Genomic DNA, 67,369 nt, shown 5'->3' with positions numbered 1-67,369 from the left:
TTTCTCACATTTAACAATAAATCGCTAAGATCACCATTAAAATTTGAAAGCCTCAGTAGTCGCTCTCTCGACTTGTTCTGGCCGCTCTCCCTAGCTGTCTGTGATCTGCCACATCTTTTCAACTTTGATGACCAGTCTTTAGTTCCTCACATGTTGGATTCTTGTCCTGAACAAGCGGTTCTGCTGCTCACCACCACTCTCTCTCCACCAGAAAGTTTCTCCCCATCACCACCCACTTCCTACTCATGCTTCAGGTCTCAGATTGGACATTGCTTCTTCCAAGAAGCTTCCCTGACCAGCTATCCCTGCCCTATACCTTGCCCTGCACACACCTCCATGAGCCTAACTCTTGTTATCATTTCTCTGAGCAGCCTTCACTTTTCACACTTTCAATTAATTATTTCTTAACTGTAATCAATTGTGTAAATGTTTAGCTTATTGTCTGCCCTCCCTCATAACTATTAGCTTCATGAGGGAAGAAATCTTGTCTGTTCTTGTTATCACTAGTGTGAGCAGACATATTCATTAAAATGTGGGATAAAAGGGACTATTTCTTGGAACTTTCAACACATTAATTTCTTAACAAAACTTAACCAACCTGAGATCACTACAACGTTATCTCATTACAATATTCATGCATTGGCTTTTCTAATTCTGTTATTTATTTATTATTTTTTGAGACAGTCTCACTCTGAAGCCCAGGCTGGAGTGAAGTGGTACAATCCCGGCTCACTGCAATCTCTGCCTGCTGGGCTGAAGCCAGCCTCCCACCTCAGCCTCCCAAGTAGCTGGGATTGCAGGCACCACCAGGGCCGGCTAATTTTTGTATTTTTATAGTAGGGACCATGTTTCACCATGTTTTCCAGGCTGGTCTTGAACCCCTAACCTCAAGTGATTCGCCTGATTCAGCCTCCCAAAGTGCTGGGATTATAGGTGTGAACCGCCGCACCCAGCTATTTGTCTAGTTTTGAGAGGGGGTCTTGCTCTGTCACCCAGGCTGGAGTGCAGTGGCATAATGTTGGCTCACTGCAGCCTTGACCCCCTGGGCTCAAGTGATCATCCTGCCTCATCCTCCTGAGTAGCTCAACTACAGGTATGCATGTGGCTGACTTTTTTTATTTTTTGTAGAGACAAGGTCTCACTATGTTGCCCAGGCTGGTCTCAAACTCCTGGCCTCAAGCAATCCTCCTGCCTCAGCCTCACAATATGATAGGATTATAGGCATGAGCCACTGTGTCCAGCCCAATTCCGTTTTTTAAAAAGAAAGCAAATAGGCCGGGTGCGGTGGCCCACGCCTGTAATCCCAGCACTTTGGGAGGCCGAGGTAGGTGGATCACGAGGTCAGGAGATCGAGACCATCCTGGCTAACATGGTGAAACCTCGTCTCTGCCAAAAATACAAAAAAATTAGCCTGGCGTGGTGGCGGGCACCTGTAGTCCCAGCTACTCAGGAGGCTGAGGCAGGAGAACGGCGTGAACCCGGGAGGCGGAGCTTGCAGTGGGCCGAGATGGTGCCACTGCACTCCAGCCTGGCCAACAAAGCGAGACTCTGCCTCAAAAAAAAAAAAAGAAAAGAAAATACTACTCAAGCAACTGATAGATTTTAAATATTGATATCAAATGAAATATTTGTAAATAGTGAGACAATGTTTTTAATAGGAACAAGAATCTAGAGTTATTTTACATTTATATGTCCAAAGCTTCCCATGCCATTGGATGGACAGAGTCTTCTACTACAACCTCATCATATGACAAGTAAAAGGGTCAAACTAACAAGGGGTCAATTTTATCCTCATAAACTTCGCATGAATATTTTTGAAAATATAGATCTTTAAAGAGAGATTTGGGAAAAATCAGAGACCTCTCCAGCTGGATTAGATTCTTTAAAAAACTAAATAAAAAATGATTTTGCTTGTTCTGGAAAATAAATTGTTTTTATAACTGAAAACATTTCTATGATGGTATTATATAGCCAAGATCAGTGAAAAGCAAACTGTATTTATAGGGCTTTGATATTAGAGAACTAATTAAAACCTTTTATCAGTAAGGAGACCTTATTTTATGGTTAAATGTCTCAAAATTAGTGAATAGATCATTCCTCAGAGTCTGCTTACAACTACCAATCTTTTCCAGTCATTGCTAATGCCTATAATCAAGGAATAACTACAATTTATTTTCTTTTCATTTAATCAGTGTGCTTTTGAAACAGGCAGGTTGTGTTCTCTGCCATTTACAAACTCAACTCAAGGATTTAATTTAAAATTCAATAATTGAATGAGATGGTATAATAACCTTTTATATAAATTCATCATTTCTTATCTTTCCCAAAGAACAAAATGTCCTGTATGCCATAATCACTACTGTTTACTTTTCTGGAAGGTTTTTGTATAAATTTCTATATCTCACCCTGGATTGTAAATCTGTCCTCAAAATACAGTGTGAACAGTTTACTACTCCAGGCCTTACAAGGGCTCATAGCTGCTATTGTAACATTGGTATGGCAATTAATTTCACTCCCTGTTATAAAGAAACAGAAGTCCCTGTAATATCCCTTTCCAGGGAGTTCAGACATATCACTCTCATTTGCCTCCTGCTTTTTAAAAAAGTTGGAACTTTGAATTTGGGTTTCACAAGATGTATCTCAAAGGTTTTCCTCCCCTACCCCCTCTCCTCTACTCCCCTCCTTTTCATTCCCCTCCCCTCCTTCTCTTGCTTCCTCTCTCTCTCTCTCTCCCCCGCCCTGTCTCTCCCTCTCCCTCTCTCTCTCTCTCTCTCTTCTCTTGTCTCCTTTTTGGAGGGGTAAGAAAGGAAAATGCATTACCTAGGCTGACTTTCAAGAATTGACAGTATTTTTTGTCCTATTTTAATGGACTGCATTTGTATGAGAAGAGATTTATTTGTTGAAAAATAAAATCAGTGAACCACTAATGTATTATTTATCAAGATTTTCTACAGAAGAGGAAATATACTGTAGTATACCTGGTAGTATAGTTAAAGCAGCTGTACTTTGAGTGACTATACGAAGACCATGTCCATTTAAGTTTCCAAGGGCAAACTCAAGTAAGTGGGCAGAAGAGAACTGGGCATTGTTTATCATTGGTCAAGATGGCACAGCTGCAGCTCTGGTTTCTACTGCAGGTCTGGGAAGCTATCATTTCAGTGTCCCATTAGAGGGGGCCAACCAAAGGGGGCCAACCATTGCTGCCCAGGGCCCTACTCACAACTCAGCTTCTCTCTACCTCTGCTTTTTCTCTGTCTCCCTCTCCCAGCCTTACTCTTCTGCCTGTTTTTTTCTCTAGGCTGTGTGTGTGAGGTTTGCAGTCACAGTTCCTGAGGTTTTTTTAATAATTTTTTTTTAAGTTCCAGGGTACATTTGCAGGACGTGCAGTTTTGTGACATAGGTAAACGTGTGCCATGGTGGTTTGCTGCACTTATCAACCCGTCAGCTAGGTATTAAGCCCAGCATGCATTAGCTCTTTTCCCTAATGCTCTCCCCTCCTTGCCCTCCCCCAACAGACCCCAGAAAGTGTTGCTCCCCTCCCTGTGTCCATGTGTTCTCATTGTTCAGCTCTCACTTATACATGATAACATGCAGTGTTTGGTTTTCTCTTCCTGCATTAGTTTGCTAAGTATAATGGCTTCCAGCTTCATCCATGTCCCTGCAAAGGACATGATCTTGTTCCTTTTTATGGCTGCACAGTATTCCATGGTGTATATGTACCACATTTTCTTTATCCAATCTATCACTGATGGGCATTTGGGTTGATTCCATGTCTTTGCTATTGTGAATAGTGCTGCAATGAACATACACATGTATCTTTATAATAGAATGATTTATATTCCTTTGGGTATATACCCAGTAATAGGATTGCTGGCTCAAATGGTATTTCTGGTTCTAAGTCTCTGAGGAATTGCCACACTGTCTTCCACAATGGTTGAACTAATTTCCCAACAGTATAAAAGTGTTGCTATTTCTCTGCAACCTCACCAGCATCTGAGATTATCTGATTGGATTAGTTGGATGTTAGATAATATGAAGCATCATTATTGGGCAAAGTTTTGTGGCAACCACCTCATAGCCTACTGGTCTGCCTTCATTTCCTTATAGAAGCATTATTGGCTTTTGAAGTAAGACAATTCCTCATTGTGCAAATCTGACCCACACATTGCAGGACATTCACATGCATGGTCCTGGCACTAAATGCCAGTGTGCCTTCCCTGTTTAGGCGTTGTGATAATCATCCCCCCTCCATTTCCAAAATAGGCTCTGGGCATGTTAGTCCTTGAGGGTCTCCTGGATTCTTCTTTGAAAGGGGAACAAAGAGAAAGGCTTTTACATCACAAGTATAATGGGAATTTAGCTTAAATTTGTGTTTAAACATTCTGACCTGAAAGCATACTTGGGAACATATAACTGATGAGAGTTCTAATTTTTCTTAGTGCAACACTACCTGCAGAGAGGAAAATAAACCAGGTCCATTGTGATATGTGATTCTATGTTAATGACATAGCTGGGTTTTAAGTTGTTGTAAAACAGGTTCTTGGTCTCTAAATTCTATTAAGAATTTACTGAAGCCAGGATTGAAGTGGCTCATTACTGTAATCCCAGAACTTCAGGAGGCTGAGGCAGAGGGGGGTCACTTGAGCTCAGGAGTTTTGGGAGGATCACTTGAGCCTAGGAAGTCTAGGTTGCAGTGAGCTGTGATCGCCCACTGCACTCGAGCTGGGCGACAGTGAGACCCCGTCTGAAAAAAAAAAAAATCTACTGAGTTAATTGGAGCATTCATTTTTCAATAGGTCTTTTATCTATAGCAGCCACCACACCATAACAACATTTGAAAAATACTACTCGTGGACTGAGTTATAGGTCTGGTACGGTGGCTTATGCCTGTAATCCCAGCACTTTGTGAGGCAGGAGGATCACTTGAGCCCAGGAGTTCAGGACCCATCTGGGTAACATAGAGAGACCCCCATCTCTACAAAAAGTTAAAAAATTGAAAAAGTAAAAGAATTGAATTGTAAAGCAAGCACTTTTTGAATTCTGATTTCTAACCTTAATTTTGCATTTGACATAAGCATTAGCTGAAACAGGTCACTTTATAATTGATACTTCACAACTTCTAAAAACTACTTGAGGAATAATATACTTGCTTTTGGAAACAGAAACACTAAAACGCTAGGCAAGATCCTTTAACCTATTAAAATAAACAAGAATATCAGAAAATGCCTTGAGCACCCAGGCTTAGATCCATGAAGGAAACCATTTTTAAATGATGAGTGTAACTGAAGGGCAGAGAGGTATTATATTGTCTCATGCTCCTTCTAGGTAAAATTAAAGATGTTGTCACCTTTAATTCATGCAGAACTAGCACTGCCTCTCCAGAGGCATTTGAAAAAAATGTGAGGTGTTTTTGGTTGTCACAGTGACTGGGAAAGGGAGTTCTATTGAGATTTAGTGTTTGAGAGCCAGGGATATAAATCTTGTGCAATATGCAGAACAGGGAGATAAAAGAACTGTCCTGCCTGAAAGCCAATAGTGCCTGCATGGAGAAACACTGTTATGCATTTAACGGAGATAAACTCAACTCCCACTGCCTGGTGAAAAGAGCAAGTTAGTCATCTGTCTCTTGACGTCAAGATTGAGCACCTTGTTATCAGCCAGGTGCAAATGAGACCCAGAGATGCTGTTCACATGTCTTGTAAGCTTCTCCCTGCTCTGGGTCATTTTCTCTCATTTACAAAGAGGGCATCAATATATGGCAAATTATTTACACTGCAATGCTTTACAAATAGCGTAGGGAAATCCTTTGCAAACAGGGTTAGAGAAAATCCTTAAATACATTCTTTTGAAATGATGCTGCTTTCTCTCTCCCTGATCTCATTCCCTCTGCTTCCAAGTATTCTCTGTGTTTATCCACTGGACATCTAGATGAGAGAAACAACCTCCAAATAGCCCCCTTTTCAGACTAATTTCTCCGCTATACAATTCAGCCCCTCTCTCCAACTAGTGTTAGATATTCCCTAAACATCACTTTCCCCACGTTGCTTTTCTACTCAAAAATCCTCTAGGAGCTTCTATTTTCTATCACATTACCCCTTCATTGTTACACAAAAATGTATAAGGTATGACAGTGTCTTTCCCATCTTTGTATCTTCCATGTTGTTATATAATGAAGTGTCTGACACATAGAGGCTGAACATGTATTTAATTAGTATACATTAAAATTTTGGTTAACTTTCAAGACTTATGGCCAAACGCTTTTTAAAGCTGTTTTGTTTACTACTTAATTCCAAGTCTTTATTAATTTTCTCCTCTGTATTTCTACAATATTTCTAGATCAAAGAATAGAACATTTGCTATTCTTCATGATTTGTTACTGCTACAATCTTTTTCTGTTCAATTAATTAAATTATAAACTGCATACCATTGAACATACAACTAAGCAAATGGTAGCAATACTCTGACAGGTCCACAGATAATTGTTTACTGCTTGCTGAAAAAAAATCCACAGTTTGTTTTACCAAATTCCATCATGATGTATAATGAGTATCTGGGGCTTATAGATCCTTTTATGATGTACCTAGGGTTTATAGTGTAACCTAATCCTTAATACAAATAATATGAGGCTTGTCATAAGACTATAGGAGAAGCCTGTAAAGTTATGGAAGTCTCCTACCACAGGCCAGGAACTTTACAACAGAGCTTTCAGTGAAGACATATGGAAAAGAAAAAGAAACAGAGCTAGAAAGATAGTGTTATCAAAATGTATTAATTTGTATGTAATGATTCCTTCACTTCTGAATTAGGCTTTGCATCTAGCTAATCCCTGAACACTCATTTACTTTCAATGTATAAGAAAGTACTTGGTAAAAGACTGCTTCTAAATCTGAAAAGGTTCAAATAGTCTACAATTCACAATTTCTTTATATGTATAGGCATGGATATGATATGCAAATGTTTTTAAATTATAGTGTTTAACCAAACTACTTTACTCCTTAATCTCATATCTGAAGGAGCTGAGATTAAAGAGTAAATCCCCAGCATTCTTCAGAAACAGTACCAGCCCCAAGAGCACCAAGCCTTTAAAAATATTTCCATACATTATTTCTTTTATTCCTTTTAATCTTTTTTAAATAAAGAGGGGAAAGCACTTATCATCTCCATTCAGTTACATAGAATCGGAATGCTGCTATGTGACAGAAATCATCACACTAATGCACGGGAATTGAAAGTCAAGCAACTTTGGTCTTGGCTGAGTTGAATTAAGTCTTGACCTTGTAAACATTTCCGTTGGAGGTAGAACATACACATTTGACTTTTTGTCAAATAAGGGATAGTAAACAATGATTCTGAGATCCTAATAAATTAAAGGTGTAAAGGCATTAAATATACTTTTAAAAGAAACCAAAGATAAAAAGGCACACAGATGTTTAATAAATTAGAAAGTGAAATGTAAATCTTCATAGTTGAAATTTTTGCATCTTCAAATCTTCAGTGGTTTTATTTGATAAATTTTGAAACTATGATTAATAATGAGCTCACATTTTAAACTCTTAGTGTGCATGACAAACTCTGCAAGTATCTCCATTCACTATGGAGTTGTCCATAGTACCAGTGACTTAAAAACAATGTCAGCCACCGCATATTCATTTTTCTTTACTCTTATGGAAGTCTGAGTGAATAATGATATTTGCACAGTAGAGATTTTTTAAAAAGTTTTAGCACCTCCTCCCACATTGGTGGTTTAAGTGCCTCCAGCTGCTGTTCCCATGAACACAGTGTTGATAGGTGGTAAAGAAGACACCATTTCTCTACTGCTTGTTCCATGGGAGTCCAGGGTTTCTTGAGCTGGATACTGGTTGGAAGTTCCATACATACATTGGGATGAGGAAGAAGGAATTGGGGTTTGCAAACTGGAAGCTGTAAGGGAAAATATAATCAGCAACTGAAAATTGATTGACATTTTCTTTTCTCCGCAAATGCCACTCATTTTAATTCCCTGTATTTATTTTTGCACTTAGCACACATACCTATTCTAAATTTGAGTCTGTATGGTTTACCAGAGCAATCATCTTTTCTTCCATTTGTTCCCACTTGCTAGTCTCCCAGAAATTATTTCCTCTACATATTTCACAAAGAAAACTCAATTTCAACTTAAGTGCTACTACCAAAATATATCCCCCAATCTCCCTCCTCTTTCCATCTGCACTTTCACGGTTTTAGTTCAAACCACCATCTTTTCTCTCCTGGACCAACACAGCAGCCTCCTGACTGGTCCCATGATCTCCACCTTTGTCTCACCCACTCACCCTCCTGAGAGCAGCCAGAATGATATTGCTGAAGAGTAGATCAAACTTTCATTTGTCTCAAATGCCATAGTGGCTTCCCATACCCTTGGAACATGACCCAAGCATCTTACCCTATGTAGATGGGCCCCTGATTTTTTATTTATTTTGCTCTACTCTCTCCTTCATTCAACATGCTTAAGACACACTGGCCTGCTCTCTGCCCATTGATTTTTTCAAACTTATTCTGATTTCAGAAGTTCTGCATTCACTGTTTCTTCTACCTGGAACTCCTCCCTCAGATCTTCACATCTTTGCCTCCTTCTCATCACTCAGCTTTCAATTCAAATGTTTCTGCCTCAGTATTCCTTTCTCAGCTGTCCTACTGAAAGCAGCTCCTCCTTTACTATCTGTCATTTTACCCTATTTAATCAGGTTCAGAGTACTTGGCATTAGCTTTTTAATGCATTTGCTCATATATTTATTGCCTTACTGTCCCTCTACTAGAATGTAAACTTCTTACAGGCAAGAACTATGGCCTGATCACCACCATATCCTCACGTCTAGAATGGAGTCTGGCTCCTAGTAGGTTCTCAGTAAAATTCACTAACTGACTCACTAGCTCTGTATTTCCCTCATATATGGTTGGGGCCTTCTTATTGCTGACATGACATGCTCTCTGTCTAAGAACCAGGCTTTATAATTCAGAAACAGTTGAACTCAATTCTCCTTGCACTACTTATCCACTTATTCTATCCCCTCATTTTACCCTGCAGCACAATTTGCAATCTACTTGTAAGCCAGCTCTGATAAACCAAAGCTTAGACTCCACCCTACTCTTAACCTATGTTTCGTCAAAGCTTCCACTATCTCTTCAAGTAAACAGAACTAATAGTAACAATAGCAACACAGTACATTTTAGTCTCATGGTGAGAAAACTTCCTGAAGTGGAATTTTCTGCTTCATTAGAGTAACCTAGAAGCAATGACCATTTGCAGATAGCAGCAGATGAGCTGCTAGATTCTGCTCAGGGAGCATGTGTGACAGTGACAGGAAGAGAAGGAGTACTTCCTATTGAATTATTGGGAAGGTACACTGAGTGAGGAGAGATGAAATTGATTTCATTTTCCCTTATGCTCTGGTTGTGTGTCAATGCCCTCTACTTATGCTAGTCTGAAATCAATTTCATTGGAAGATTTTAACCATCTCATATAAATATTAACACTCTGCCTTGATACTTAGTGAATATATACTTGTCCTGTGAAATCTTATTAGTATTTTTAGAAACTAAATCTATAGTGACTAAATCTATGTTATTACTAATAACTTACTAATTATTATTGCAGAATTTCTTCATAGATGAGGATTAAGAAATGTAACCTGGTTGGAAGAAGATTCCAGGAGGCTTCTTGGCAAGCACACATTTTTCTTATTTTTACTTACATGATATGTTAGAGAGCAATAAAAATAGCAACATTTTCTACAGAGATGTTGAATCACATTTGACATAAGAATGAGAAAATGCTGGTAGCACCCATCACAGAACACCAGTTTTTTTTAATCTTGGAGTGATTTCTGGATACTGATGGAGATCATGAGGCCTAAAGATATCTCTTGGCACTACAACTGGGTCCAACACTAATCAAGAGTGAGAAAAAGATATTATTACTGCCCTTTTAAAACTTACAGTTTTAGACTGCATTTGACAGGTCATATTAATTTTTTGCATACTTAATAGATACCAGCTATCTTTTTGTAAAAAGTAACAGATCTAGCAGTAGGTTGCATAATAGAGATATACAGAATAAGAAATGAAAAACTGTTACTAACTGTGTAGTCAGATACAAGAAATATAACTTTAGATCCAAGGTAATAAATCAACCATGGGAACATGCTTGCTCAGTTCACCTCAGCATATCTCCCTCAAGTAATATTGCATACCTGAGGTTAACAACTTCTTAAAATGTTTTCAAGAACTACTAAAATAATTTACCTAGGACTGGAGTTCTACATGCAACTGGAGATGATGTGTCTGTGTAAAACGAGCTGGTCTGTTTTCTACCACTGTCATCTAAAATGTTAAGTGGATCATGGATGTCACTGTAGGGGGGCAGTGAGCGAACGCTGCTGATGACAGAAACGTGCTGATTCACCATTGATCCGAGCCTGTGAGACTCTGGGTAGTTTATGTTGCTTCCATAGTATCCTGTAACAGAAAATGTTGAGAATTTGCTGTTAATTCACTACAAAGAACTTTCAGGAAGGAAAAAAGTGACAAAGTAATGAGGTGACGTCCTAAAGATATCAAACTGTAAGTATTCCATGTGTATCTATACATGCTACAGAACTGGATTTGTGCTTGTATATGGATAAGGTTTACTGTGCTGTTTTTTTGTGTTTTTTAATACATAAGAATTGTAGCATCACACATAATTTAATACAATAATTATAGCATAATACATAATTTAATACATAAGAATTGTATTAACTTTAAGACCAGATTACACTTCTGTCAGATTTCCCTTATCTAAATTAACAAGATCTACCTTTGAAGAAAGAAAAAAGCACTATCACCTGTCACAAAAATACTACTTTCATGTATAGATGCATGTTTAGGGGAGACAAAGACTGGCCTACACTTAGGAGAAAGACACCAAAGAGGCCTACACACAAAACCTATTTTGGTGACTCAAGGTCACAGGTCTCTCTAGTTCCCTTAACTTCCGATTTTTATTGGTCTGTTTTGGTCCCAATCTTTAAAATCTGCTTTTAGTTATCGGAAGAAATATTATCCATTAAAAATGTTTTCAAAAGACAGAACATTCTTCTTTGGGGCTATTAAGGTAGGTCTCAAACATATGATTTAACTATCTTTTTTTTTTTTTTAACATATGCGGTATTTAGGAGGACAGCTTTAGGCCAGGGGTGGTAGCTCACACCTTTGGGAGGCACCTCAGCATTTTGGGAAGCCAAGGAGAGAGGATTGCTTAAAGTCGGTAGTTTGAGACCAGCCTGGGGAAACATAGCGAGACTTTGTCTCTAGAAAAAATTTAAAATTTAGACAGGGATGGTGATGCGTGCCTGTAGTCCCAGCTACTTGGGAAGCTGAGATAGGAGGATTGCTTGAGCTAGGGGTTTGAGGCTGCAGTGAATCATGATCCTGCCAAGCACTCCAGCCTGGGCTACAGTGCAAGACCCTGTCTCAAAAAAAAAAAAAAAAAAAAAAAAAAGGAAGAAGGGCAACTTTAGGAAAGCCACAAAAATTAGGAAATATATATGTATGTGACATAAATCAGCTCCAAATGTCTACGATTCCATGATCTTTGGAAGCCTTAAATGAAAGGACATGCTAGTCAGCAGAGGTAGAATGCAATGTCTGATTTTGCCTCATTGCCGTCTCAAAAACCAAGAAAAATTCTTTTAAATATCAATACCATTTGGTGAATTAGGAGGCAGTGTTGCTCCTTGGCAGCTGGCAGCTCCTGTGTTGCTCAAGAAATTGAAGCTTCCTGTATTTAAAAACTGCATATTGTGTGAATCCTGGGCTTGCAGGGATGGGCCATAGCTAGACGGTGGCCGGGAGTTATATGGAGACCCTGCACAGCTGCCACTGAAGAAGTCTCTTGAAAGCTGCTGTTCAGTCCAAGCCATGCATCGACCATGCTCAGTGTGATGAGGATAGAGTCCTGATGTGGGGTGGGGCTGTGCCCTAAACACAGTCTGGTAGTTAGAGCTGGTGCTATAAAAGTCATGATTGGCTTGAGGGAGAGTAGGATAAATGGGCTCTGGGTATGTGGAGCAGTGTGATGGAGCTGACAGTACTGGGCCCACACTTGGGGGCCTCCCTGCCATTGGTCCTTGGTTAATGACACTTCCTCGGCTTGCCATGGCTGGAGAAATGGGTGGTGTCATCAGATGACCAGCATTCTGTGAAAGCTCCATTTGACCTGGAAAAAATTACCAGAACATTCCTTTAGTGTGATATTAAAGTAGATGAGCTCACATCTTTAAAAAATATTCAAAAGATTTATTAATATATTGTTTTCCAGCTTGCTTCATTCCTGCCCTCCAAAAATAACTAAACTGAAAAGCATCAAAAATCCAGAATTTAAAAAATATAATCACAATACATGTATATATCACAACAGTGGAGACTTGGATTTGGTGACTATAGAGGAAAGTCTGGGATGGCTTCATGGTTTCTCCACAGGTAGCATGGGGAAGACACGGGTGTCTGCTGCTCATATTTCCCCATAATTAAAAAAATTAGCTGATTATTAAACTGTTTGATTTTTAGGGTAAAAAGAAAAAGTCACTAATGTCAAAATGGCCATGGCTTCAAAGCAGTCAATTCAAAATGTCATGCAAACACCTCTTATAAGTAATGTGATTTATGAATGCCACCAACTCTCTGGCCGCCAATGTTCCATTGGTAGAAATGGACCCCTGAACTATAAGGCTCTTCTAGGTTTAAAATTCTGTATATCAAATGAAGTAATGTAAATAAAAAGATTTCAATAAAGACACAAGGCAATAAGCAGATTTAAAATACTCCCGAGTAGCTAGTTCAAGCCACCAAATATTCATTTTGACACAAAGAGAACCTTAGACCAAAAGGGAGAATTATTGTAATGATTATCCTAAAATGGCCGAATCCAGTTTTTTTGTTTGTTTGCTTTTTTGATATGGAGCTTCACTCTTGTCACCCAGGCTGGAGTGCAGTGGCCTGATCTCAGCTCACTGCAAGGTCCGCCTCCTTGGTTCAAGAGAGAGTACAGGCGCCTGCTACCAAGCCTGGCTAATTGTTTGTATGTTTAGTAGAGACGGGGTTTCGCCATGTTGGGCAGGCTGGTCTCGAACTCCTGACCTCAGGTGATCCGCTCGCCTTGGCCTCCCAAAATGCTGAGATTACAGGCATGAGCCACCACACCCAGCCCGAAACTACTTTTTAAGGGAGGAGAAATAAAGTCTCCTCAAAATCCAGAAATAAGCAACCCATTTTTTTGATCTTCAAAGCATCTTAAGAATTTTATGTATACCTAATCTAATTATTTCTTCCACTAAATTAACTAATTATTCATACTTCTAATATAATTTATGGAGTGTGTCAAAACATGATACTTTTGTTAATAATAGTATCACCAATGCTGAAAATCACAAAAATACTATAAATCTTTATTAAAACTCAGTTAAGATCATCCTTTTTTATTGTTGGAATTCCTGGACTGGAGGTTATGAGTTTTAAGAAAAATGAAGCAACAGGCTTCTCTGAGATGTGTTGGAGCCTAAGCAGTTCTCTTTAGCATACCTGTGAGCGGCATGTTGTCTGTATTCCCAGCAGGGAACGGGTGCAGAGCAGGGCCTAGGCCTCCAGGTTGACTGGATGGCAGAGGGAGATAGGTTGTCTCCACATGGCTTTCATTCTTCACAGCATCGCTGGAAACCATGTTCCCTTTATTACGGTTGGCCAGAAAGCATGAACTCGGAGAAGCAGTGAAAGCAGCTTTACTCGCATCTGGAAAGAGTTTTTAAAATGGGAAATTTGAGATTTTTTTCTCATATTCCTCGTAGATAAACCCAAGTAAAAGAAAATGAAAATGTTTCATTGTTGAGTATTTAATCTGGAAACTACTAAGCAATGTTTCCCATGGGAAATGAGGCTGGCAGACCTTTGCTCTTGACAGTGATGCTAGGTTTTTTTTAGCTGCATATTTGTGGATGTGGATGTAGTTAAGGAGCACTAAATAATCCAGTTTGGAGTGAAGTCTTCAAAATGCAAGTTGCCCTGTCCTGAATAGATGTGTTTCTTTCCTTCTCTAAACTCCTATAGAACTTATTTTTATACCACTTACATATGTAGTATACCACATGTGTCTTGAATTACAGTTACTTTTTGTATTATAGTCACTTCTCCAACTTCACCTTAATTCCCAGAAATTAAGATCACCAATTTTGTATACTTCAGAGTTTCCAGTAAAGTACTTTTGACTACTCTACATAGCAATGAATGAAAGAAAAATAGTGCCCCAATAGTGTGACTGTATGGTGAGAATTAGTAATGACATGTTTGGAGAAAAACTCTGAGATTATGATAAACCCACTTAATATCTGAACTTACAAATTCTTGAACTTAAGATTAAAACAAAGAAATATGCAAAACAAAACAGTTATTTTAAGTTACCTGAATTCTTCATATACTTGTCCAATAAATTCTGTAACTCCTGCTCCTTGTCATTATTAAACTGGGTCTCCATGGCCAGGAGAATGTATTCATCGAGAAGCATTCGAATCAAATGAAAAGAACCTTGTTTATGGATGGAGAATGAGGAGAAGGACAGTGTGAAATGTAAAAAGGGGAGAGAAAGAGAAGGAAAGGGAAAGAGAAGTCAGTTATCTTTGTGACCATCTCACAACACTTTACAAGGAGCAACTGAAATAAACAAATACTTGTTGGACTTTAAATGACCTGCTAAGACCAACATGCTTAACTTGGATCTCTAATCTTTCTGTGTATTGCCTGTCCTGCTCACTGTGTGTACTGTCCTGCCAGCTCTTTGGCCACTAATTACATCAAAGGAAAATACGGATGAAAGTGAGACATGCTTTATGCTTTAAGAGGGCACACATTGGAGTCTGATAAGCTTTAACTTGGGGAGAATGAGCTCTACTCTGCTCTATTTCTGTTTACTTTGTACTAAATAATTAGACAATGGCCAACATGGTCTGAAAAAAGGCAAGTAAAGAGATGTCTTTCTAGCCTGAAAGAAAATATTCTTAGATTTGGCAAAAACTAAAAGAGTAATTTTCAAGTGAAATATGTTCTGGAAAACTAAAACTTCTTTTAACTATTCAATAGATTTTCCAACAAAAGTATTTTTCGTAGTAAGGCCAGACTTCAATGCTGTATATTTTATAAAACTTTAAATATGGGAAGTCTATTTCAAATAATAGACAATGTGTTTTGTTTATTCTTCAATACAAATTCACTGATTTTATTTAATTCTATAGAACATTAAATAAAAACAATTTAGTTAATTGTAATCTCTTTCATAATGTGAAGATTTCCTGAAATGCAGCTACCAAATGCAGAGTTACTACTCATGAGTTTAACATTATAACTATAAAATAGGAGTCTCAGGAATTTTAAGGAAAAAGAAGGCATTCAATTTTATAAAAAGCTAACTTAACCCTATTTGTCTCCCAAGTCATATAGAACAGGAAAGATGGGTCAGAAACATGAGAGTGTGTCTTCCAAGCTGTTTTTTGATTCCTGGAGTGCAGCTATATGGGTGCTCAGAAAAGCTGCAGAAATTTGCCATATTGCAATGAATAATAACTTTGGAAAATAATGTCTTAATTATCGTTTGTTTAACAAAGAAAATTTATCCAAGCACTGATGGAATGTAATAATAATAGCTGCTATGCATTAAGCATTTCCTGAGTGCTAGGCAATTTGTTTTTATACACATCATCTCACCAAAGTACCTACATAACCCTTTGAAGAGAATATTCTTCCCCTTCTTCAATGAGCAGATTGGCCCACAGCCAGAGAGAATCATTGTTAGGATTTAATCCTGCTTGTGGTCTGACTCCAAAACCCAGGCTCATAAATACCATTTTCTCATAGCTCCATATTCAGATACAGTTTAAGAAGTGACGATGTAACATGTTTAAAAATTGAGAGGAACTGTGAATGGGAAACAAATTATATAATTCACGTAAGAACAGTTTTATAATGCACATATGTTACCAAAACTGGATGCATTGTTCAAGGTGAGATTATGCATTACTCGAGCACCAAAAAAACTCCACTTTAACAGAAAGTCTTGAGCTCTCTTCTTTAATGACCTTCCATTTTGTTTGCTGGTCTAAAAGTAAAGGAACAAAATGAAACAATAAAATCTGTCCTCTCAGTACTACTGCATCCTGTGTTAGATCAAGAAGTAAATAGATTGTCTAACAAATGGACAGATGGCATGGTATTTATTTCATCAAATAAAACTATCTGTCCAGGGAATTTAATGTTAGCCTGTCTTTGCTGATGTTTTAAGGGTAATAAGTCTTTATTCAATATGGCTTTGTTTCCTAATAGAATTAGACAACAAAATGAAATAATATTTTTATTTTTTAATTTTTCTTTGACAGAGCTTTAAAAAGAACAGAAGGTGAGGTGTGAAGGAAGGGCTATATATTTTTGTGAATGATTAACTCTGACTTCTTTGGTACTGAATGATAATCTATTTTCCTTACAGAAGGAAAAAAGTCTCCAAACTATAACTAGTTTCCTTGATATGGAATGGCCAACACCAACTAGTGATGGATATATTTGTTCTTATTGCTTGTTTCACAATGGATGACTAGGTTAACCAAAGAAGGTGAAGAAACCACAGAGAAAACACAAAATATTGAGCTTTTGAAATTCAGAAATGCAAATGCTTAGAACCATGTTTTCCATCAGCATTTATGAAATCTTGCTTTTTAGAAATGGGCCAGATTATTCCAGTTTCTAAGTTTGTCTTTCTCTACTGATGTTACTCAGCTGTAATGTTATTGACTGTTAGGGAAGGCAGAGCATCTTGTAGTCTTTGGGCAAGAAAGGAGAAATATAATGGAATCCATGCCCAATGCTCTCAAATGTTGACATATTCCTAATTTCAATATTTGGCCTGCCTTATTCGTAGAGCATCAAAAGCTTTTCAAAGCCTTTACATACACAGCCTTCCACCCCTCTCCCCCCAGACAAAAAATTATAGCCAGTTTAGCATTTACTCTTAACAAGGAGCTTATTTTCTGAATCTGTCATTAAAAAGTACCTTAATAACTCTCTGTTCTACCACAGTATCCAACCATTCAATAAAAGCCTCCACAGTGGCATTCTTCTTAAGGAGATCCTTCAGTTCTTGGAACACAGTGATAGAGTCATCTACCCAGGAAAAAAAAAAAAGAAAGAAAAGAAAACAGAATATTGTACTCTACTTGGAATCCAAGAGAAAACCTAAAACTTGGAATCATCAATACTTTGATAGCATGAAAGGGAAAGACAGATAAATGTGTGAAAAGAATTAATATCATATCTTGAAAACAGTAACAAAAAAATCCTTAGTACTGTACTCTTCAATGGTGTGTGTGTGTGTGTGTGAGAGAGAGAGAGAGAGAGACAGGATCTTGCTTTATTGCCCAGGCTGGAGTGCAATGACGTGATCATGGCTTACTGCAGCCTCAAACTCCTGGGCTCAAGTGACCCTCCTGCCTCAGCCTCCCAAGCAGTTGGAACTCCAGGCACGCACTAACAAGCCTGGATAAATTTTTTAAAAAAATTGTAGAGCAAGGTCTTGCTATGTTGCCTAGGCTTGTCTTGAACTCCTGGGATCAAGCAATCTTCCCACCTCAGCCTCTTGAAGTGTGCCCAAAATTTTAATAAGTGTATATATCTTGGTATATATTGAAATATAGGTTTAAATCTTATATATGTATTCATATACTAGGGAAGATTAAGTTGTTTATGTAGTTAAATATTCATTTTGAGTCTAGTGTTTTCATTAAATGGAACAGATTAGTTAAAAGCGAATGAATGAACCTAAGCTTGGTGATTTCCTGCTTTCCAAAATATCTTTTATCTTTAGTAAAAGTTAAGTTCTTCACAGCAGAATTGAGCCATTTACCTGAATAACGTTTTATCATGTAATATTTAAAAGGGCAGTTTAAGACTATCCTTTTATTAAAGGGTTTAAAGTTTACTGAATCTCAAAAGGTAATACTATTTTATGTTAGGCAATAAAAAGTGGAGTTGAGACTGGGCCCCAGAGAGCAGTCCATAGTTTGTGCTCCAGTGTGTAGGAGGCTGCAAGTTTTGTCTTTTCAAAGACAGAGGGAGGAAAAAATAGTGGCTGTTATCCCTTGAAATTCAAGCCTAGTTGTCTAGCCATGCATATTAGCTTGGTAAGCTCTGTCAGATGGTCCAAACCTGAGTAGAGAGTCTGCTTTGAAAAGCAGTATTGTGCTGAGATACCATTTTGATATGTATCACACACCACAGGATGACAAGACTATAAAACATGCAAATTTCTATACATGTAATGTAAAACTGAAAGAAAACTTACAAAACTCAAAACCATTTTGATTATTTTCAGATTATTTCCATTTCATTTATTTCTAGGTAATGAAATTACAGATGACTTATTTTCCTCAATATTTTCTATCTTTTCCATGGTGAGTAATTATAACTATTTTTTCTTAGAAGATACATTTTTTAAATTAAAAATATTTTTATAAACCAGGTTTTTTTTTCAATCAGATGTGATTTTTCAGCCCAGAACACCTTTGACAATGTGAGGAAACATTTTTGGTTGTCTCAGCTTGGAGGAGGCTGCTACTGTCATCTAATGGGTAAAGGTCAGGGATGTTGCTAAACATCCTACAACACACTGGACAGGCTCCTCCAACAGAGTTACCCAGCTCAAGATGTCAATTTTCTGAGCTTGGAAAACTTTGTTCTAAACAAAGAGAATGGACTTACGTTCAGTGTAGATACCAGATTCAGTGTCTGTGCTGCCTGAAATGGTAAGAAGGGCTTGAGAGCCAATGCTGTTCAAATCAACCCTTTCAATATCAGATACCATAGAATTAACGACATGCTGGTCAAAGAGAGCTGGTCTGGCAATCTGCATAGAGAAAGTAAAGAAGACACTACACTATATCATTTCTAATGTATCTAGAAGAAATTTTTAGCTATCAGAAAAATAGTTCCTTGAGATAAAAGTATCATAAATAACTTTTTTCTTATTTTAAAGACAAAAGCAGTAGCTGAGACTCATGATCATCTCTGTTAAAAGTCTGAAAATTATAGGAGATACACCTAATGTAAATGATGAGTTAATGGGTGCAGCACACCAACATGGCACATGTATACATATGTAACAAACCTGCACGTTGTGCACATGTACCCTAAAATTTAAAGTATAATAAAAAATTAAAAAAAGAAAATATAAATGGATTCTCTTTGTCCATGATCACAAAATAAGAATTTTTAAATGTTACATTTTGTATCTGAAATCATCTCAAGCTTGTCTTTTAAAATTTAGAAGGCAAGAAACCTTCATAAAGCAGATAATCATTTTGGGGAAAGAGAAATATATTTTAACAATATACAAATACATCATTCTTAACTTATGAATTACTTTTGCTCTCCCTATTTAAAAGAGCCATGATTAGTCAGCAGTTTAAAATGTGTTGAGTTTGCGGTTTCACAATATTAAGTATCACATAGGCTTATTTCTCACAACCTTAATTTGTACCAATTAGATTCACATGGCAAATAAATGTTTAATTGCATTCAAGTTTTTTAAATTTCCAATCACAGAGAAGTTGCAAAGATAGTGCAGAGTATTTCCGTATACTCTCCATCCAACTTCTTATCATCTTCTGTAACTATTGTATATTACCCAAATTATGAAATTAACATTGGTACAATACTATTAACTACAGACATAATTCAAATTTCACCAGCTTTCCCACTAATGTGCTTTTTCTATCATAGCATTCACTTTTGGGTCTCACGTTGCATTTAGTTGTTGTCTACTTAGCTCCCTTCAATCTATGAAAGTTCCTCAATCTGTCCTTATCAGAAGATTCATTTTTTATACGGTGACTCAAATGCTCTCGACTTAGCAACCAACATACCTGGGCAAGATGTAAGAAAGATGTTTGTCGTTTCAGAGAAGATACAAATCTTCGCACAATAGGTATTTTCTTGTCAGTTAGAGCTTCTGGCAAGTTTTCCAAGGATGAAACAACCCACTGTTCCCAATTTTTAGCAAAATTTCTTATGTCTGCTAATAAGCTACAAAGAAGTCTATGTGTTAAATGCTTCATTGTTAAAAAATGCATTAAACAATTATATTTTAATTGAGGTATACTATTATTCTATGATTTCATGAGCAGTACTTTTGAAGTCAGACAGCCTAGATCTGCCATTTATCATCTTTTCTTATGCTATATTTTTAAAATGTTTGTGGGTGCATAGGAGGTGTATATATTTATGGGGTACATGAGATGTTCTGTTATCATCTTGGTCAAAACACTCAAGCTCTTCAAACTCCACTTCAAGTACCCAATTCACAGTACAGAATAGATATTTAAAGACTACAATTGATAATTAAAAGACATTACTGATCAGGCTAATACCAACTATCATATAGATGAAATAATCTAGAGGAAAAGGTAAATAAAAAGTAAAATTTGTTTTACCAAGCAACATCTATTTTTGGAGCACCAACTATGTCCAGTCCTATATGAATTTGTACCCCCAAAATACTAAAATAAATTTTATCATTTCATTAGATTTTGTTTTCAGAGAAAAAGCTGGCTTTTTTTTTCAGAATTCTATTGTTCTTATATTGAAAAGTTTTTTTTTGAAAAATCTTCTGGTATTGTTTCAATAAACTATTTGAGATTTTATTCCTATGTTAAAAGGCAGTAATTTCATCATGCCACTTTCTGATTTTGTAATTAAGACAAAAGTTAATAATAAAATACGATAATTTCTCCTATAGTTTTATTCTTGTGGTTATTTTTCATTAATTATCTTTTTTATCATACTCCAGCTAGTTTCCATTGAAAAATTTCTCGAAGGTCAACAGTGCTTAAATCTATTTTTCACTTTAGCCGCTCTCAAATTAAAGGGATTGAAGGATTGTTTCACCCATTTTGTTTATTGAGGCCAACTATAAGACACATCTCTTCCAGCAAATACAAAGGGAAAAAAGTAGAAAATAGTCTTCTTGATAAGTGAATAAATTACTACCTAATGTTTTCTTCTAATATAATGTATAAAGTTAAATCCTATACTAGGAATGCTCGTGTTTTATTAACTGAACATACCTTTCAGGCATTTCTTGCATTGTTGCAGGAATGAGTACATCTGTAAGAACCTTAATCATAGCAAAAGAGGTTAATACAAATCTTTACTTAGTATTTCTATAGAAGACGTATTATTGGTCAACTACTTTTTATTCCTAGCTTCCTAGAGAATAACATGTTAACTCCTTTCTCAAAGTTATAATTTTATCTCCAAAATGAATGTATGTATGAGTTGTGTGTGAGTGTGTATGACAATAAAAAACAAGAGATAGCACTGTATATGTATATGCTCAGTATGTTAATTACCAATGGATTGGTCCATGGTAATCATATACCATTTTATGATGAAAAGCTGACCACTTTCTAGAGGTGGGAGGAAGATTTTTGTAGAAGCTCATCTTACACCGTTCTACTTACAGAGCTCACTGTGCCTGTCTGGGTCCACCATGAGGAGGAGAAACCGGGTTCATTTAAAGATATTTAAAGTCAGGATTTTTATACTAGACTAAAAAAAATAGATCACTTAAAGGGAGAAGTATGTTTTAAAAGTATTTCTTGGACAAACAGAATGACAGTCCAAAAAGCTTTGCTCTGATGGAAATGTGTGTGCATGAGCCCCAGGTCTTTTCTTATACTCACTCATGGAGCTGCCTCCTCTCCCCTTTTGGGAGCCTTGTCAAGTGTTAAGCATTACAAAGAATTAATGCAAATTAAACTTTTTCTCTAAATAATGGCATTCATATTCAATCCAGAAAAAAAAAAAAAACAAGACAATCCTTACTCGCCTTTGAAATTTTTTTCAACTTGAACTTGAACTAAAGGCAGAAAATATATTGTACTTTATTCCTCCTTTCTCCTATCCTGTGATGAGGAAGTACCAGACAGAGGATAAAAATATGCACTCTCTTATTCAAGTTGTCTCATTAGTTCTTGGTCTGCATAGGGGCTTCTGGACTTAGTTTATCTATAAATAGCTTTTGCTTTACTTTTCTGCAAAGCTGAGAATCTGATAGTGGCAACTAACTTAGAAGGATTTTATTTCCTAAATGTTTAACAGCGTCCAGCTTGGGTTTTCTTGCCAACTCAGATTATTTTTTAAAAGGAAAGCTTTTGTTTTTCCTTATGGTAAGTTAGCAAGCAAATGTAGGCAAACTCACTTTAAAGTACCCACATTGCAATATAGTTTTATCCATCAGCTTAGAACTTGCAGCCACCAGGGAAGAGACTGTCAGGAATTAGCCTCTCTCTGTCTCCCATTAAATAAATGTTTGCCTAGAAGGACAATCAGTTTGTCCTTATTTAGGATGTCTTCGAGATCCTTCTGCAGACACTTAAGAACCCTGATTTGGTTTGAGAAGAGAATTAGACGTTAATGCATTAAAGTTAGAGGTTTTTGAGATTTTCAAGTTATTAATCTCATGAGGGTGCCTAATTCTGCTTTCTGCCAAAACACTGGCATTGTGAAAAAAATCCATTGTGTTATTTTAATCCGAAAACACCTTAGAGAATTAATAAAATTTAACTAAGTTTTCACATATTAATAAGTGTGTCACATATAGATTCATTATTAGCTGTAAAAAGAAATTGAGTTTGTTTTACTTAATGTAAACTTCAGTTAAAACACATACACTATTAAACGTGCACTATTAAATTCTTGCTTTCTCATAAAAAAAAAGACAGTGTATCTCCAGCCATAAATAACATATTTACTGAAAATATATTTAATTATATAAATATATTGCAAGAAAATATATTGCAAGAATATATTGCAAGAAAATATATTGCAAGAATTTAGATAGAATGCTATGTAAAGAAATAAATGGCTCATGTTTAAGACATCCCAAAGTGCTTACCTTATAAAGAATTGAGTCACAAACACAGAAAATATCAATGATAACAGGATTTTCGAGTAGGGGAAGAAGATGGTCAGGCATTCCTTGCCAAAAGTGTAATAAAAAATGCTGGATCTAGTTGCAGAGTAAAAAGTATGTTAAGATTTTTTTCTTTAACATGAACTCATTAAGAACAGAACATGAAAGCATATATAATAGGGTCAAATAAAGCATTCTTTGTCATTCTTACCTCTTCAAAGTTTCCATTAATTGCATTGTCCAGGATACACTGGCAGTGAGTTTTGTACATCATTATGAGTGTATCAACCTATTTCAAGGAAGAAAAAGCTTAACCAAAGTATCCTTTTAACACTGCCTTTTCTTGTTAATTTGTTCAACACAGATTTTTTAAAAGATCCTATGACGTACCAAGCAGTATGCTCAATGTTGAGGACTCAAAAATTAAGGCAAAATTCTTATTTCAAGGATCTTACTGCCTTGTGAAGGGAGAAAAGCAAACAAATGGACAACTACAGTATAATATGAAAAAGGTAATTTTTCAGAGTACTATGGACCAAAGCAACATCCTAGTTTTATGCCTACTAAAATATTAAATTTTAAAATTTAAATTTTAATTTTAATTTTAATTTTTTAAAATTAATTTTTGGGTAAATAAACATAAAGTAGTAAAAGTAGTAACAGATTTGGATAAATAAACATAAAGTAGTAAAATACATCAAATCTTCACACAGTTTTATGAAGTGGATGCTTGGAGCAGTATGGCATAATGGTTTCAAATTTTGGCTCTGGAGTCAGCTCAACTTGGTTGCCCACCTTCACTGCACTACTTACCAGGTATGACTGCAAAAGTGGCTTTGTCTCTGAGCCCCCAAACTTTTTAAGTAGGCAGTAATAACATATTACTTACATGGTGTTAAGAAAATCAAATAAAGTAAGATGTGATACATATGGAACAGTGCCTGGCACCCAGTAAGCCCTTACTAAACATTATCTGGAGTTAGTGATAATACCAAATGATGCGTTTTCCAAAAAAAGTTTCAAACACTGAATGTCTATTATGAAAAGTCTCTATTTTCAAGTTACCATGGATATTTGCATAGCATAGTTTAAAAGTTTTAAATATATTCTAAAATTTGCAATAGGCTAGAACTAGATAATATTCTGGCAACTTAATAACATTCAAACTAAAACTTTTATTTTACATGTTAGAAATTTCCCTACCTGTTGCCAGTTATATACTCTACGTGAAAAAAAGCAATGTTTAGAGGTTGAATGTGTGAACTTTGCCTTCAGATTACCTGGATTTCAATCGCAGCTCTAATTTGCCACTTACTAGTTATTACTAGTTATGTAACATTAGGCACACTACTTGATATTTATGTGCTTTAATTTCCTCATATCTAAAATTGACATGATAATAACAGTAGCTATAAAATAGGGTTGCTAGGAAGGATAAATGAATGAACAAATATAAAGTGTTTGGAATAATCCATAGTACATATTAAGAAACTGATGGATGTCAGCTATTTTGATTCCAATAGCATCTAGAGTGGTGGTGGTGATGGAGGTGTCCTATCCTAACCCTTTGCATCTCCCTTTATTCCCGCAACCCAATACACGTATGTTTGTGGTTTAGCTTAGAGCTGTAGAACCATGACATGAACATTATTGATTCATTTGAAGGAGCTGTGCTGACTATAGAATACTTCTAGCAGGATATGTTACCATCAATGCAAATGAGAATTGCTCTATATTTCAGGCAATGCTATTACATTTTCAGATTATTCCAAGTCATATGTTTAAAATGAGGATGAGTAAGACATGAAAGATGGAAGGGAAGTCATAACTGTTGTCAAAAATTAACGCTTTCTGTATATATCCAGAAAAAGGAAATAAATATATCAAAGAGAGATATCTGCTCTTCCATGTTTATGGCAGCACTATTCACAATAGCCAACATATGGAATCAACCTAAGCGCTCATCAATGGATGAATGGATAAAGAAAATGTGGTATATTCACAAGGGAATATTATTCATCCATAAAAAATAAAACCCTGTCATATGCGGCAACATGGATGGAACTGGAGGGCATTATGTTAAGTAGAATAAGCCAAGCAGAGAAAGACAAATATCACATGCTCTCACTCATATGTGGGACCTAAACAAGTGGATCTCATGAAGGTAGAGAGTAGACTGGTGGTTGCCAGAGGTCGGAAAGTAGAGGGGGAGAGGAAAATAATGAGAAGTTGATTAATGGGTACAAATACACAATTTGATAGAAGAAATAAGATCTGGTGTTTGATAGATTTGTAGGGTGATTATAGCTTACAATAATCTATTGCATATTCAAAGTAGCTAGAAGAGAACAATTCAATTGTCTTTAGCAAAAAGAGAAGATAAATATTTAAGGTAATCAGTAACCCAATTACACTGATTTATCTGTACAAATTATATGAGCATATTTATCACATGTGCCCCCAAAATATGTACATCTATTCTGTATCAATAAATTCTTTTAAAATTAATCCTTTGAGCCCTGAAACCTATTAAAATACAAGTCAGCCTTTATCTTCACAAGTATTTCTATTTGTTACAAAATTTATTGCTTTATATACAAATCATCAAAATTTTTAAAACTTACAATTAGTATAATACTTAATTTGTTTATTTAATACTTACATAGTCTTAGCGCAATAAATTTTAATTCCAGTGTACCTTGCATTCTTTGTAAACATAATCTTAGTCAATTTTCTGAGAGTAGACATTGTATTAGAGTGGGCAGGAGCAGAGGCAAGGCTTAGCTCCACTAAAGACAGTGAGCACGTGGTGGGGGAGACAACTGCCTCGAGAGACACTATGAGTAGCAGGCCCCCAGCTTCAGTCAGTACCCTCACTGGAGTCAGCTTTTCACTGGGCAGTTTCCATTCTTTCGGCCTTAAAGAAGCAAGTGCTGGCTGGGCGCGGTGGCTTACGCCTGTAATCTCAATGCTTTGGGAGGCTGAGGCAGGTGGATTCCTTGAGGTCAGGAGTTCGAGACGAGCCTGGCCAGCACAGGGAAATCCCGTCTCTACTAAAAACACAAAAGTTAGCCAGGCATGGTGGCAGGCACTTGTAATCCCAGCTACAGAAGCTGAGGCAGGAGAATCACTGAACCCGGGAGGCAAAGGTTGTCGTGAGCCGAGATCGCGCCACTGCACTCCAGCCTGAGCAACACAGCGAGACTCTGTCTCAACAGAAAAAAGAAAAAGAAAAAAAAAAAAAAAAAGAAAAAGAAAAAGAAGCAGGTGCCTAAAGTGCTTGATTTTAGCCCCACCGCACTTTCTAGGAACTGATAAGTTACCTGAGGAGCCTGGCTAATGGCAAGGAAGGTGACAGAGCTAAATTGTCCTCAAAAAAGAGTGTCAGTCCCTGGCTTTCATGATGGAGTCCACTGGGAATGAACTTAGAAACCAAGGGTTATAAAAGCACCTTGATACCTGAGAAATGATCTACAGACCAGTCTTTCAAATTGGCAGGTATGAACTTCCTTGGAGGCCAGCAGAGAAACATGAAATTCCCAGCAAACTATTGAGGTAAACTATTGGAGCCTGTTTCTCACCTCTCTTTTCTTCTTTGTTGCTTGCCTTTTTGGTCCCCCCCTCTCTCTCACCAGGTATATTTACACCATAAACATCTTCATGATAAGTTTGCATGGAAGCAATCCTCTCCACAAAAGTAACCCAATAATACCCTCCCTCAGAAGACTGAGATCCTCCTGATTTCCACAGGAATCCTCACAAACTGCCACATGTTAACATTTACTGGGGGATTCTCAAACATGAAGTCATCATATCACACATTACATCTATAAGGTAAAAATTATGTGATAACCTTGAGAAATGTAATGGGAGAGAACAGTCAGAATTGAACAGTTTGAGAGACTCCCTTGGATTTGGCATTTGAGAATTATCTTCAATACTTTGCCTATTCTTTTTTTTAAGGGTATATTTTACTTTATTTTTTTTCCAACTTTTATTTTAGATTTAGAGGGTACATATGCATGTTTGTTATGTAAGTATACCAAGAGATGCTGAGGTTTGGAATACAAATGATCCAATTACCCAGATACTGAGCATAGTACCCAATAGTTAGTTTTTCAACCCATTTCCCTCTTCCCCCTTCCCCAGCATCTACTGTTGCCATTTTATGACTAGAAATATCCAGTGTTTAGACTTATAAGTGAGAACATGTAGTATTTAGTTTTCTTCTCCTGCATTAATTTGCTTATGTTAATGGCCTCCAGCTGCATCCATGTTGCTGCAAAAGACATGTTTTCATTCTTTTTAAAGAATACCTTGCCTGTTCTTAACAGAGTATGGCTGTCATCAAAATGAGCCCTGTAAGTTACTGTGCATCTCTACTTATATGCCAATAAACTTTTTTTTAAATCAATGTGCTATCTTTACCTCATTTCTACAAAAAGCCCATTACTAAAGTAAAGCATCTGGACATTAATCGTATTCCTCTATCTTTGTACCTCAGAAATATGAACTAACTCAATATACTATAAGAGATGTCTTCTTCAAATGCTAATGAAACATGTACTTTGGTTGAAACAAAAATGTAGAAATAATTATGCTCTAATTTAATAATGGTCTCTGCTACTAAACAGCCAACAGATCCCCGACAAATGACTTTAGAAGTACAGAAATCGAAGATTTAGTTTACACGCTATTACATAAACATTGAAAAGTCATATTGAGAATTATTTATAAACTGAATCCCAATGAAAATGATTCTTTCTTAACTTTAAAAAATGCAAATATAAGAGAACACAGAATTTTAGAAGTAAAGAAAGTTCATGCTCATCTAGCATAGTCCTTGCATTCATCTAGCATTGTCCCTCAGTGCTAGGGACAGATTCTGTCCTAGAGAAATGCTTGATGACCATTTACTGAAATAAAATGGAGATAATTGAAAACATAAAACTTTTAATTGAAGAAAGTGTATGTGACAGACACATTCTAGTATTTTCTTCCTCAATACAGCTTTAAATAAAAAATAATGTTTAGTCTTTTAAGGTTTATTTTACCACCTTCTGATTACACACTACCATGGAGATGGTAAATAATTAATTGGAAGTGTTAATCAATGTTAACAAAAGTTTGCCTCTCCTATAAATCAGTCAATTATGTTTGATTATGCAGATTTCTGATTGCTTCCTACAGTGCCATGAAATTCCCAGCAAATTGACATATGGAGCCAACATCAGAAAATCAATAGAGAAGTATCTGTAATTGATACCTTGTCCTTAGAAATGCATCCTTGGTATACAAGGTGTTGAGCGCTGGGGAATTCTGGAAGAAGTGTTCCAGTTTTTGAGCTAAGCGAATATTTACGAGTGAAGCCACCCTATAATTTAGAAAAATGAAAACAAATACATCATTATCAACTATATGCTTCCAAAGTACTATTCTAGTAAAATACAAATCCATAAAATTTCATTATTCTTCATCCTGCAAACCATGAGAACTTACGAGATTTGAGTAGACTGTTTAGATTGTGTAACTGAATAAACGAGACATGTCAGCCAAATGGTTTTCCAACCTTCAATAGTTTCATAGTTAGAATATTTTTCCCATCACTTCAAATTTTAGTTTTGAATATTTGTCAGTTTTCACAACTTTTAGAAATTTAAGTACACATTTGCTAATGGCATAAGTTTAGGAAGATCTGCCTTTGGAACTATTGAAATTATTTTAACTATAAGAGGATCAGGAATTGTCAAATCCAACCTTCCTTTTTACAAATTAAGTAAATGAGATGATTGAACGTAAAATAATTTATTCAGTCTCAGAGGTAATTACTAGCAAAATTTTTATTGGAGTCTAACTTGATTCTCAAGCTAGTGCACTGGACTCTCCCACAGTAAGTTTCCTCTACCCTAAATTCAGGCATGTGTTGTTCTTTCACATCTCTTGGGGAAAGCATACTTGAGCTATTTTCAGAAAATTAGAAAAGTCACAAATAACTTATAATGCTACTGTGCTGGTATACTTACAAGAAACCCACACAGAAAGAACAAATGCATATTCATGACAGAACTGGAGCCTCAGCAAATCAGTCTCCCAGGCCATAACTGATTGCTCCTCCTCCCCAAACAAAATTTTAACAAACCAGATTGTAATCAAAAGTTTGGGGAAATAATGAAATTATTAATATAATAAAGGACATAAAGTGTCCCTGGCAAGGACTAAATTTTGTTCTTTCTCCTAATTTTCTCACATTTATTTCTAGACTGCATTTCTTTTTTTAGCTCTGTCATATTGAAGATGTTTAGTGGACAAAAACTTAATTACTGTCATAGACAGGTTGGGTTCCCATCCTGTCTTTCTAGAATTTATAATGGTAGAGCCAAAGGAACTGGGAGCACTTTTGAGTCCTTTAACACCAGATATTTTAGGAGCCCTGATTTCTTGTTGACTTATTTGATATAAGATTTAAATAAGCTGGAGGCAGAGCTTGCAGTGAGCCAAGATCGCGTCACTGCACTCCAGCCTGGGTGACAGAGCAAGACTCTGTCTCAAAAAAAAAAAAAGATTTAAATAAGCTTTATATTTAAAATATAGTAGAAATTCATTTTTTAAAATTATGTTTAATTTTTAGCTTTATTAATCTCTTTTCAAGTATAGTTATTCTTAATTTTTTAATAACTATTATTTAATAATTATCATAAACTGATATAATAGCACAGTTAATCCCAATCCAGTCTATTTATTAATCTATCTTAATTTAAGAAATGCTTCAAAGACTTTCAATGCTTGGATTTTCCATTTATGAGCACCAATTATCATTGCACTGTCAAGGAATGTTACTGTCAATAAATAGGGAAAAATAATATAGAAAACAAGAAAATAAATAATTTAATCCTTAAAGGAAGGAAGTTATATGACAAAATAGAAAACTAACAAGTGTTGGATAAGCATAACAAAAATTTACCTAAATTTTAATTTTAGAAAGGTTTGCACTTTTCATATATTTTTTCTCTTGTGTGGAAAGTCATGTTTATTCATCTCAGTATGTGATTTGGTGATATAGGAAAAGAGAAACAGAGAAATATAAACCCCCAAAATGATAATACACAGTATGATATTAAATTGAAGTTAGGAATAAAGGAATACTCTTATTTCCACTAAAGAAATATAATTAGTAATCAAAAATCTTTTTACAAAGAAAAAAATAGACTCAAAAGATTTTAACAGGTGACCTTTTATCAAGTATTCAGGAAACAGACAATTTCAAGCTTACTAGATTTTTTTCTGACAATAGAAAAAAGGATAACTTCCCAATTCACTTGAAAACATATATGTCAAAACTAGACAAGAACAGAAAATGAAAAATTATATTTCAATCTCACTTATTACTAAAGACAGTATTAAACAAAATATTAAACAAAATTCAGTAGTGTATAAGTACAGTCATACTCAAGTTAGGTTTAAATTCACCATATTAACAACAAACAGAAGAGAATGCTGTATATTATATAATCATCTCAACTGATGCAGGAAAAAGTTTGTTTAAAATCCACTACCATTCATTAGCCTCTCTCTCTCTCTCCCGCTCTGTGTGTGTGTGTGTGTGTGTGTGTGTGTGTATGCTAGAAATAGAGGAAAACTTAATTATTATACAAAGAATATCTATCAGAAGCCCACAGCAAATGTCTTACTTAGTGGTAAAATACCCTTGAAAATCACAAACAAGGTAAAGTTACCTGCTCTCACCTTTTTTACTCAACACTATAGCAGAGTTTGTAGCCAGAATAATAATGAACTCAAAAAAGTAATGACAGATTAAGTACCGAAAAGGAAGAGACAATATTAGCATTATTTGCTACTGATGTAATTGATTTCATTGAAAAACTAAAACAAATTACACAAAAATTATGGTTAACAATAAAGTTTTTTTAGCAAAGTTGCTGAATACAAGATCAATTTAAAAGTGAATTGCAACAATATGGATGAAACTGGAAAACTGGAAAATATTATGGCAAGTGAAATAAGCCAGGCACAGAAAGACAAATATTACATGTTCTCACTCATATATGGGAGATAAAAAATTTGATCACATGAACTTAGAGTATAGAATAGTGGTTACAGGATGCTAGAAAGTGTAGTGGGTAATGGAGGATAATGAGGAGTTGATTAATGGTAATTACTTTAAATGTAAATGAAGCAGTCTCTCCAACTGGAAGACAGATATTGGCAGAATGAAGTTAGACAAAATAGACTCTAAATTTTAAAAGGTGTGTAAGAGACAAGGATATTATATATTAACAAAATTTTGATAAGGCAAAAAAGATCTAACAATCATAACCCTTTATGTACCTAATAACAGGTATGTACAGATAACAGATAACAACAGATAATCAAAATATATGAAGAAAAATTGACAAAATTAAAGGGAGAAATGAACAGTTTTACAATAATTGTTGGAGACTTTAACACCTCATTCTCAATAATGGACAGAACAAACAGAAGTTAAGTAAGAGTATAGAGGATGTGACGGCACAATAAACCAACTATACTGAACAAACATATACAGAATAATCCAACCAACAACAACAGAATACACATTATTTTCAAGGGCACATGCGACATCTTCCAGGATAGACCATATGTTAGGCCACAAACTAAGTCTCAGTGAATTCGAAAAGATAGATGTCATAGAATGTATCTTCTTCAACCAACATGGAATGAACTTGGAAATAAATAATAGTAGAAAACTGGAAAATTTACAAATTTGTAGTAGTTAACCAACACACTCAAAGAAAAGCCCCAGAGTTGGCTTCAGCAGTGAATTCTACCAAACATTTAAAGAGGAACTAATATCAATACATCTCAAAGTTTTCCAAGGAATTGAAGAGGAAGGAGTGCTTTGTAACTTATTCTATGAGGCCAATATTGCCCTGATACCAAAGCCTGACAAAAACATTGCAAGGCAAGAAAGCTACAGACCAATATCCCTTATGAACTTTGATGCAAAAACTCTCCACACAATATTAGTAAGCCAAATTCCACAGCGTATTAATAGGATTATACACCATAAATGAGATTTATTTCTGGAATGCAAGGATGGTTCAATATATAAAAATCAATAAATGTGTTACATCACATTAATGGAATAAAAAAATGATAATCTCATTAGGTACAGAAAAAGTATTTGAAAAAATTCCATATCCTTTCATGATACCAATACTCAACAAACCAGCCATATAGGAAAACCACCTCAACATAATAAAAGTTGTTTATGAAAAACCTATAGAAAACATATGTAATGGTGAAAGACTGAAAGCTTTTCCTCAAAGATCAGGAACAAAGCAAGTCTGCTTTCATCACTTCTACTCAACATGGTACTAGAAGTCTTAGATAGAGTAGTTAGGCCAAAAAAACACACAAGGCATCCAAATTGAAAAGGAAGAAGTAGAAAATCTCTGTTCACAGATAATATAATCTTACATGTAGAAAACCCTAAAAATTACACACACACACACAACTAATAAATGGATTCAACAAAGTAGCAGGATTCAAAGTCAGCATGCAAAAACTAGTTGCATTTCTATTCACTAATAATGAACAGCCTGAAAAGAAAATTAAGAAAACAATTTCATCTACAATAGCATCAAAAAGAATAAAATACTTAAAAACTAATTTAACCAAGGAAGTGAAAGACTTGTACAATACAAACTACATAAAAGAGCTGAAAGAAATTAAAGAAGACATAAATAAATATAAAGACATTCTATGCTCATGGTTAGAAAAATTAATATTTAAGATAGCAATACTGCCTAGTGTGAGATATAGATTCAATGCAATCCTAGTGACAGTGTTTTCAGAGAAAGAAAAATCTATCCTAAAAATATCTGTGGAATCTCAAGGGACCCTGGGTAGCCAAAAATCTTGAAAAAGAAGAACAAAGTCAGAGAAGACTTCCTGATTTCAAACATACTATAAAGTTACAGTAATCAAAACAATATGGTACTGTCATGAAGACAGACACATAGACCAATGGAATAGAACAGAGAGGCCAGTAACAAATCCTCACATATATGGTAAAGTAATTTTTGATAGGGGTGCCAAAACCATTCAATGAGGAAAGGACAGTTCTATCAACAAAGGGTGCTTGGAAAACTGGATATCCACATTCAAAGGAATAAAGTCAGACCTTTACCTAACATCATATACAAAAATTAACCAAAAATGAATCAAATATCTAAATGTAGGAGCTAAAACTATAAAAATTTTAGAAGGAAACATAGAGTAAAAGATTAATGACGTGATTTGGAAAAAATTTTTTATGTAGGACACTAAAACACAGGCAACAACAAAAAATACAAAAATTGTACTTCATAAAAAAAAATAGTTCTTCATGAACTATTTATAATCCCAGCACTTTGGGAGGCTGAGGTGGGCAGATCATGAGGTCAAGAGATCGAGAACATCCTGGCCAACATGGTGAAACCCTGTCTCTACTAAAAATACAAAAATTAGCTGGGCATGGTGGCACACGCCTGCAGTCCCAGCTGCTTGGGAGGCTGAGGCAGGAGAATGCTTGAACCCAGGAGGCAGAGGTTGCAGTGAGCCGAGACTGCACCACTGCACTCCAGCCTGGTGACAGAGTGAGACTCCATCTCAAAAAAAAAAAAAGAAACACTTTTGTTCATAAAAGTTATGCATATAACTGTACATGACACTATGATCAGAATAGAAAGGCAACGTATGGAATGAGAGAAAATATTTGCAAATCATGTTTCATAAGGGATTAATATACAGAATATATTGAGAACTCCTAAAACTTAACAACATAAAAGTAAACAAAATGATTCATAATGGGCAAAGGACTTGATATACACTTCTCCAGAGAAGACATATGAATGATAGTAAATACATTAAAATATGCTCAATGTTACGATCATTAGGGAAATGCAAATCAAACCCTAAATGAGATACCACATCACACCCACTGGGATGGCTGCTATAAACACAAAAACACACACAAACACACACAGCAAAAATAACAAGTGTTGTCAAGGATGTGAAAAAATTGGAATCCTTGTGCATTGTTGGTGAGAATGTAAAATAGCACAGCTGCTATGTAAAACAGTTTGGTAGTTCCCCCTAAAATTAAAAATAGAATTATTATATGACCCAGTAATTCTACTTCTGGGTATATACCCAAAATAATTATAGCAGGATCTCAAAGAGATATTTGTACATCCACATTCATAGCAGCATTAGTCACTATAGCTTAAACGTGGCAGCAGCCCACATGTCCATCGACAGATGAATGGATTAGCAAAATGTGGTACTGTATATACATACGATGAAATATCATTCATCCTTAAAAGGGAATGATGTTCTGACATATGCTACAACACGGATGAACCTTGAGGACATTATGGTAAGTGAAATAAGTCAGTCACCAGAAGACAAATACTGTATGGCTCTACTTAAAGAGGATTCTAGAGTAGTAAAAATCATAGAGACAGAAAGTAGAATGGTAGTGGCCAGGTACGTGGTAGAGGGAAGATGGGAGTTATTGTTCAATGAGTAGAGCGTTTCAGTCCTGCAAGATGAAAGAGTTCTGAAGGTGCATGGTGGTGATGGTTACACAATGATACCAATGTACTTAATACCACAAAACTGTACACTCAAAAATGGCTGAGATAGTATATTTCATATGAAGTTTACCACAATAAAAATATGAACAAAACCAATTACAAATGAAATAAATGTTCAGAGCAACTTCATGCTTTCAAAGTAATTTATAGAGAATATTGTTATAATCTTGGAATATACACAAATTTTTAAAAAACAAGATATAAAAAATACTAACCATAAAATAAAAAAAAAGTCTTCATCAAAAGATACAATAGAATATTGAGTCATGCCACTAACAGGAAGAAGTTATGTATAACACATAACTTACAGGATATTAGTATCCAGAACATATAAAGAACTCTTAAGATTAAAATTTCAAAATAAAAAATGATATGATCTGAACAAACATTTCACAGAAAATAATTGGCCAATGAAAATCCAAAAATATATTCTAGCTCATCAGTTGTTAAAAACAATTTCCAAATAAAAAACACAGACATGATTTTACACCCACAAGAATGGCAAAAACTAAAATGTCATTTAATACCAAGCATAAGAATAAGGTACAAAAGTAATGATCACACACAGCTGGAGAGACAGAAGTTGATACAACCATTCTGGAAGATAATTTCACCTTTACTAGTAAAGTTAAAGATGAGTATATCTTAGGACCTGGAATTCAACTCCTATAGATGTCTACCTGGAGAATTGTTTGTGTCAATATTGTTTTTCAGGCAAAAAAAAAAAAATCCCATCCACAATGGAATGAATAAATGCATTGGGATAGTTTCCTATAATGGAATGTTATACAGCAGTACAAATAAATTAGAACTTCATATATCAGCATTGAAGAATCACAAAACCTAGCATTGAATAAAAACAGAAAGTCACGGGGAAAACAAGGAGCCTATTTTTATGTAGGATACAACTGGGCAAATAATAAACAATATGTTGTTGAGAGATCTATTTGTAAGTGGCAAACTTTATAGAAAAAAACAATAACACCATATTCTGGAGAGTGGTAACTTCTGATGAGTAGGAATGAAAAAGTGATTGAAGTGGGTGCACAGAGGACTTCTTCTCTCTTTTAAGTTATGAGAAAGGGCTTGAGTTTTCATATTATGATTATTTTAAAAAGTCTATGCATGTGTCTGTGTGTTTGGGTGGGTGCTGTGAATAACACATTTCCCAATAAAAAATGTTAGCATGCTAAAGAAACACATATTAAGAAATAAAGTATGTAACTTTAATTGTAATACTTTTAAAAACTCTCATATTGGTAAATAATAGTTTTGTGTAATCAAAGCTAGCAATATGTGCAACATTAAGCAGGGGCAAAAGGGCCCCAAAAAACCTTAAAATTAATTTTGTTTTGGATGTTAACAACTGGATACAAAGATGATATAAATTGCATAAATCGAATAATATCCAGTAAGTGTAACACAAAAAGAAAGAGAGGAGTGATCATCTTTAAAATAGTAAAATATGCTCATTCTAATTCCACTATATTTGCTATTACAATCATACTAAAAGAGGCGCCAGATCATAGGCCAGCTACAGAGGTCTGGGTTTGTTTTGTTTTTTCCTTTCTCAATTGATAACTTTGGTACTCTTGGGAGAACTATTAAGAATCGTATTTCTAAAAGAAAACAAGAAGGACCCTACAGAAAAGAAACAAATATGACTAGAAGGCAAGAGGGTCTGATTTATGAGGAAAGATTAAAGGACTTAAGCTGCACAGCTTGGCTAAGTGATGACAAAGGAGAGTATGATAACAGTCTACAAATATTTGAAAAGCATATACCAAGGAGGGAGGATTTGATATTTATCTTGGTACAAAGTTGTTCAACTGGCTGTGAATGGTTGATGTTAAGGAGAAGAAAACTCAGGCTATCAAGGAAACTTCCTGGTAGAAATGTATGAAATCAATGGACTCATTCCCTAAGAAATAATGTCAACTTCACTAGCTGCTTGAAACAAAAATTTGGCCCACACTAGAAGACCCACAGGAAAAGAAAAGCTTTCTTTGATGGGGAGAAAATATTATAATTAAGTTTTGTTCATTTGTTTTATTCCTGTGAATTAACAGATTCTGAGACAATCTCTAAGACATTTCTGAAATTTAAACCACTCCATTTATGAATAAAAATTTTAAAACAATAACAATTATTAATACTAAGTAGTAATGCTCTTACCATCTTTTTCCTGTTTTTTATTTTGTTTTTGTTGTTTTTTGTGGTTGTTTGCTTTTATATTTTGAACTATTTAAAACTTTTTAAAAGATATAGAGAAAAAAATAATAAATACCCACTTACCATCCTGATTAAGACTGAGACGTTTCCAATACTAAAGCAGCCTTGCCTAATCTCATTCCCTTCTTCTCCCACAAGAAATAATGTTCTGGGCTTGGTTTAGATCATTTCTACTCAAACATTAAAAAATTTACCTAGTATGTAAATGTTCTTAATATTATACTGCTCTTTAAAACTGGTACCATATATTATGTATCCTTGTATTTTCAATGTGCTTTTTTCACTCAACTTTAGGTTTTTGAGATAACCCTAATTTGATTATTATAACTATCATTCATTCGCTCATACCCAAAGCAGTATAGCACTCCATTGTATAAATGTATAAAAACTTATTTCCAATTATATCATAATGATCGTTTAGATTATTTTCGAGTATTCTGCAATTATAAACCATGTCACAGTGAACATCCTCATACACACCTCCTTGTGCACAATGTGAAGGTTTCTTTAGGAATACAGTCATGAAGTGTGTAAATCTTCAACTTCACTAGATATTGTCCCTTCTACTCTATATGAGAGTTCCTTTGGTCCATATTCCTGTCAACAGTGTGTCTTTAGACATTTTAATTATTGCTAATGTAATATACGTGAGACAATCACACATTAGGGTTTTAATTTTCATTTCCCTGATTAATATTTAGATTGAGCACTTTTTTATTGGCAAGGGGTGGTATTCAACATACGTTATGGACACTGGTCCACCAGAATGCCAGCTAGCACTGTTAGTCATTCTTTGTTTATCCTGAATTAATTGCCTCTTCATATACTTTGCTATAATTCTGTTGCGTTGTCTTTTCATTATTGACTTGAATTCTATACATATTCGGGAACAGTGCTGTCCAATAGAGCTTTCTGTTATGATGGAAATGTTCTGTATCTTTCCTGTCCAATACAGTAAGCACTTGAAATGTAGCTAACGTGACTGAGCAACTAAATTTTTTACTTTACTTAATTAATAGTCACATGTGGCTAGCAGCTACAATATTTTACAACATAGTAATAGATATTAATTCTCTGTCATGCAGTGCCTCTCAATTTACAATGGGGGTTACATTCCAATAAAACCATTACAATTGGAAAATATTGTAAGTCAAAAATGCATTTAATATACCCAACTTACTGAACATTATAACTTAGCCTAGCCTACCTTAAACGTGCTTGGAACATTTACATTAGGTTACAGTAGGGCAAAATCATCTAACACAAAGCTTATTTTATAATGAAGTGTTAAATAACTCATAATTTATTAAATATTGTATTGAAAGTGAGAAGCGGAATGGTTGTATGGGTAGTCGAAGTACAGTTTCTACTGAATGCATATCTCTTTCACACCATCACAAAGTTGAAAAATTGTAAGTCAAACCGTTTTAAGCCAGGGACCAACTGTATATAATTTATAAATACCCAGTTATGCTTTACATATTTCACATATATTTGCTTTTGTGTCCTTTTTTTCATAATTAACATTTCTCTATATCATTAAAAGAGCCTTTTAATAAATAATATTTAGCCACACAAAAGTGCAATAAATTATGTAACCATTTCTTTGATATTAGTCATTTAGGTTACATATAGTTTCTCACTGTAATCAATAAAAATTTTGTGCATAATTTTCTGTCCGCATTTTCTATTTTATTTCACTATGAAATTTACCTATTTTTATTTTTATTTCTATTTTTATTTCACTATGAAATAAAAATAGATTCAAGGCCGGGCACGGTGGCTCACGCCTGTAATCCCAACCCTTTGGAAGGCCGAGGTAGGCAGATCACCTGAGGTCAGGAGTTCGAGACCAACCTGGCCAACATGACAAAACCCCGTCTCTACTAAAAATACAAAAATTAGCCAAGTGTGGCGGCGCACGCCTGTAATCCCAGCTACTCGGGAAGCTGAGGCAGGAGAATCACTTGAACACTGGAGACACAGGTTGCAATGAGCCATATCACGCCACTGCACTCCAACCTGGGTGACAGAGCAAGGCTCCATCTCAAAAAAAAGAAAAAAAAGATTCACACAAAATCCATACAAAAGTAGAATTAGTAGGAAAGGATATAAATACTTTAAAGACTCTTGGTGCAGATCTTCCAAACATTTTCCAAAAATTCATTCTGCCTTCAGCAAGATATGAAAGAGTTTATCTCATCCTACCTTCACCAACTTCCCAATAATTTTTAAATATTTCATAGTTTCATATTGTAAAATGTTATCTTAATTTTTGTTTATTTGGTACTCCTTTCTTCGTGCATTTATTAGCTTTTTCTTTCTACTGTGAATCATCTATTCACATCTACTACTTATTTTGGTCTTCATATTTTCATAGGATTTTTTATGTACTATGGATATAATTTTATTGTCATGTTTGCTGAAGATATTTCCCCCAGTTTTTCCTTTGACTTCAAATTTTGCATATGATGCTTTTGATATGAAGAAGTTTCCAATGTCTGTGTTTTTCTTTTTCCTGTGAAATTCCTTAAACTGCTTTTATGCTTAGAAAGTAAATAACTCCTTCCAGAAGTGGGGTAGATATATATATATACACATATTTCCTCCTAAGTATTATTTTTATATTTAATTGTTTATATGAAATTCACATAAGTTGTGAGGTATAGAAATTTTTTTGCAAAATGGTCAATTTTTCTAACAGCCCCTGAATAATTTTATTTATATAGTACTCCACCTTTCTCCAAAAAGGACACAGAAAAATATTTTCTTCCTTCATTTGTTGTAATTTCTGTTTGGTCATATGCTAAAACCTTATAAATACTAGGGTCTTTTGTCAGGCACCTAATCTCTGCTGCAGATTTGTTCTATCTACAGTTGACTCAGTATCATGTCATAATATTTTGATATGTGGCAGACAAATCCCGTTTTCACTCTTCTTGTTTACATTTCTCTTAACTATTACTTCCTGTATATTCTTCTAGATTAAGCTCATAACATATTCATCTCCAAAAATTAATTACCCACTCAAATTTTCATTAGAATATAAAATGTCTAAATTAATTTAGGAAGAATTGGAATATTTATAATATCTAGCATTCCTATCCAGGCACATGGTATGTCATTTCACTTGTAGTTTTCTTTTATGCCTGTATTTTTTTTCCAAATAGGCAGTATGCTTCTCTTATTATAACCATTCCTGAATATTTTGCATTTCTTCTGGCTCATGCCATTTAAATTTTACAATCTTCTACCTTTCTTGTCTTCCACAAAGGCTGTTGCTACCTATCTCAATAAATCTGTGAGAAAATTAAGTCCTACAGAAAATGATTTGAACAACCATTTTTCAATTCTCTCAAGGATGGTGCTTAATCAATACCATTCTAAACACTCATGCACGAAAGAGTTTATTCCTTATATTCAGTGGGTGTCTTAGGGCATTACGGCTATATTCTCTCTAGAAAACCTGGTTGAGAATAGCTAGGACTTTCTTTTAAGTTCCTCAAACTCCTACTTTCTTTCCATGATTTTTGCCACAGCACATGACCTACACTACCATTCCTGAGAGAAATGCAAAACTACCAAACAGAAGCTACCTCAACTTTCTGCCACAAAAATCTACAAATCTACTTGCATCCCAGCTTACCCTTTCTCTTTCTAGTTTTAGTGGAAGAACTGCTCCTCCTCACTAGGGCCAATTCCTCTACTCTGGCCTCCTCAGTGACCTTGTGCTCTCAACTTTCCTTTCTTTAATATTTTCAGTCTTCATTCTTTACTGTATCTGTTTTATTAGCATTAGACATTAGTCTAATCATCCTTCAAAACTAAATTCCAAAAAATTAGCTGGGTGTGGTGGTGTGTGCCTGTAGTCCCAGCTACTTGGGAAGCTGAGGTGGGAGGATCACTTGAGCCCAGGAGGTTGAGGCTGCAGTGAGTCAAGATTGTGCCACTGCACACCAGCCTGGGTGACAGAGTGAGACCCTGTCTCAAAAACAAAAACAAAAAATCCAAAATCCCAAGTCCTTTTCCAATTATCACCCTGAACTTGACTAAATGTTCTACATTCAATGCTACTTCCCACTCATTTCACAAACCAAACCCCAGCTCACCACTGAAAAGGCTCTCCCTGAAATCATTAGTTATCTCCACTTAACTAATTCCATGGATCCTTTCCACTCCTTATCTTGATGACTTTTCAGCACCATCTGAGCATTCCCTTCTGTAGGGAGCATTTTTTCCTCCTGAATCCTGTGACACTGTGTTCTCCTCCTTCTCTTCCTACCACTCTAGACTCTCCTCTGTTATCTCGCCGACTCTTCCTCTCTCTAACTTTTCACAACTTTTTTTTGGTAACCTCTTGTCTTCTCATTCGTTTTTTCCCTAAGCAATTTTATCCATTACCATGGCTTCAATCACCATCAAACCAAATCTTGAAGTCCTCCTTCCCAATCACATATATCCAACTTCCCACTTAAAATTTGTGTTAAATGTTTCACAAACACATCAAATATGACAAGTCCCAAATTAAACCCCTTATCTTTTTACTCTTTCTGCCTGCTTCTCCTTCAATATTTCCCAACTAAAATCAGTTACTTCTCTCCATCCCTAGCGCTATTATTCTGGTCCAGATCTTCTCTTACCCAGACTATCCAGATAGCCTCCAATGGATCTACTGGCTTCCTGCCTTACATTCTTCTAATGTATTCTCCATGTCATGGTCAGAATGAGTTTTATAAAACACAAGTCTGATGGCATAATTCCCCTTTAGTGGCTTCCCATTACAGAATTCTTAACCTAATGAGACTACCCACAATCCAGCCTCTACCTATTGTATTACTCTCTACCTCATTCTACACTATAGCTATGCAGAATTTTTTTTATTTCTTCTACAACATGATACACCACTTGCTTGCCTTCACATATGCCAGTAGTTGACATTTGGCAATGTCAGAGATGTTTATGGTTGTCACGACAAGGGGGTGGGGGTCTGCTACTGGAATGTAATGGGTAGAGGCCAGAGATGCTGTGATACTACTAAGCATCCTACAATATACTTGATATCTTCCATAAACATTATTATCTGAACCACAATTTCCATAGTATGGAGGCTGAGAAACCCTGGCCTATGCTATTCCATCTGTCTTAACCACTCTTCTTCCCTCTTCCCCTACTCCACTCCTCCTCCAAACTACCACTATATTCTCAGTTATTTCCTTAATATCACTTCCTGTGTAAAATGTCCTTAATTCCCTAAACCTAGTTACTCCCATGACACCCTCTAGATTTTCTTATAATTACTTGTTCAAGATATGCTTTCCTGCTATACTGTAAAGCTCTGGAGGGGCAGGACCAAATCTCTTCATTCACCATTTTGTCTCCTAGTACCTGTAATATAATACATCTGTTAATTAATATCTTGACCATGGGTTTAAAAAAATAGAATCTTTCTCTGACCTCTTAAAAAAGCAAATACATCTCTCAGCATCATTTTTCTTAGCTGTAAATATACTGACACCATACCTCACAGTTATGAATGTTCAAATGAACTGACATATATGAAGATTTGCACTGAAAGTCATGTCTGAGCACACCAATGATGGTTGGTCGCCCTAAATACAATTTTTTTTTTTTTTTTTGAGATAGGGTCTCACACTGTTGCCTGGGCTAGAGTACAGTGGCACAATCATGGCTCACTGCAACCTCCCCGCCTCTTGGACTCAAGTGATTCTGCTGCCTCAGCCTCCTGAGTAGCTGGGATTACAGGCATATACCACCATGCCCAACTAATTTTTTGTATTTTTAATAGAGACAAGGTTTTGCTATGTTGGCCAGGCTGGTCTTGAACTCCTGGGCTCAAGTGATCCACCCACCTCAGCCTCCCAAAGAAAATAATTTTTTTAAATTTCAATTGTGTTATGAAAATATTTTATTATCATTTTAAACATATTTGGAGTAGTTCTGAGCCTTTAGAAAACTCTTAGTTGTGTTAATTTCTATAATCATCAAAGTAATGGTACACTATTATTGCCTTCAGGTATCCACAGAAAATGGTTAGGCTATAGAGCTTAATCAGAATATTTTAATTTTAGTAACAAAATCTACAACAGTATTTGTAGTGTCCTCTTCTAAGGAGGAAAAAGTAGACTTGAGAAATATTTTTCTTTTATTCCTTGAAACAAGGCTTGCCATTTATCGGCAGAGGGCTTGCTAATACCACCAGCCTCATCAAACTAGTAGAAAGAACACCTGAGAGAAATTACTTAAATTCCCTATTGACATAAATTTTACTCAACCAAAGTGTATCTCTAAGTCAATATTTTTGCAGTTTCACAATTGTTTATCTAATAAAGAGCTATTATTTCATTGATAAAAAGAGCAATCTGGAGGATTTGTATTATGTAATTAGCCATTAACTGTATTAAAAGCACTGGTGGAAAGAAATTGGCCATTTAGTGGGTTGGGGGCCTTATATTATTTCTTAAAATATGCTTGCATCATTTCACCAAACTAATGGAGTTACACTTTACCTCAGGTCCAGATTTACTACACAACACATTGTCATGTGCCCTTAGCTTGGCAGCACCTCTTCTTAATGATTAGTTAACTTGAGAATAATGAAGGCCTTATCATTTGTCTAATTAGCCATGCAGTCCCTAATGGTAGTCTAACTCATTTAGATAAAGTCTGTTCTTGAAGGAGGGGGTGGAGAGGAAGCCTAGGGAGAAAGATTGTGTACACGTGTGTACGTACGTGTGTGTGTGTGTGTGTACACAAAGTAGTAAAACAAACCATAGTGTAGCATAGCATTTGGGCTCCTTGATAACTAATAAATGTTTTGCTAAATGGGTGCAGTCCAAAGACCAATTCTTTCCATATCCTCAGCTTAAGCTTTTTGTTTATATTTAAGTGAAAACTTTTTGGATAAATGATAGTGGTTTTTTTTTTACAGTCCTGTAAGTATCTGATATTAGGTAAAGATAACTAAAAATGTATCTCTCCTAGGTTAACTGAAAGTTGTTTGGTAGATCCATGCAAAGATTCATTTGTTGTCCCAAATCTAATTGAGCTGTATCTGAAGTCCTTCGTCAAGGAATTCCTAATAAATAACATTTATTTCTACATTCACCAAAGGGAATAATTAACATGTATTGCTCAGCTTGTAAGACATATTATAGCAGATGTAAAATACAGATGAAAATAATTCTTACCTCATTCTTTAGCTTGCTTCCAGAAAACCTTAAAAAATTAGTACATTTTCCATTAGTTCAAACAAAATTACAGCTATGGCATTCAATGATATGTAGACAACCTAAAGAAGCAGTAATTTCATACCATGATTAGGGAAATAAGCTGGAGAAATTTGCTTTTTTTAAAGAACTCAAGCATCTTTCTCAACTTACTAAAACAAAATAAGTTCTTTAGAAAAAAAGTAAATGAATAATATTTTTAAAAGTCAGGTGAGATTTGAGACAAGTAAAGGACACTCACTATTAAACATTTGTGTGTGTTCCAGCCTATATTTACATTTTATAGTGGGGTGGTGGCTAGTAAGCAGCCTTATGTTCCTTGTAATATCTAAATTTATCTTAGTATGACTCAGTGACTAAACTTTTTTTTTCCACAAGATACTTTACTTTTAAAAACAATTTCTTCTTTTAAGAGCTAAGAGCAGTTCTTGGTAAATCATACCATAAAGCAATCGCAGATACAGATCTAATTATTCAGAGTTTCAGTTTAAAAAATGAATGATGTGTTATCACTGGTTTCATTAGATGTAACCTCACTTACTAATATCCCCATGATAGTTAACAGTGGCTTACAGCAATGTGCTGTTTATTTTCATTCATGTTTTACCTTTCATAGAAACCCAAACAGGTCAGTAATTTCACCTTCATAAGGTAAGATGATGGTCAAAGTATATGTGATTAGAGATTATTACAATAAACTTTCTATCTTGGTAAAGTACTAGTCAAGCACATAGATCTTTAAAACAGGTTGTCTCAGAAAAAAGTTACATTTACATTTACTGCCTTTATTTTATTGAATCCAACCTGAAAATAGACTTTGCTTTATTAGTAAATACTAATTTAAAAGCAATTCTGCTTCCTTGATTTCTTCTCTTCATCTCTCTGGAACACTAGTTCACAATTAATTTCTCACTAATTATGACAAGTTATATAATTTTCCCAGTAATCTAGATTATATAATCATCCATACAAAGCGGACATTAAGGTCTGATGCTTAAATGGAAACATCTTGATAAGCAAAATTAAGAAATCATTTTATTCAATAGGTATCATGCATATTTAAAGTACCACAGAGAATTTGTCTTGAAGATGGTGTAACTCTACCTTGTCAAGCCCTTTCCAGAATAAACGGAGTGGTAATATGCACTGCTCTCTTTGATGCCAATCCCATAGTAATGATACCTAGAGCAAAGACAGGAACCAGCTCTGTGTTAATGAAGGAGATTTTTGAAGGGGAAAAAGAGACTAAGGTATAACTGAAATAACCATGAATAAGAACTGCAAACCATGATGACCTTTCTTTTCTGACATTTTTCAGGTAGGTAGCATCTTAATGTGCTACATCCCTCTTTGATAGTCACTACTCCTACTTATTGTTGTTATTTCTGACTCTAGGCCTGAAAAAGATAGGAGAATTACCTACTGACAATCCTCTTACGTCCCCTAAAACATTAGGTTCCAAATCCCAAGAACGTATAAATGTAGGCATTGGCTCTAAGTATATGTACTGTATGTATTTACAAATTGAGTGATTCAACATGAATTTAGTCAACTGGACAAGAAAATGCTATGGTATTCTTTACCATATGTGTAGGGAAGACCAATCTCACGCATGGGAATATGTATGAAGCATGTGACCCTTTACACATTATTTTCCTCATGAGGAATCAAAAGTCCAATTCACTATTATTTTCACTTCAAAATTTCATGCAACAATGGGGAGAAGGCTGTGTTGCAAATCAATGAAAATGACATGTGGAAAGTAACAGTGCCATAGATAATTTGTTTTAAATACGCCAATGGATCATGAGACACAATACAAGTATAACAACTCACTGATTCTCAAATTATAGCTCATTCTCCTAAGCCACAAACTCTTGACATATTACACACCCATATACAAGCACTACAAATATTATACACATTCTAGTGGAATAGTGGGCATTTAGTGAGGATAGCCAGAGTCCTCTAGCATCTGCTTTCTGTGGTCAGTCACCACTCTCCACCATCCGTCCCCCATGAAGCACCACTACCTACTGTCTACCAACTCCTTCAATTTGCGTTCATCTAAGATCAGGAAAGGAACGAAAAAAAGGGAATGAGGGGATTTCCAGTGGACTTCAGCCTAATTATATTTTAAAACGTTGTTTCTGAGCATCACCATCTGAGTTTAAAGTGGATCCTTTAAACTGAGGAGCCACCATCTGAATCCTCAGTTCATCCATCTGGTTGAATGGATGAATCTTCAGTTCATCCATCTGGTTGAATGGATGAATCTTCAGTTCATCCATCTGGTTGAATGGATGAATCTTCAGTTCATCCATCTGGTTGAATGGATGAATCTTCAGTTCATCCATCTGGTTGAATGGATGAATCTTCAGTTCATCCATCTGGTTGAATGGATGAATCTTCAGTTCATCCATCAAGGGCCCTATCTCTGGCCTCAGCAATAAAGAACTACTTGGCCAAGAAGTTCCACTCCTAAGCATTTTCAGGATCCAGGACAGGAGTACAAATGGAAGCCTACATACCATATGAATAGCTATTTGAAAACTGTAAATCGAGCTAACAAACAGCTAACAAAAATATTCCTGTCCTCTTACATTGACAAGTTACCTCCATAATGATCTAGTAGGTAAATATGAATTTAGCATTCTTAGACTCCTGGAGTTCCATATGGGAACATGGTGGTGGGGAAAGACCCACTTTCACCCCATTTTTCAGCTCTGGCTCCTTGGTTCACTGTGAGGGAACTGGATTGCACATCCAAGATCCAGCTGCATCTGCATCACCTACTAACAACTACCCCCTGGCCACACCTCAGTCTAGTGTTATGAACACTAGTGAAGCAATGTGGCCTTCTGAGGATGGACTTGGGACATGCCCAATACAGGCCCAAGAAGTGGGCCTGGGGGAGTTTGAACAGGGAATTCCAGGGCCCCAGGGACCCAGAAGTGGGATGTGGTTTTTGGATGAACACATTCACTCAGGCTATAGACTCCCTGCCTCATGGGAGGACAGCAGCTGGAGGACAGCCAGAATGAGCCCCACAAAGTGGGAGGCCCAGAAATGGCTTCTCTCTTCTCAGGTGCTAAGGGCAGGACTGTGGCAGCAAACTTGCCTCTATTGATTCAAGGTCATTTGAGATGAAGGAAAAAAGATTTTTAAACATCAAAACTACAACAGCAGCAACAAATATTATAACTAATGTTTTCAGAAAGAGTTGTTATATTTGGGAAACAATAATATATGGTGGTCAAGGTAAATGAAGATATTTTATGATTCTGGAAGACTGGGAAGATGTTTTCAAGTCCTCAATTTTAGTAAACATATAATTACAGTCTGTTAACCTGAAAAAAGGACCATCATAACTGCTCATTTTTACAGTACAGAAAAAGAAATCCTATGGTAGATTAAAAAAAGAACCTCTAAGGTATAATGGAACAAAGGGAGAAATGAAGGAAATGGAAAACGTAATGGAAACTTCAAAATACTAAACTGAGTATGTCTCTAATTAGAAACGAAAAGAAAGAAGCTTACTTAAGTCATAAAGACTTTACCAAAGGAGCTGTATTAATAGATATAGGTAAGGGAAATATTTAAAACTGTGAAAAAATTAGCAGATTTAAATGATAGTCACATATATTAGTAGAATTAGTTAATAAGCCAGAGTCTGAAATAATTACTAATATTTCATTTGTTAGATTTTAGAACTAAGATACCAAAAGAAATGTTTATATATTAGAAGAAATAAATCAAGTAATGTTTGAAAACAGAGATCCATTAGAATGGAACGATGTTGTAATTTCATGTTCTTTTTGCAAAGCTTGCTGTTTGTTCCATAAGCTTTATAGTTTAAATACATTTTAGCCACTTGCTAAAGCAATACATGTTAAACGTTGGCTTAAAAATTGATAAACTTCTTTTATTATAACTTCAATTTTCTTGTTTCTCAACTCTAATCCTCTTTTCAGTGTGGTAAAATGGTTTGCCATGCAGATTGAGAACAAACTACACTGTCTTCACAGGTGGTACACAAAAATCACAAGACAAGTCAAAGGGATGACCATTAGTTCAATAAATGTTAGAGCAGATACTGTGCCCTGACCACTGTGCTAGTTGTCAGTACAATGATGAACAAAACAGACATTGAAAATCTGATCAGGAATATTCATGTTTCCAAATTCCTCCATAGTCTATGGCCTCCTGATGCCTGCTGTCATGGAAAAGTGACTACACTGACCAGCACTGAGGCACATTTTACTTGCAGTTTTTAAAACCATTTGATATTCACATTTTTAAAAAATTGCTACATTTTAAGACTAAATAAATTCTAACTAATACAGATGTGTAACTTTTTTCTTATGACTTTTAAGGATAGAATGTTTTATTATGCAATTTATTTGTTTCTTATTGTTATAAATGATTATATTATTTGGCCCCCTTATTCCCATCCCCAGTCATTAGGACAGAATATCTTTACAAATAGAAATATTTAATGCCTCTACCTACATCCAAAATATTTATATTCTGAAGGTAACTATTTTATATATACTCAAAAAAAGGTGCTTTTTAATTAATATATGTATTTTATGTATAAGTCAAATGTAAATAACACTATAAACCCATAAACAAACTGACACCTGAATAAAATGACTTGGTCAGCTACATTCAGCTCTACAAGAGAGAAATGGCATGTCCTTTTCTTATTAGCAATGCCTTAGATTTTAGATATGTTGATGTAGCTGAGCATATTCTATCAATACAATCTTATATACATGCCAGGAGATAGAGAACCAGTGAAAGAGTACACTCTTTTTTTTCCTACATGTATTCAGTGCTTACTGTGTGCTATGTGCTGAGGATTGAAAGAGAGGTAGAGGAGAGTCTCTGGAGGAGTTGACAGTCTTGTGAGGGAACAAATAATGCAAAGAGAGAATTGTAATACCAAATTAGTATTTGCTGCCATTGAAGCAGGTGATAGTGAGTCATGATAGAAATAGTTACCATTTTTGATCATCTATTACATGCAAAGAATTGTATGTGTACATGATCTCAAATTTTCACAGCAGCTGGCAAGTAGAGCATCATCCCCATTCCAAAACAGACATTCAAAAATTATGATTTGTTTAAAAATGTTATGGGTTTGAAGGCAAAATTTAAACCCATGATTCCACAAACCATACTGCCTCCACACTCAAGATGCAAAAGATATCTCTCTTTTGTATCGCAATTTTATTTACAATTAGAAAGTTCTAGTGAAATACAGTTCAAATATGTCTGCATTCACACACACACACTCTTTATTCTTGTTTGGCAGGAGTAATGTAAGCATAGATAACTAACATGAATTATTAAGACCCACACCACTGATCTGGATGTTTCATATTTGACATTCCATATATAAACTCCCAGAATGTAAGCTCCCTGTAATAGGAAATTAATAAACATTTATTAGATAAATGAATGAATAACTTGAAAAATGAAAAATGTGTCACAAAACCATAAAAAAATTTGGCAATTAAGAGATTTCATATAATATCATATACTTAAACATATCACCACAATTTAAAATTTGGTAGAAATTAAAGAATCTCTTATCTAACATGATGTAAGAAAGTCTACTAACTCCTTTAACCCTATCACAAGTACTGTAGAAACTTGACTATTACTATCATGATGACTTGCTCTTCATAAATAGCTTGCCATAGCCGTGGTGGTGCCTTTGGTTTCTTGAACTCTCCATTGGGAATACCCTTCTTCCATCAGGTCCTCATTTCTTAATCATACTTTAAGGCATATTTTAACACATGAAGCTTTGCCTGATATCTCAGGCAAAACTCCTGAATTCCCCTGAACTCCTCCCTTGGTCATTTACCCTATACAGCTTTGTCCTTGTATCATTGGCATTTGTATACATGGCTTACCTCCCATACTAAACCCTAAGGTTTAGAGGACGAGAATTTTATCTTTCCCTTCACTGTATTCCTCATTAAAAATTACTACGAAGAAAAATCCTCATACATTTACTGGTTAAATCAATGTGTTCTTCTAGGAATTTAGAAAACAATAAAACAAATTTTCTTAAAGCTGATAGTTTTCAATAACCACCTTCTGACACTGCATTTCCAGGTCATCAGTAAAACATTGACATTGAACAAAAGTTGCATACATAAACAATATATACAAAGGGCATGAAATTGGCGTACTTTGGTGGAAAGACTGTTGCTAGCAATACAAACCTCAGTATTTTGCAATGACCACTGTAATGCTTTAGCACATTTCATACCCAGTTTCTTCTGGAGCCAACAAAATAACCTCTCCCCTTTAATCTTCCTTTTAGTCTAACTAGGTACATGTTGTCATCTGAGTGATTTAGTGTCTCTGAGAACAGAGAAGAGATAATAAATGAGCAGCTTTCTGTCTTCCTAGTCACTAAAGATAAACCTCATAAAACTGGGGAGAGAGAGTTCATGCAAAGTGTACATAAATTTTTCATCTCACTCGCAATATTTTATAGCATTATTTTGTGGTTAATAGACGACCCTAAAATAAATCTTGCTAGGGAGTATTTACCATGCATACTGTAATATAACAAGAAGATATGCTGGTGTATGTTAAATAAAAAGTGATGTTTGTCTCACTGTGGAAGAAATAGTTGTTTAAATTTATATAACACTACCTGATGCTTATCCTGTAGGTTACTCTGAATAAAGATTCCCAAACATTTCACAGTTCCTTCTCCCTATATGATTATTATCCATTTCTATTAAAGAAGATATATGATAAATGCTCAAAAATCCTGGGGATGATTAGCTAATTTCTCCAAGAAAATGTGTCATGAAAGCAGCTTCTGTGATTATCTAAGAAAACTGTGTTCATTTATTAGCAACTTTCCTCAATCTTATGTCAAATGACAGATCTGATTTAAAATTTACGAAAAAAGAATAACAATTAATGCTTGTAGCCACATTTTAATGTGAACATGTTATAAAATATAACAGACTTTTAATACAACAAATGAAATTATTGCTGTTCTTTTTTACTACTAAAATATTTACTTTGTGCCTAATACTTTTCTTCATTTACTGAGCAATTTGTACTTGCATCTATATTTCTTCTTTTCCATTTCAGTCTTTATATAGAATTCCTGAAACATATGTTCCCACTGAGCTAGTAGCCCTGATGTTAGTTTACACTACACAAATGATAACTGATAAGGAAATGATGGGATTAAGCTGTTCAGGGACTTGCAATAACTTGCTATGATAAGAGCAGCTGCCATATCAGTTTTATTAACCCACTAAATCACTACTAATAAATAAGATAATAGCTTTTGTCCATCATGTCTGAAAACCAAGATTTGGCTGATCAAAGTCTACAAAAAATTAAAATGTAACTTAAAATCAAACAGTCTACCATGTGCGTAAAATCTATTTGTGAGCTCAATTTGTTCTCCTTTACTTAGCCAAGCCATTCTGAGCAAGGGTAGGATACAAGGTTTTTGCTTATCATTGTATCCGAGGGCCTAGTTAGCAATGGGACCCTCAGTAAAATGCTTATTAAATAATTAAGATGAATAGCGAAAGTTCTTTGCCAGCAGGTACCCTATTTTACAATTCTTTGCATCTCAAAAACTCTTTAGCATCACGCTTTGTACATCAATGTCAGTAGGAATTGACTGATTATTCTCAATGCATTCATAACCATCAAATATGCAAGAATTATTCATTATTATAGAACTTTGTTTCATTTTTTATTTATTCAAAACCTCAATTAAAAAATGTCACACATAATAAAACCAGGTGTATACTTTTGGAATTGGTAGTAAAACTAAAGGGAAGAAAAGAAGAAACATGAAAGTAAAGTCAATTTTTATCTTGGTATTGGGAATGTACAGTGTCTGCCGTTGGGGTTGCTGGTTTTCTTGGCTGGCAGGGGATGGTAAGCGTGAAGGAACTGGATAGAGAGCTGAGCTGCTAATGGACCTGCAAACTGACTGGCTTTGTCCCCAAAGCACACTTGTTAGGTGCCCTAGAGTGACGCTTCCTGACCCCAGCAGTGGCCTCTCATGTGGAATGTTGAACTTGCCACTGAAAACAAATTATTCCATTTTTAATTGTTCCTAATTTTGACAGTGGATGATATCTGGCCCTACATAGTGATCCTGTCTGTTTAGATTTTTTTGTTTTATTATTTTTTTATTTTTGCTTTGTTTTGTTATGTTTTGAGATGGATTCTTGCTCGGTCGCCAGGCTGGAGTGCAGTGGTGCGATCTCAGCTCACTGCAACCTCCGCCTCTCGGGTTCAAGCGATTCTCCTGCCTCAGCTTCCTGAGTAGCTGGGACTACAGGTGCGCACCACCACGCCCAGCTAATTTTTGTATTTTTAGTAAAAACAGGGTTTCACCATGTTGGCCAGGATGGTCTCAATCTCTTGACCTCGTGATCCTCCTGTCTCAGCCTCCCAAAGTGCTGGGATTACAGGTGTGAGCCACCACATCCAGCCTATTTTTTTTTGTTTTAATATATCTGTTTTAAATATTTTATCTCTTCCATTTAATTGAATAAATTTTGGGCTCATTTTATACAGTCAAACTTTTTCATCTTTCACTTTTCAGTGAGGGAAAGAAGTAGCACATGCACAAATGTGAGAATTGTGAAGACATTACAGTAATTAATAGCCAGTTATTTCAAAACTTAGGAAAATAGAACTTGAAAATAGACACCACATTCATTCATGATTTTTAGGCCCTACTAATCATCTCTTTGTCACAAAGATTAGTGTTTTCCAAACTTTAGAGAGTGACATTGCTTCATGAACCTCAAAGACATCTAAGAACAATTTTTAAAAAGAGGGTGCTATCTCATGCCCAGAGTACAGGAGAACCTTTTGAGTCAATCATAATCTAAAATAAATTCTGATAGTCCCCAGTGAGATGACTGGACATACTCTAGGTATCCTATAATAATTTGGCACAAACTGAGAACTCATTTTTTTAAGTAATCATCATCAGAACAGTTTCACAATGTTTGTATGTATTAGTATGCAATCCAAGGAAGTTAAAATAAATATCACATTTATTTATATTTTTTAAATAATTCAATAAATATTTAGTAATACTATGCTAAAAGTACTGTATTAAACACTACAATAACAATAAAATATGTTTTGCAAAATTACTAGTAAAATTCGGAGAAATTATGATTCCCTGATTTTCTAAGGTATACTTACTTTATATTTCTGTCTTTCATTCAGTTGTTCATATTTCCATAGAAACATAAAAATATTTTTATAAAATGTAAGTTTATGAAATAATAAACAGCCATTAGAAATGTTTGCAAAGATAATATATAACAGAGACATGTTTAGGACTAAAATTAAAAGGCAGAAAATAAAATTGTGTTTGTGCTACAAATTTGCTGTTATATAAAACCCAAATACCTCTAAATTAAATGTCTTACAGTTGTGGCGTGGTAAAGTGTTGTTTGTTCTCTGAAGAAGAATCTAATATGTTAATAAAGTTTAAGAACTGTTAGATCTGTTAAAAAAACTTAATAAAACTTATATGTCAAAAATCAAACATTCAATTGAACAATTATTGGTTGATACGATTGATATTGGAAAAAAAGTAGTAGGCTTCCCTACTTTTACTAGCAGATAAAACATAAACTTTAGAGTCAGATATACTTTGATTCAAATGCCAACATTGTTATTATGTATTATCTATGTGGCCTTGGGCAAGCCAATAACCTTTGAAATGCAATTTCCTCATTTGTAATACAGTAATTCCTATCTTCTATCATTATTGCAAGGATTAGAGATGAGTGCATGTATCTGTGTATGTGTGTAGTACTCAATAAATAATAACTTTTAATTGTATTGCAGATATTTTATATTGAGTCATTAATTTTTTATTAAGGATAGTGGGGTTGAAAGCATATTCACTACCATATTCATTCCTATACTTTATCTCATTTAACTCTCACAACAATCCTATAAGGTATTGTATACCCACTTTACTGGTGAAAAGCTGAATAACCCTACAATAAATCACTGGCTGGAAAGCTGGTGTCACACAGCTATACATGGAAACATCAGACTCGTGTTTAAAGTTGTCCAACTTTAAAGCCTATTTCCCTAACCATTAGGCTATACTGCCTTTTGATATTCTATCTTCCAAGATAAAAGCTAAGGATATTTCTTGGAAATAAAGGCAGAAACATACCTAGCTAAGAATAATTATATCAAAAAAATTACTATTTACAAGATATACAAACTACATTTTGCTATATTTTTTACCATATGTAGTTTAAATATGGAAAATTAATTTTTCTCTATGATATAAAGATATCAAAAAAAGTCATGTCACAAAAATCAAATGGCATATCAGCACAGCAGAAAAAAATATTCAAATTGTTAATGCCTTGCTGTTGGGCACATCTATGGCTCTTGGATTCAAATAAATTGCCCAAAGTCACCCCATGTTGTTACATCAACCTAAGTACTAGAGCCCCACTGTGACACAATGGACAGGGTTAATGATTCATCCCTAATCCTAAAGGCTCCTTCAAAGATTAATTGACTTTCCCTGCAGCCTGCCAGCCCACCCTCTTGTAGATCCTGTCAAGAGGGTTTCTCTTCATTGCTCTGCCTCTTTTCCCCCTATTTACTTTAAACACTATCTGATCTTTCCTCAACCTACACAATTCAGTAGGAATCAAATTCAGTAGAAATCAGTCAGTTAAACTGATCAAACTTTGAAATAAAGTTGACTTGGTTAGAAGGAAGGGATCCATTTTGCCTTTTTGAATCTGGCACTTTATTTATTCTTTCCAGGCCACAATCATGTTAACATTAATTGCAATCAATTAAATAAGTATTAATTGATAATCTATTATGTATCGACCAACAGAAAGAACATAAAAGTGAATGAGACAAAGTTTCTGTCCTCAAAATATGTATTATCTGTTTAGAGGAGGAGATAAGTTAATTTCACATTAAGATAGGTACCAACAAACTGCCACAGGGTGCAGAGAAGGAGCCTACAATAAATCAATGGACTAAAAAAAGATCTAAAGGAAGAAGTTCAAGAGACATTCTTTCAAATGGGTAAAATTTCAACACACATATATGGGAAAAGGCACTCTCCAGGGGAAGACAGCATAAACTTAAACAAAAGACTGGCAGTTGGAGTGAATCAAAGGTTACTGGGATGATTATTTGGTGAGCACATAGACTACATGCTAGAAAGTAAGAAATAGGTGACACAGTAAAATGAACTTGGACTAAATCATGATGGACCTTGAATGTCAAGTTGAGGAAAGTTTGTTATTAATAGTAGAAATTATGAGCCAGCGGAGGTTTTGAATATGGAAGAGATATGATTGAATCTCAACTTTAAAAGGTCAGTTTGGAAAAATTGCATGAATGGACAAGAAAGACAGAGTCAAGGCCAGGCTATGAAAGTAGCAATGAGGAGAGTCATATTCAAAAGAATTCAAAAAGTAGAACCTATGTTTTTGCAAGTGTCTAAAGCTGAGCTATCCAATAAAGCAATAAAGCCACTGGCCATATGTGGGGGTAAGCACAGGAAATGTGGCTAGGCTAAACTGAGATGTGATGTAAGTGTAAAATACACACTAGATTTCAAAAACGTAGTATGAAAAGAAGAATGTAAAATATCCGATTAATAATTTTTATATTCCATAGTGAGATAATGTTTTGGATAAATTGGATTACATAAAGCATTAAAATTAATTTTACTTGTTCCTTTTTACTTTTTAAATGTGGCTTCCAGAAATTTTTGAATTAAATATGTGGCCACATTATACTTTCATTGATCAGTGCTGGATGTGATGTCAGGGCAGAAGGAGGCAGTGGACAAGCCAGAAAAGGAGTGGTAGAAGAGGGAAGAGGACCTACATAGTACTATGACAGAGAAGCTATAGAGGTAGTTTTCTGTATTTATTTATTTTAAGAGGGCATTATCAGTTGGTTCAAATGCTAAGGAGGAGCCAAGGAAGATGAGTAACAGTAAAAACCAGCCATTGGATTTTTGCCCAGGTAGAGAAATGGACTAGGTCAGAGGGATGTGATCAGTGGTAAGGGAAGCAACAACTCAAAGGGGGAAATACTAGAGCAATCATGAAGGTTGGAACTTTTTTCTTTCTCAGCATAAAGGAGATCTGGACATGCTCATAGGCAGAAGGAAAGGAGAAACTGAAAACACAGCACACATAGAAAATAGCTGTTGAATGAGAAACTGTACCTGGGAGTTCTCCAGAGACTGCCACAACAGAGAGGAAAATTTAAAGATACAAAGAGGGGGAATGTGTGACAGCTTAGTTTATGTTTACATTTACCTTAATAGATGACCAAACAGGTCATCTGTGCATGTCATTTGTCTTAAAGAGAAAAGAAGGAGATATCAAGAAATTATTGTCTCAGAAAGAAAACTAGAGGAAGAACCTGAAGCATCCTAAGGCACTTCCTTCCAACTCAAAGCTCTTTACCCCCTGGTTTGGGCCTTGCTCTTTGGGAGGACTGTGGAATCTGCTTGGTTCACTATAGTCAGTCTCATACATTCCTCCTCATAACACTGGTGCCTTCAGTAACGGCTTTAAGATTATGAAAATGACTCATTTAAATTATTTCAGCAGAAATAATAATACATTATTGTTTTCATATGTAAAATCTACTTTTTTTTTTTTTTTTTTTAGTTCTCACAGTTGATAAAAGTCTGCTTCATCAAGAGAATACCTGGTTCTCTTTGTACTGACAAAGACAATACTTATTTTACATCTGTGTCAATCTTCATGCACAAGAGCAGAATCTGATATATGTTCACTGGTATCTTACTTTGAATGGCCTCTTGTTCCAAGCCGCCTTGTTGTTAGGAGGGGAAACTTCTGGCGAATTGTCTAAAAAGAAAGATGATTACTTTAGGCTTTAGAAAGTATATGGTCCTAATGCAAGCCACTCATAGCCAATTACTTGGAGAAAGTAAATGTTGAACTCTGAATGAACTGTGAGTGAATACTTGGTCTGGAAAAAGTAATAACTTACACATATTGATAAGCAATACATCAGTAGAGGCAGGGAGGTACTTTTTTGATTGAAGTGCTCTACTGACCTTGTCTTGATTTCTAAGGCAGATCATACCAATATCTGCTTTTGCTTGATGGTACTACCAAAGCAATTATTACTTTATTTATGTATGGAGTGAGAAGATTTGGGTCTCTTCATATAATTCCATACAGAGATTTACCCACAATTAAAAATCTATTCCCAACCCCAAAGGACATATAAAACTTTCTCTGCCTTACTGTATCTCCATTATAATGTTATAAATTTTTTGTTTTGTATGTTCCTTTCTCTAAATTTGCTAAAATTAGGATCTGATTAAACATTTTTTAAAAAGTCTTCTACATAAAACAATTTTAACCTCAATCTTTGTAGATCCGTAAATAAACTTTAAAGAGCTCCATGGCAAACTATGTATGTGTTAATTTCTTGGAGGCTAGGTCTATAGTTTTACCAGGTTTTCAAGGTGCTTCATGACTGCCAAACAGTTAAGAATTATTCCCATAAGGTAGACTCACAAAATGGTAATATTAATATGGATATTAGAAGTTGTCTTATCCAAACTCCTCATTTAATAGAATGAGTAAACAGAATTTTAAAGAGATTAAGTGCTTTTCAGAAGGTCTCACAATAAATTAGTCCAGTCTAGGCTAGAACCTAGGTTACCTGATTACAATGTATAATATCACACTCTCTCTGTAAATAGATAGGTTTGCGAAATAAATAACTTATTATTTTTTAAATGAGAAGCTGGACTATAGTATTCATTATTTTCTGGACAATGAGTCCCTCTACAGGTTAGAATCTGGATTTCAATTTGTATAAGATACAATATTTGAGACCCAAGCTTCCTAAAGTTTTTCTGGGATATCCTAGGTTCTCAAACACAGCATGACATGAATCTTAAAGAACAAGGCTTTCTTAAGAGATTGATATTGATTCTCAAAGTGATGTCTCTCTCTATATATATATATAAGCATAATAATGTCAGTTATATAGATTCCCATCCTAACCACACAGGTTGGGTAGAAAGAAATATTTTTAAATGAGAGAATTCTAACCCATCCCATCATAAAATCTTGGGATTTGGAATGTAAACATAGAGTGAAGTGGAGAATTAGGAGAACTTTTAATACATTTTTAAACCTATTAAAAACTCATATATTTGGACTAGCTAAATAATAAGGATAACCACTAACCACTAATTGCATTAGCAAGAGACTTGTCACCTCCACTTAATTTTGCTTCTTAACACAGGCCATACTATACACTTTAATGCATCCCTCTTTGAAGGCAAATGCTACTGCTTAAACAAAGCTTGCTTTAAATTCACATTAGATCTTCTAATAGTTAGGATTCTAATATTAAAAATCAAGTTATAAACATATAGCAATTCCAAACAGAGTCCTTAAGACGATTTATGCCTGCAAAACACATGTCTCAATATTCTCTAAGAGAACTTGCACAGATGAATTTGTTTTCATGCTATCTGCCTGACATGACTTTAGTTATAAGTCACTATAGCCAATATGTGTCATTTACCTTTCCAAAGGTGGCCGCACAGGCTGGCTCTAATTTCTCTTTCCTACAGAAATCTAAGTAGTGTGCATAAAGAATGCACCGTGGTAAGCAAACTCCTTCACATACAATGTAATTCTCTTCAAGCCTAAGAAAAAGGAAAAATTAGGTCAAATATTTTATTTCCTTTTCCTTCAACTTTCTCATTGACTTATTACCCATTTTGAATATGTACTCTATAAATGAGGTAATGAGCAGACATAAGTAGACTTCATTTATTCTGGATATTTTTTAAAAATCAAATTATAAGGATTAATGTTAGAAGTACAAAAACCCCAGTGAAAAATCTGCTAGTACAGTTAAAATATCATGGCTAACATAAAACCATGCCTGGTCCACAACACAAATATTAGGTCTTCTATATAAACCTCATGGTTCATCATGATTTGCTCTGTGACATATAAATATGAATGGTGAAATTGAAGATGATGGGTATTTTTTAAAACATTCTTAGTACTAAAGGGCTGTCAAGCTTCCGGTTGGCAAATGCTTACGTTCTCTCACTTTCATTCAAAACCTATTTCTCAGCCCTGAATAATTAGGGAAGGACAATGATGCATTTATTTGCAAAACACATGAGGATAAACTCATTTTACTTAAGTCTGAAATGACACTGATATATTTCTATTCCTATACTTTTTACTACTGTGATCAGTACTACAATTATCTAAAACATCCTATACACTTAAAAGATAATGTAATTCTCTATAGATATCTCCAAACATAACATATATACCTTCAACTTTATATTATAAAAATAACTATATAACCTTTGAAAATTTGGAGTAATTCTATTTAATTTGTAACTAAGCATAACTTATATAAATGTAATAAATACATATTTGTGTTACAACTTTCTAAACAGCAATGTAGAAATTAAACTTTTAGATTCCATTCCCAGTTTTCCTAACAGTTCAGTAGGTGATTTTGACTAAAATTTACTTATACCAATTTTATGTATAGTAAGATAATATTTATTATAATGCAGAAACGATGCAATATAGAGTCTGCAGATTAAAATTGGATGAAACCCTTCAAAGATTTGATTTAAAATATCCTAATGTGTACAAGATAAAGGCTAAAGAAAGTATTCCCTGAACAGGTAAAATATCACTCATTTTTTTAATGAAGAACAAAAAAAGACCAGAAACTAAGATCTAGTGTTTCAAAATATGAAATCAATATATGTACATAAAGTCAGTTGACATACTAGTTGATAGTGAAAACTGGAATTAATCAGCCAGCTTTTTCACTTTGATTTTCAGTTCTAGTTTATCTATTTAAAAATTTTATTTTAATTACATGTACACAATGTTCACATTTCATCTTGCTATTTTGATGCTGTTGTAGTAGGCATTGTCTCTGTCTTCAAAATATTGAATCATCCTAGACATAAGTATGATGTTCATTTGGGGTACAACTTTTTTCTTTGATCTTAACTTATATATATTTATGTATACATTTATTCATAAAAGAAACATGTATATTTCCACACACTCAATTTAAATGGAAAAAATGAGAGTAATCATTCGAAACAGTTCAATAATATATCTGAAATCAAAACACTTTTGCCCCAGTTATCCTGCTGCAAACAGTTGTATCCTAAATATCCCAGATATTTAACTCAATTACTTAACTGCTCTAGTATATTCTTAACTAGTAACCACGACATCAACTTCAATAGTTAAACTCCAACTTTAGATGAATATTTGGCTTATATTTCAAATATGTGAAGGGGTTCAAGCATATAATCACAAAAAACTACTATATGTAAATTGTAATTTAATCTTTAAATAAATAATAAAAATAAAATTTACTAGTTCTTTATCTTGTATTTTTCTAAGGCTCCTTAGATCATACTTTACATAAAATTAGGTTATGTAACTAATCAGTAAATATATAGTCCTTTTTATTAGTTTGTTTTTTACTTGGAATTTGTGAGGAAATTTATGCTCCTATTTCTTCCTACTATGTAGGGAAGTTTAATATAATGTTTTTACTTTAGAGCCGTCTTTCTTTTAGATAGATATTACAAAATGTTCACTCTATGTGGAAATCCTACTGATAAATTCTTGGTTTTAAAAGATTTTCCACAAAATCCAATTTGTAATATTTTATTATTATAAATCATATATGATAGATGCTATAAAAATAGTTGAACATCTACTTAAGTTAGTACAGACATCTTAACCGATTTTTTCTATGTCTTCTACTTCAAACACATTTCATCTTATAGAGTATACACTATTTTTAATTTGCCCTCTTATGAATAAAGGCAGTGTTAAGATCCTTCCCCATTTTAAGTTGTTTTTAAGAATCATATTTTATAAACTCAAAAACTATCAAACAACAAATACGTAAGAACTGAACTGATTGCATATTAAGCCAGTAAGTCATAAAAACGTTCATTAATGCTTACATTTGGAGAAAATATGGTTTTAGTCAATAAGGAACAACGTAATGTGGTTTTTATTTGTATTGCAAATCCTTCATCAGTACTTGTATAAGTCTCTATACTAAAAATTCAGTGAAAAAAATTCTGGGTTAAATTCTAATTGGTTTTTTAAACTTTCCCAAAAAGTTTGAGGAAGAAGTAAATTGCGAAAAACAAAGATCCTGAAGACGCTGGCTGTTAAAACGTCAACAGGTGCTTCAGTGTACCCTGCGGGCGAGTCTCACCACTGCAGCGTGAGCTGTGTCTGCTTCTTTTTATCCTTCACAATCTGCGTGATGGTTTTCTTCTGAGACAGGTATTGATCCGCTGCTTTGGTTTTGCTGTCGTGGTTGTCGGCATCCTCTTCTTCAGAGGAAAAGTTACCATTTAAACAGTGCATTTCTGATTGCCAGTTGAAGGGATGATAAAGAAAAACAGAATATAAAATCAACTAAGTAGCCTCTAAGTGTATCTTAACTTCAAAGGAGTAGCCTACTGGGGTGGGGTCAGAGGGGAGGAAAGGGGAGCTATGCAAAATGTCAAGTCTCTACTTGACATTTTACTGAGGAAATACAAAGATTTGGACAGAACATTCTACATCTGCCTTATGTTTGTTCGGGATGCATTATTATTATTGGGTGCCCTTCCTAGAATACGTCCTCGTCCCCTTCCCAGCTCCGGATGCTGCAGAGCACTCACCTGATTTCACTGCCCCCGGCAGCTCCGGGTCTTCGCCTTTTTCCCCGCCGCCCTGCTCGCCCCCGGGCTGCCCTTCGGCCGCCAAGTACACTGTTTCTTCCGGATAGACTAGCAAGCCCTTGCCCAGGAGCTGCACGCAGCAGTCTTCCTGGATCCCCGGGGACAGTTGGGGTGCAGGCTGCGCCTGCAGGAAGGTGTCTTCCAGCTCCGGGACCTTGGCCATCCTCCTGGCCGCCGGACACCTCCGCGCGCGCCGCTCGGCCGGTTCCCCAGCGGAGCCCCAGCCCGGGGCGGGGCGGGGCGGGGCTGGGACCAGGGGCCGCAGGGGCGGGGAAGGAGGCCGCAGGCTCCGGGGTGCCCTGGCTCAACAGAGAAGGGACGCCGCTTACAGGTACAGCCCAGGCCGCCCGGGAGCCGCGGTGGGCCGCGGTGGGACTGCGTTTCTCCACCTGTCTGCGGTCCCGGCAGATGCTGCCGCGGAACTCACTTTCTCACCTGCGCCCGTCACGCCCTGGGCGCCCACAGCTTCCCCCTCCCTCCAGTTCTCTCAACCTGCGCTGGCCAGAGGACCGTTTTCACATTCAGAGCTCCCAGAAAGATCCCGGGAAGGCTTACTGTCTTCTGCAGGGAAAGTGCAGCTGTAACTGGCCCCATCCCTACTTTCAAGGTACACTATTGGGGCACCTGGCCGCGCGGCGTGGACTCTGCACGCCTAGGACAGGGAAAAAGTACCCGGTGTACCGCTCAGTCTTTGCACAGCAGGGACCGGGCTTTTTATTCTGGGAACCTTCCGAGGGATTGGCGAGGGCTCTTCTCAGCATTTGAGGGAAGATCCCATCTCGTCACACACTGCTTTGCTCGAGGGTGCACAGTGGCCCGCACTCCTGGGTCTCCCAGCCCTGGAGGATCTGGCCTCAACCCCGAGGAAAGATTCTTTCTTTCCCATTTACCGTTATTTTGTAATTTAAACGCGTCCCTGACGATTACTCATCTCATACCTAGCAGTACGGCAACGGACGTTTGCTTAAGTGAAAAATGAAATTGCGACAATCTTCCAACCCAAAATGGCAACAAAATGGCAATCTCATGGGGGCAAACTATAATCTGTGCTCTCTTTAGGTGGGAGCGGTCAGTGGAGACTTGGGATTGGTGTTACCTGACTGCCAGATCATCTTCCTTTCCTTCCACCTTCTGTTCTTTTGACAAATACGCCCAGTGTCTTTATATGTCCAGTGCTCTCCAAGAAAAGCAAGGATTCTGCTTTGGATCACATTGCTTCATCACAACCTACAGCATGTCATCTTCTCTTGCAGCATTAGAGAGAGAAACCAGCCTTCGACTTTGGCAATATTAAACTACATTACATTGAAATTTAACATAGAACAAACAAAATGGGATCCAAGGTGGTGGGTGGCTGAAGGGTGAATTATGGGAAGGAGCGATACAGTCTAAGTAATACAGCAAAAGCAGCTAAAATTATGAATGGATTTGAATCTCCCCCATTTTTAGTACCACTTGTTGGGAAAGGCAGCAACTCTTTGTCAAATGTTTTCACCTTACCTGGTACCTCCAGCAGCTAGATCCAGGATGGGACTACCCACCCCTCCACACTCCTAAAGTGGGTATACCCCTCCACTGCCTCAGGACAACTTTGCCAGTTTTCTCTACCCAGTCCTCCGAAAGCCTCAGAGCCTGCTCAGACCAGAGGGCTTAGCTGTATGTACAGTACTAAAGTTTAGAATGTTGCCTCTTTACAGAGATACCCTCAGATTCATTCTGTAAAGGGAGTCCTAGTGATTAACTGTGTCTACTTATATGAAATGATAAGAAGAAAAATGTTCAGGAAAATTACTGGAATTTCTTTTTTAAAATACTAACCTTATGATAATGTGTTTGTGTGTGTGTGTGTGTGTGTAAGTCATACAGACACTACATGAAAATCTGGCAATTATCCAATTGAACAGATCATTGGAAACAAAAACCACGATCAGTTAAGGCCCTAAGTGAACTTTTTGCCTTAATTTTAAGTAAATCTGTTTGCCTAACAAAATAATGTGAAAGTTATTTCTGCTTCTATTCAAAAATAGGAAGTCTAAATAGACCTATAGCAAGTAAATAAATTTAATCAGTAATAAAAAAAACTTCCAACAAAAGGAAGCCCAAGACGAGATAGCTTCATGAGTGATTTATACCAAACGTTTAAAGAAGAATAAATGCCAGTTCTTCTCAAACATATGGTATGTGGTGAAAGCAGAGGAGGGGAAAAGCTGTCAATATCCTAATTTGCTATTTGTAATTATTATAACTAATCTGAGCTCATGAGACTAGTGTTTTAGAAAAGCATTAATGATAAACACCTCATAAAGCCCTAGGCAGGAAAATAGGTAAAAATGGAGAATGGTCTTTTAAAATAGTGATTTGTAAGATTTTTATTTTTTATATACTCTTTAAGAAATTTTTGTAAGCTATCAACTGTCTCCCAGGGGGAAAAATGTCCATGAATACGCTAATGTAAAAATTTCTGCTTACGGTTTAACAGACTGTAAGTAAAAAATACCTGAAAAAGTTTATTCTGTTTTAAGGAAAAAAAAAAACACATGATGTCTGAAAGAAGATTCTTTGAAGTTCCCAAATTACAGTGTCTTCATGACTGGAGGCACAAGAGTAAAGGGGAAAGGAAAAGGAATTTGGAGTCAGGTACATTTGCACTCATTCTCTTTGTGCTTCTGGGCATTTAACCTTTCTGTGCCTGTTTCCTTCTCTCAAAATTGGAAAAAAATAGTACATATCTATAGTAGATTTTGTGGGTGTTCTGCTCAGATCCCCTTGGATTTCTTCCACATTTTCTGAGCACCCCTCACCCCGTTTTTGCCTCCTTTGGTTTCCAATACCAGCCCCAAGACCACCACCTGAGAGCTCCTGGAACTTTTCTTTGGAGGAACTGCCCTTAGCTACCAGACCACCATTGCCCATAGGCAGATAGAGCCTAGGTGCCCCTGAGTAGCACTTAGCCAATGACTGATGGTTGAGAACCTTGATCTCATGTTGGATAAATCTGAGGTACAACTTACAACCCAGAGCTCCTCTATGGGATCCGGCTGAAACCATCTCCCACTAGACCATTCCTAAAATCCCATCCGTGTTGGCTTGTTACCCTCCTCTGTCCTGCTACCCCTACTCCCTTTCCTGTTTCTCCTGGCAACACTTTCTTTAAATTGCTTTTGTAGAAAAATACTTGACTCAAGTCCTGCTGACATAAGACATCACATTATAGAGTTGATATAAGCATCAAATGAAACATTATAAAGAAGAAACTAGTCCAGTGCCTGAAACAGAGTAAGCCTTCAATAAAACATATCTAATCTTTTTATTCTGAAACTTTAGATCTTTTTTAGTTCACATAAGCAAGGAAAAAAAATTCTCTCTTTCATTGCAGAAGAATTTTGAGGAACATCCTTGCCTAGATTATTTCTGGGCATAGTATTATCTGGAGTGATCATATACTATGAAATTTTCTTCTGTGAAAGTTCATGTCTCTCCTAATTTGTTTTTCCGTTCACCAAAATTATTTTATAAATACAGCAAGTACTTTGCTTTCTGTTAATGAATTTCATTTTGTTTCTTTCAAATAAAAGTAAAGTGAGATTTTGAACCTAACAACAGAGCCCCAAAATACATGAAGCAATAAATACCGTTTTTTTGATAAAAGTACTAACACCATTCAGCGGAAAAAGATATATAGCCTTTTCAATTAGATAACCACATCTAAAAGAATTAGTTTGGAACCCTACTTCACAGTATATACAAAAATAAAAATGGTTCAAAGACCTAAATATAAGAGCTAAAACTGTACAACTCTTGGAATAAAACCTTGCCTTAAGTCTTTATCACCTGGGATTAGGCAAAGGTTTATTGAATGTGATACAAAAAGTACAAGCAATAAGAGAAAAAAAGTAGATAAACTGAACTCCACCAAAATGCGTGCATCAAAAAAAACTATCAGGAAAATGAAAAGACAACACACAATGGAAAAATATTTTAAAATCGTCCATCAGAATATATAAAGAACTCTTACAACTCAACAATCAAAAGACAATAGCCCAATTTAAAAACATGTAAAAGATTTAAATAGACATTTCTCCAGATAAGATATATAAATGGCTAATAAGCACATAAAATGCTCAATATCATTTTCATTAGGAAAATGCAAATCAAAACCACAATAAGATATCACTTCACACCCACTATAATTTTTTAAAAATGATAATGAGGTTGTGGAGAAATTGGGACCTTCATACATTGCTGGTAGGAATGTAAAATGATACCACCACTGTGGAAGATAGTTTCACAGTTCCTCAAAAAGTTAAACGTATGATCTAGTAATCTGTTCCTAGGTAGATACTCAAGAGAATTGAAACATAAATTCATACACAAAGCTTGTGTAAAAATGTTTATAGCAACATTATGCATAAAAGTTAAAAAGTCAACACAACCAAAATGTTCATCAGCTGTTCTATACATAAATACAATGTGGTATATCCATACAAGGGAATAATATGCAGTCATTAAAAAACAATGAAGCTGAAGCTGACGGATTGCTTGAACTCAGGAGTTTGAGACCAGCATAGGCAACATGTCAAAACCCCATCTCTACTGAAAAATACAAAAATTGGCTGGGCATGGTGGTGCATGCCTGTAATCCCAGCTACTCAGGTGGCTGAGCTGAGATCGCAGCCACTGTACTCTAGCCTGGGCGACAGAGCAAGACTTTGTCTCAAAAAAATAAAACGAAACAAAACAGTGAAGCAATGATACATGCTTCAATATGTATGAACCTTAAAAACATCATGTCAAATGAAATAAGCCAGATATGAAAGGCTACATATTGTGTGATCCATTTACATGTAAAGTCCAGAATAAGCACATCCATAGAGACAGAAAGTAGATTCATGGGTTTGCCAGGGGTTAGAAGTAGGGGAAATGAGGTGTGACTCCCTAATGTGTATGGGGTTTCTTTTTTGGATGACAAAAATGTTCTGGATAGTGATGATGGTTGTACGATATTATGACTATACTAGAAGCCACTGAGTTGTATACTTCAAGACGGTTATAATGATGACTTCTGTGTGAATTTTGCCTCAATAAAGTAAATTTTTTTTAAATAAGAAAGGTCAGACTTTTTTTTGCAATGGAGTCTTGCTCTGCTGCCCAAGCTGGAGTGCAGTGGTGAGATCTCGACCCACTGCAACCTCTGTTTCCTGGGTTCAAGAGATTCTCCTGCTTCAGCCTCCCGAGTAGCTGAGACTACAGGCACACACTACCGCACCTGGCTAATTTTGTATTTTTAGTAGAGATGGGGTTTCACCATGTTGGCCAGGCTGGTCTTGACCTCCTGACCTCAAGTTATCCACCCCCCCTCGGCCTCCCAAAGTGCTGGGAT

At 35.5% G+C, this 67,369-nt stretch overlaps 1 protein-coding gene across 1 annotated transcript; it reads right to left on the bottom strand.

The window, feature by feature from the left end:
* Positions 1-7,091: 7,091 nt before the first annotated feature.
* RFX6 (regulatory factor X6) lies at positions 7,092-62,186 on the bottom strand. The gene is made up of 19 exons (XM_024248821.3): positions 61,930-62,186; positions 61,476-61,632; positions 58,761-58,884; positions 56,994-57,055; positions 45,237-45,314; positions 44,094-44,121; positions 28,281-28,388; positions 23,226-23,303; positions 22,997-23,110; positions 21,165-21,214; positions 19,965-20,124; positions 18,802-18,946; positions 17,099-17,208; positions 16,036-16,153; positions 14,467-14,589; positions 13,594-13,800; positions 11,720-12,232; positions 10,279-10,491; positions 7,092-7,920 (listed from the first exon to the last, which is right to left on the bottom strand). The coding sequence occupies exons 1-19, from the start codon at positions 62,150-62,152 to the stop codon at positions 7,745-7,747; spliced, it is 2,787 nt and encodes a 928-aa protein (XP_024104589.1). The 5' UTR covers positions 62,153-62,186; the 3' UTR covers positions 7,092-7,744.
* Positions 62,187-67,369: the final 5,183 nt, after the last annotated feature.

This window comes from Pongo abelii, chromosome 5, assembly GCF_028885655.2.
Source record: "Pongo abelii isolate AG06213 chromosome 5, NHGRI_mPonAbe1-v2.0_pri, whole genome shotgun sequence".
Classification (NCBI taxonomy): domain Eukaryota; kingdom Metazoa; phylum Chordata; class Mammalia; order Primates; family Hominidae; genus Pongo; species Pongo abelii.
This window is presented reverse-complemented; position numbering and strand designations above follow the sequence as displayed.

What these genes read in the sequence shown, in the direction of transcription:
- RFX6 (XM_024248821.3), bottom strand. Translation starts at nt 62,152, where the DNA reads ATGGCCAAGGTCCCGGAGCTGGAAGACACCTTCCTGCAGGCGCAGCCT. An exon ending in GGAACAAGAGGCCATTCAAA is followed by an intron (nt 45,315 to 56,993) that starts GTAAGATACCAG and finishes TCTTTGCTCTAG; the next exon opens with GTATCATTACTATGGGATTG. An exon ending in TCTGGAAAGGGCTTGACAAG is followed by an intron (nt 44,122 to 45,236) that starts GTAGAGTTACAC and finishes TAATTTTTTAAG; the next exon opens with GTTTTCTGGAAGCAAGCTAA.